Below are 72089 nucleotides of genomic sequence, written 5' to 3'. Positions count from 1 at the left end.
GGGAATGCAGTGTGTGGGAACGAACGAAAAAACACAATGACTGTGTCAAACAACAAACATATAAAAGCCACACAAACAACTCAGAGCTTAGCTTTATTCTGTCAATTTCGACAAAATCGACCACCATGGCGCATACCAGTCGAGAGGTTCAACCCCTGGTAGGTTTCTGGGTAACTCGGGGCCGGCAATCACTCAACACTCGCGAGTGCTGAGTAATTGCCGGCCCCGAGTCCCGTTCTGTAACCAGTACAGAAAGAAAAGTAACTTACGTTTGGAGCTACCCAGAAACCTACCAGGGGTTGAACCTCTCGACTGGTATGCGCCATGGTGGTCCATTGAGGTTGTGAAGACAAAGCATGTCCTAATGCAGTGGCTTAACGTGTGACGCCCTGAAGAAATTGCCTCAATTGGAACTGGCAATGAAACATGTCGGCAAGTGGATATGGCTAGATAGGTATTAGCCTCTCTCTCTTTTTTAACATCCCGCAACCAACACGAAATTGACAGAAGAAAGCTAAGCTCTGTGTTGTTTGTGTGGCTTTTATATGTTTGTTGTTTGACACAGTCATTCAAGTCAAGTCAAGTCATATAATTTGTATAGCGCACTACATACCCAGAGGGTTTCAAGGCGCTTAGGAAGGGGAGGAGGATTACTTGTCAAATATCCACGTTTTAAGTTGCTTTCTGAATGCTAGGTGGTTCTGGGTAAGGCGAAGGTAAGCAGGGAGTGAGTTCCATGTTTTAGCAGCCAGGTATGAAAAGGATCTGCCTCCCATGGTGGTTCTGTTGATGCGAGGTACAGTGGCGAGGGCTTGGTTGGAAGACCGTAGTCGGCGGGAGGGGGTGTAGAAGGACAGTCGTGAGTTGAGGCAGTCTGGTCCGATGTCGTAGAGTGATTTGTGTGCGTGGGTAAGAAGTCGGAAGGTGATCCTCTTATTGACGGGTAGCCAGTGGAGGTCTTTAAGGTGACCAGAGATGTGTTCGTTGCGCAGGATGTCTAATATGATCCTGGCTGAGGCGTTTTGGATTCGTTGGAGTTTCTTCTGGAGTTTTGCGGTGGTACCTGCGTAGAGGGTGTTTCCGTAGTCCAGTCGGCTCGTGACCAGAGCGTGGGTGACTGTTTTCCTTGTATCGGTGGGGATCCAGCGAAATGTTTTCCTGAGCATGCGAAGAATGTTGAAGCAGGAAGAGGATACGGCGCTGACTTGTCTGTTCATTGAGAGTGAAGAGTCCAGGATAACGCCTAGGTTACGTGCGTGGTCTGTCGGGATGGGTGCTTTTCCGAGGGCTTCCGGCCACCAGGAGTCGTCCCATGCAGAGGGGGATGTACCTAAGATGAGGACTTCTGTTTTGTCTGAGTTCAGTTTCAGACGGCTTTGTTTCATCCATTCGGCAACTTCTTTCATTCCTTCGTGTAGGTTAGTTTTGGCGGTGCTGGGGTCATTGGTGAGGGAAAGGATCAGTTGAGTGTCATCCGCGTAAGAGATGATGTTGAGGTTGTGTTGGCGTGCGATGGTCGCAAGGGGGCTCATGTATACGTTGAAGAGGGTGGGACTGAGTGAGGATCCTTGTGGTACGCCGCAGATGACTTCAGAGGCCTCGGACTTGAATGGAGGAAGGCGGACTCTCTGGGTTCTTCCGGTGAGGAACGAGGTGATCCATTCAAGTGCTTTTCCTTGGATTCCGATGTTATTGAGGCGTTGTAAAAGGGTGCTGTGGCAGACTGTGTCGAAAGCTGCAGAGAGGTCAAGGAGGATGAGGGCGACTGTGTCTCCATTGTCCAGTAGAGTTCGAATGTCGTCTGTTGCTGCGATGAGGGCGGTCTCAGTGCTGTGTTTTGCTTGGAAGCCAGACTGTGAGGAGTCGAGGGATTTGTTGGTTTCGAGGAATGCGGCGAGCTGGTTGTTGACAGCTTTCTCGATGACTTTGGCCGGGAATGGAAGAAGCGAGATGGGGCGGTAATTTTTGAGTTCGGTGGGGTCCGCTGTTGGTTTTTTCAGAAGGGCGGTGAGTTCGGCGTGTTTCCAGTCTTCCGGGAAGGTGGCGGAGTTGAAGGAGCAGTTGATGACGTCTCGGAGGTGCGGTGCTATGACGGAGTCTGCTTTGTTGAAGATGTGGTGAGGACATGGGTCTGTGGGGGATCCTGAGTGGATGGAATTCATCAGGCGGATGGTGTCCTCAGTGGAGATTGGGTTCCAGTCGTTAAGGGTGTTCACGGGGGGAAGATGATCAGCAAGTGGTAGGGTGGGTTGGTTTCGGGGTTGGTTGTCAAAGCTGTTGTGGATGTCTGCTATCTTGTTGTGGAAAAATGAGGCCAGGGAGTCGCAGAGGGTTTGAGAGGGGGTGATGTCGTTGGAGTTGGCCGAGGGATTGGAAAATTCCTTGACGATGTTGAAAAGTTCCTTGCTGTTGTGGGCGTTGTTGTCAAGTCGATCCTTGAATGCTGTTTTCTTGGCTTTTCGGATCAGTTGGTGGTGAGTGCGGGTGGCGCTTTTGAAGGCGTCCTTGGTGCTGGTGGTTGGGTCTTTTTTCCAGGCCTTTTCAAGGGAGCGGCAGAGTTTCTTGGACTTCTTGAGATCATCGTTGAACCATGAGGCTTTCTTGCTGCCAGGTTTGCTTTGACGTTTTTTCAGTGGAGCTAAGGTGTCGTTCGTTCCCACACACTGCATTCCCTCACAAACACTGTTTTGTTTGTTTTTTGGACACAAGTCTTTCTTTTGAGCTTGATGGTGCCAATGATGAGAACAGGGCAATCCTGGTGAGTACCTGCCAGGTTCCCGTTGGTGGTTCACCCGTGAGGCGCCATCTCGCTCACACACACTTTTTTCTACCTACCTTAATTTGGCACCAAGGTGTGTGTTTTCTGTTTGTCTCACAACTGTGTTTATGTTTCCATGGGATTGGGCATATGTTTTAAAATAAGGCACAACATGGATGTACCTCCTACCTCGTTTAATAAAAGAGAGGAGTGATTTGCAAAAGATTTGCATGTGATGGTACACCATTAAGTGATTTATGATTTGATGCCGCTGTGGTCTAGGTCTTGTTTTGTGAATTCATAATTGAGTGGAGGGCGACCTATGACTATTGTTCCCTCTTTGCTCCGTGTTGTTAACCACAACCTATTCAGGCCCAGGTGCTACCCCCTTCCACCACTCGCTATTCATCCCAGGGATGGCCCACTCAGCCTCTGGGAGCCACCCAGCACCTGTCACTCACAAACCAGACAGTCAATTCACAAACAGGCCAAGGCACACAGAAAGGTCAGACAAGCGAACAGCCACTTTCTAAAAGTGCTGTTCTCAAACACAGAATTTAAAAACCACCTTTCCTAAAAGATGTGTTTTTAAATTCTGAGTTCAGGGATACCAGACTTTTATGTCCTATCTTGCTCCTATGGGAAGATATGCAGGTAACCACTGTTCACAGCATTCCCCATTATAGCCTATGGGCAAGATAGCCTTACAATAGTGAAAAACGAAAATGGCTGTAATTCACTACCAGAGCATGTCACCCAGTGCTTAATTTGTAAAAAAAAGAAGTGAAGGTGCTAAAAATTTTGCCAAGGAGGCCACAGCCCACTTCTTCCTCTGGTGAGCCCCACTTTCAACACGCTCACTGCCTCAGTCTCTAACCCTAATCTGTTGTCTGTCCCCTAAGTCTTTGCTCTAAGAGTCTATCCTCTCACCACCTCTAATTGTTTTCTATCATCTTTGTCACACCTGGTGTGTACCTTATTCCCTGCATTTCTGATTTGCCCTCTATTCATTCTACCCCTCCCCTTTTTCCTCTTCACTTTTATCCATGCTCTGCTCTCTCTTCCCTCGATCTTGGCTCTTTACTATCACTCTTCTAGCAGTGATTAGCTGTGTCTCCATTTTATCATTTGTCTGTTTTCTTTCCTCTGTCCTATCTTCTACATCCTTTCATTCTATCATCTCTGTTTCTTAATGCTCCCTTCTTCACATCATGGCTGCTTTCTCTTTGCATCTGATTTGCTCTTCTTTTCTTTTAATTAGCTCTGTCTTATCTCTCTCCTCTCCTGTTGTTTCTTTCTCCTCTTTACTCCTGCTCTCTCTCTATGGGTCTATGGAAAGATGGAGTTTGGCTTCCTGCTATTCATTGGTGAAGGAGTGAGATCATTATCCGGGTCGCAAAGGAGGATCACACCTAAGATCGTTGTTCCTTCTTCACCCTTTGGTCAGTGTCGGATGATGATCTCTGAAAGTAAAGCAAATCCTTGCTCTCTATTCCCCGCCATCATGTTGTTTACCCCTTAAAGCTGAAAACTCATGAGAAAAAGTTTTTTTCCAACTAAGCACAGTATACAGTATGATTCTCCTGGTCCCAATTAACAAAAGGCAAGAGTTACCCAAGAGGCTGAAACCTACACCTGGATTCTGATGAGAGGGTACCCCTGGCTTGTCACCCACCCCCACCCAATGACTTCCATGGGTGTAAAGCAGGGGCGGTTCCTCCACTAGGGCGATTGATTGATTGAGTAGTGCACGTGGTAGCAATAGTAGTGTTAGGTAGTACTAACAATAGGTACAGTGGCAGTATAGCAGTGGAACTATTATTAGTAGTAGTTGACACAGTTGTAGCTGCATTGGAAGTCGTATAAGTAATGATAGTACTATGACTGGTAGTATCAATAGTATTAGAAGTAGCATGAGAGGCAGCAGTAGTAGTAGCAGTGGGAGAAGAGCAATTGGAGTCAGTAATAGCAGCTGTAGGTGTAATAGCAGTAGTAATAGGTTTATGAATAGTCTCAGGGTAGTAGCAATTGTAGTAGTAGTGATAGTTGTCACAGTATTACAATTAGCAGACATAGAAGGAGTAGCAATGGGTGTAGTGGAAGTTTTAGTATTAGTAGGAGTAACAGTAGTTGCAGCAGTGATAGTAGTAGTTGTATTACTAGTGAAAGTAGCAGTTGTGGTAGTAGTGTTATGACTGGTAGTAGTTGGATAACCATTAGTAGTAATAATGCTCGTGGTGGTAATGGAAGACGTAGGAGTGGTAGTAGCAGTGGTAATGCTATTAGTGGCTTTAGAACTAGTAGTGTTAGTAGAAGTGGAAGCTGACCTAGAAGCAGCAGTAGTGGTGAAAACACTAGTTTAATGGCAGTGGTGTGATTGTGGTAGTAGTAGTCATAGGACAGTTGATACTAGTACTAGTTGTAGTATTAGTGGTAGTAGCAGTGGTAAAGGTAGAATTTGTAGGAGGGGAAGGGTAGTGCAGTTTGATTTGTAGTAAAAGCAACAGAAGTGGTGTAGTTATAGTAGTAATAGAAGTAGTAGTGTAAGTACTAATGGTAGTGACAGTAGTGACGGTAGTAATATGAGGGGTTGTGGTGGGATTAGCATCAATAGTAATAATACCAGTGGTTGTAAATGAGGAAGCGGTTGTGGCCGTGATAGAGATATAATCAGTGCAGGGGCGTAACATAGGTTCCTGCAGCCTCCTCGGTGGGAATCCCCCAAGATCCAGGAGGCCCCCTCAGGACAGCACTCTGGCTGCAGAGCCCCTGATTGAGCACAGAGGGGGCCCCTCCACTTGCCCTGCAGGAAGGCCCCCTCGAGTTTCGTTATGCCAGTGTATCAGTGGGATATAAGTGGAAGGAGTAGTAGTTGTAGCATTTGCCATAGTAATAGAAGTTGTACTAATAGTTCTAGTAAAGTAGTTGTGGTGGTGGCTTCATCAGACTTTGCTTGTGTTTTGTTATGTTAACAAAAAATGTGTTAAGCGCGCTGCCACCGGTTAGTTTCCTGGCGCTGTTAGAGACAGAGGACAAGTCACAGTTTAGGGCCAGGACGTTAGCAGTATGCTAGTTGGTAGAGCCAGGTCTTTAGAGATTTCCTAAATAACAGAAGGTCTGGGCATAGCAGAATCTTAATGGGGAAGGCATTCCACATGCGGGGGACCAAGGTGCCAAATCTGCAGCCGCCCAAGCTTGTGCGTTTGAAAGATGGTATCTGTAGGATGAGTGGAGGAGTGTGGCTCACTGAATAGAGCGGCAGACCCTGATGCAGAGGTCTGGCCCGGGACCTGGGTTCAATTCCCGACGCGGCAGGGTCCTGAGCCCAAAATGTCCACGGACTCGGTAATTCTCGCCTCGGTGCTGATTCTAATCATGGGGTCCCACGCTGCAACTCTGGGCAATAGTTGCTTAATCTCCACTACGGCGGCCCACCCGCTGCGGGATGCCTGGCTTTCACCTTGGGGATGCCCAGTAGGGGTTATGTCACAGGGAAAAGCCAGGACGGGTTCCCAAGGCAAGCGCTTTTGATGCCTTCGGGTGATACGTGTGCTATATAAATCGCAATACATTTACATTTACATACATAGGAGACATTGGTGTGCCGAGCGTAGATTCAGGGACGGGGCATGCTTCATGATGAGTTTTGTAATAAATTTAGGGTTTTTGCAATGAAGCGCCTTAAAAATCATGCAGCCGACTTTGAAGGTGCAAAGCTGAGCCACAGGGAGTCATTGAATTGCTTTCAAAAGGGGAGTGGCAGGTTGCCATCTGGGCTGGTTCAAAATCAGTCTGGCTGCCTGATTTTGTACCATCTGAAGACGTTTCAGAAGATACTAAGGGAGGCTTAAATAGATCGAGTTTGCGTAATCAAGGTGGGAGATTACAGTAGCAATTACCACCTGTGTTAGAGCTTCTAGGGTCAGGAAACGACGGACCTTCCGAATTTTCCTGAGTTGGAAAAGGCACTTGGGGACCACCTAGCCCACTTGTGTTTTAAGAGAGAGGTCGCTATTCAAGGTGACACCAAGTGTCTTTGTCGAGACGGAGGGGATAGGTGCCTGACCCATGTCTGTAGGCCAGTAATGTGAGCCCCAGTATTTTACACTGTCTCCTGTCAAAACCAGCTCGGTTTTTCCTGGGTTCAGTTTCAGATGATTTTGGTCCATCAATGCTTGGAAGAACCTCATTGTAGATTGAAAGATACCAGCACCAACACCAGCACCCTGCTCGACAACCTCACCAACCTGGGACTCAAGCAACTGGTGTCCACCCCCACCCACCTCGCCGGACACACACTCGACGCCGTCTTCTCATCCAGCACAGACATCGACTTCAGCCACGCCACAGAGCTTCAATGGACGGACCACAGCTGCGTCCACTTCACCTTCAAGAGAACGACGACCCACCAACACCAGCAACAGACCGCCCGCAGAAGCTGGAACAAGATCACAGCAGACCAGCTCGCCACCTCCCTGAGCCAACACCCTCCTGCCAGCTCAGCGAACCCCAGCCAGGCCGCCGACAACCTCACGAAGTGGATCAGCAACTGCGCGGACGAACTCGCCCCGCTGAGGACCCCGCCTAGCAGACCCGGCAGCAAGAAGGCCCCATGGTTCACCGACGAACTCAAGAGCTCCAAGAAGAACTGCCGAGCCCTCGAGAAAGTCTGGAAAAGGGAACCGACACCGGACAACAGGACCTCCTACAAACTTGCCACCCGGAAACACCACCAGCTGATCCGCGCCGCCAAGAAAACAGCATTCAAGGACCGGTTGGACAACAACGCACACAACTGCAAGGAACTCTTCAACATCGTGAAAGAGCTTTCCAACCCCAGCGCAGGAAACAACGACATCACCCCATCGCAAGACCTCTGCAACTCCCTCGCCTCATACTTCCACAACAAGATCACGGACATACACAGCAGTTTCAACAACCAACCAACGCACACCACGACCGACCAGCCACCCCCCCCCACCACCACCCTCCACGCCTGGACCCCGATCAGCACCGAAGACACCATCCGCACGATGAACTCCATCCACTCCGGATCACCGACCGACCCCTGCCCTCACCACGTCTTCAACAAGGCCGACGCTGTCATCGCACCCCACCTGCGAGACATCATCAACACCTCCTTCGACACCGCCATCTTCCCTGAAAGCTGGAAACACGCCGAACTCAGCGCTCTACTCAAGAAACCAACAGCGGACCCCACCGACCTCAAGAATTACCGCCCCATCTCGCTTCTCCCGTTTCCAGCCAAAGTCATCGAGAAGACCGTCAACAAGCAGATGGCCGCCTTCCTCGAGACGAACGGATCCCTCGACCCCTCACAGTCCGGCTTCCGAGCCAAACACAGCACCGAGACCGCCCTCATCGCCGCCACCGATGACATCCGAGCCCTGATGGACAATGGAGAAACAGCGGCCCTCATCCTCCTAGACCTCTCCGCGGCATTCGACACGGTCTGCCACCGCACCCTAGTACGGCGCCTCAGCAACATCGGAATCCAGGACAAGGCGCTGGAATGGATCATCTCCTTCCTCAACGGAAGAACACAGCGAGTCCGCCTACCACCGTACAAGTCAGAGGCCTCCGAAGTCATCTGCGGCGTCCCCCAAGGATCATCCCTGAGCCCCACCCTCTTCAACGTCTACATGAGCCCCCTCGCGGCCATCGTACGCAAACACCACCTCAGCATAATCTCCTACGCCGACGACACCCAGCTGATCCTCTCCCTGACCAACGACCCCGCCGCCGCCAGAGCCAACCTGCACGATGGGATGAAAGAGGTAGCCGAGTGGATGACGACCAGCCGCCTGAAACTGAACTCGGACAAGACGGAGGTCCTCATCCTGGGCTCCTCACCCTCCGCCTGGGACGACTCCTGGTGGCCTCCCGCCCTGGGCACCGCACCCAAACCGACAGACCATGCACGAAACCTGGGCTTCATCCTGGACTCCTCCCTCTCCATGACCAGGCAAGTCAACAGCGTCTCCTCGGCGTGCTTCAACATCCTACGCATGCTACGGAAGATCTTCTGGTGGATCCCCACAGAGACCAGGAAGACCGTCACCCAGGCCCTCGTCACCAGCCGACTGGACTACGGCAACGCCCTCTACGCCGGGACCACCGCCAAGCTCCAGAAGAGACTCCAGCGGATCCAAAACGCCTCAGCCAGACTCATCCTCGACATCCCACGATCCAGCCACATCTCCGGACATCTGAGAGACCTTCACTGGCTCCCCGTCAACAAGAGAATCACCTTCCGCCTCCTCACCCACGCACACAAAGCCCTACACGACCAAGGCCCGAGCTACCTCAACAGCCGAGTCAACTTCTACGCTCCCAAACGCCACCTCCGATCAGCCAACCATGCCCTCGCCGCCGTCCCCCGCATCCGAAGAGCGACTACAGGAGGAAGGTCCTTCTCCTACCTGGCCGCCAAGACCTGGAACTCCCTCCCGTCCGACCTGCGCCTGACCCAAGACCACCTCTCCTTCAGGAAGAAGCTGAAGACCTGGCTGTTCGAGCAGTAGCGGCACCCCCCCCCAGCGCCTGAGACCCTACAGGTATGTAGCGCGCTTTATAAGTGTCACTGATTGATTGATTGAAAGATGGAAATGGACGTTGCCGAGTTATCAATTGTAAAAAGTAGTTGCAGGTCATCTGCATAATTGAGCACAGTGACCTGTTTATTGCTAAGGGCCTGGATTAAGGGGAAGATGTAAAGGTTAAACAAGTGGGGTGATAGGGACGAGCCCTGAGGTACACCGCACGTGATGACCTGCTTAGTGCCAACTAAGTCACCCAGACAAACTTCCTGGGAGCGGTCTTCAAGGATGGACTTCAGCCAGCAGGCCGCCGTGCCCCCAATGCCGGCCTGGGTGACACGGTCGATCAAGATGGTATGATCGACCGTGTCAAATGCGGCCGACAAATCCACTAGCACCAAAGCCTGCGGAAGACGTTTGTCGGAACAATCCCCAAGAGTATCCATTACTGAGACAACCACCGCCTCCGTTGAATGGGCCGGACGGAAGTCTGCCTGATGTGGTTCGAGGCAGTTAGCAGCCTCCATAAAGTTGGACAGACAGTTGGCAACATGGGCCTCCAACACCTTTGCTAAAAAGGGGAGAAGGGAAATTGGACGATAGTTTGCCTTGCAGGTGGGATCTGCCCCAGATTTCTTTAACAGTGGCATTACTGTTGCTTCCTTAAATGCAAGGGGAACTTGTCCAGAGGCTAATGATTTGTTTAAAAGGGTGTAGGCAGGGGCCCGAATCACTGAAAGACATTCTTTCAAGATGTAAGGAGGGCATTTGTCCGAGGGTGCACCTGATTTTACTCTTACCAATAATTCCTGAAATTGGTCTGAGGTGATGGGAGTAAAGCTGCTAAGTGAGCCCATGATTTTAGGATTTACAGTAGTCGGGAAAGTTGAGTTTGTAGTTTGTGGAATACTGGCTTTAATGGTAGCAATTTTCTCGATCAAAAAGACGTTGAGTGAATCGCAGAGCGTCTGGGTCGGGGGTAATTTCGGGCGGGCATTGTCAAGGTTTGTTAACTCATTGAGAATGGAAAAAATGTCCTTTGATTTATTTGTAGACTTGATAATGCGAGAAGAAAAATAAGCAGCCTTCGTGGACAGGATAGATTTCATGTATATTTTCCTAGCTATGATGTAGCGGGACTTAAGGTCAGGGGCGTAATTGCGACGCCAATGGCGCTCTAGTTGGCGCAAGGCCAATTTCTTTGCTTTAAGATCTGGCGAGAACCATTTTTGGGCGTCTGCGCGCCGAGCTAGTTTCACCTTTTTATATGGAGCATGAACATCACTGGCTGTTTGCAGCCAGCAAGAGAGATTGTTTTCTGACATATTAATGTCAGGGTGGTGTAATGGAATGGAGTTGGCAAGTGTTAGTAAAAATTCAGGCCTGTCTAGGGAATTCCATTTCCTGGCATATCCGCCTGCTGCTGTGGAGTTTATCATTTTAGGAGAATAAATGAGATTAAATTTAAGAAGGAAGTGGTCAGACCATAAACATGGGGTAGTTACCGGGGTTTTAACTAAGAGAGAGTTAGACCAGACCTGATCCAAGGTATGGCCTTTGCAATGGGTTGGAGAAAGCACTTGTTGTTCGAAGTTTAAATTTGTGAGGAGCTCAGTAAATTCACATGATTGAGGGCCTTCCAGAGGGTCAGTAAACCAGTAATTAAAATCCCCCTACCAGGAGAATCCTGACGTGCTCAATAGCTAGATTAGCGATTTGAGGCATATTGTTAGGGGGTCTGTACAAGAGGACACAGGCCACTGTTGTGTAGGTGGTGTTAATTTTTAGCACCAGATTTTCAGTGTCTGGGAGGTTCAGACTAGTCAAGGCAGTGACTTCCAAATCATGGCGGAAAATGGCCGCCACTCCCCCACCGAGTTTGCCTGATCTGCGATCAACATGAATGATGTAGTAGTTTGGGGCAGAGCCGCTATTATGTCTGGGGCAGAATCTTGGGTCAGCCAGGTCTCGGTGAGTAATATAATGTCCGGATTATCCATATCTAATAACAGAAAGAGGTCTATCTTATGTTTCACCATGGAACGGGTGTTTAGATAGAGTATAGACAGAGAATGGGACAGCGAGCTATGCTTTGTGTAACTAATAGAATCTGGGTTTTTTGTTGTTATGTTTTTAGGGGAGGAAGTGCAGTTCGCTAAGATCCCCAGTCTCTGGGCCCAGTTATATGATGCCTCAGACAGGTGACCCTGGCCATTATTGATGTTTAGCAGCTCCTCACGGGAGTATGTAGTCGTTCCGGCAGCATGGCTGGGCCCGGGGCCCGTCTGGGCGCGGACGGGCGCAGACAGGCTTGCCTTTGGCGCCCCACCGGCGCGCCCGCTGCGCCCTTCCGCTGCGCTCCCTGGGCAGGGGAACCATTTTGTACCAGCGAGGGCGGGAGGGGCCGAGCACTGGACCACTCGCCAATTCCTCAATTAAGATGGCGGTGGCAAAAAGCTGTAACCCAGGTAGCGCCTAATCGGCTGCAATGGGCCCGCGACAGAGCAAGGAGAATAATTGGCGAATTATTCAGCAGTCCCTTGTCAACACGGGAGTGCAATTCAGTTGATTAAAATTATCGGCGAGGTGAGTTGAGTTGCAAGTATTCAATTCACAGTGAATTAAGTAGGGTAAAATTGTAAGTAAAATATAGAACAGCACACACACTCACACGTCCCGGCTTCCGCCTCAGGGCACGAGCACTCTATCAATCGGTGCACGAGAGGTCTGTGGGCTTTTTGTACCAGCGAGGGCGGAAGGGGCCGAGCACTGGACCACTCGCCAATTCCTCACTCAAGATGGCGGTGGCAAAAAGCTGTAACCCAGGCAGCGCCGAATCGGCTGCAATGGGCCAGCGACAGAGCAAGGAGAATAATTGGCGAATTATTCAGCAGTCCCTTGTCAACACGGGAGTGCAATTCAAGTTGATTTAAATTATCGGCGAGATGAGTTGAGTTGCAAGTATTCAAATCACAGTGAATTAAGTAGGGTAAAATTGTAAGTAAAATATAGAACAGCACACACACTCACACGTCCCGGCTTCCGCCTCAGGACACGAGCACTCTATCAACTCTATGTAACTAGTAACTAGTCCATTTAGAAAGGCCACCTTCGCACACACAACAACACTCCCAAGGGATCAGGGTGTACTGGAAAAGAGAATAGTTATAACACTTTGCTGTATGTGCATTAACATGCCAAGCATGAGCTGTCTCTATCCTGTTGCTATGCAAGTATGCGCTGCAATGTCAATTTCAAGGTTTAGCGCCCACTGAGGACAGGTACTAATAATCTGCCACCACTGGGCGGTTCTGGTGCCCTACTCTAGGACAGCTTGGGATTCAGGGGTGAACGAAGTGGGCACTGCCCCTGGAGTGCCACATCCGCTCATTGATCTTGGGCTTTCATCTAGAACGATAAGTTAATTAACTAATAGTGGAAACATGGCATTTAAGGACCACAAAGTGAAGCCAACCCTCCCAGCTCCCCACCACCATGCCCCCATAAGCCTCAGACACATGGACAGCTCCTTGTGACCTATGCATTGACATCATTTAGGGGTCACCAGGGGGCGCAGCTGCATCTGCTCGAATGCCACATGTGACCCCTGGCACTGGCTTTGCAACCCCGTGCGTCAGCAGTGGCAAAATCAGCAGCAGGAACAGAAGCAGCTCTCCCTTATGGACGTTGGTGGGAAGACTCGACTACGGCAACGCACTCTACGCCCGCGTCACCCAGAAACTCCTCAGGAAGCTTCAGAACACTCAAAAAGCCGCAGCCAGACTGGTCTCCAACATCCCTCGCCGCAGCCACATCTACGAATACCTCAGAGAACGCCACTGGCTCCCAGTTAATAAAAGGATAACCTTAAAGCTCCTCACGCATGCCTACAAAGCCTTCCATGACTCAGGACCAGCATACATGAACTACGGCCTCTCATTCCATGTCCCTAACAGACAACTCCGCCGAGCTTGCCACGGCCACCTTCCCTCGGATCAACAAGCCAAGAACCGAAGGAAGATCCTTTTCCTACCTCGCAGCCAAGATCTGGAACACCCTGCCCCTCCACCTCAGACTATCCCAGTCGCTGCCCCAATTCAGGAAGGACCTCAAGACCGGGCTCTTAAACTGAACACCATAGCGCAGACGGACCGGCAGCCCCACCCCTCCCAGCGCCTTGAGACCCTCACGTGTGAGTAGCCATGCTTTACAAACCCTGATTGAAACTTTGATTATTGAGTTTACTTTGCTGTACCTTATTTATTAGATCTTTTTATGGAGTGCTACTTGCAGCTTTGGCGCAGCAGTAGGGACGAAAAGATGTGGACCGTGCAGGATGGTCCAGGGTTTTAAGAACGGTGGAAAGCATGGCCAACAGACACCAAACAAGAGCCTATAAACGCTGGAGAAGTGGTAAACAAGAGATTACAACTCTGGTGCAGCTTCAGACTCAGCTGACCACAAGTCGCATCCTCTGCTTCAGGCATTGCAGACATCTAGGGTGCAATGGGGGTCCCATACTTCAGGGATCTGCATTCAGTCTCAGAACTAGGAATATCTGTGACATTCGGGAGTCTCTGGTGTTCCCCAACACATTCTGCATGGACTCCCCATCGAACTGAGATACCTCACTGCTTTTCAGGTGTCCTCATCCTAGCGTGTGATGTGATTCATGCACGATTGTGAAACATGAGTTTAGGAAATGTAACGCACAGGAAATGGCAGGGCACGCACCCACAAGAGCAACCACAATATGATCGATCATAAAATGTTCAACTCCAGAACTATACTGCAAATTCGGTCAGGTGAGGCATGTCAAACGGAGGCTCTTTGGAAGGACGCTGGCCTATTGCTAGCTATTTTTCTGTGTTTTAAGACTCATCTCTTGAGGGGTTTCCTCACACCCCAAAACACAAGCATCTGGCTCGGTAGTAGCAACTCACGAGACAGGAAACCCGTAAAGCTACCTTCTGGCAGCTGCACAGACAGTCTACACGTGACATCGGTCGCGGGAAGAAGGCACAGGGCAAGATGCCAGTAGTTTACATAAGCACCCTTTACTCCGGAAGTTTCTTCTATGAGACCATTTGTGTCTCTACTTATGAATTCTGACACACGACAGGTCTGAAAGGAAAACGCCCTTCCTATTTGAAGAGGTTGGACCTGTGACCGTGGGCGTAATTCTCAAAGTGTGTTGAAAAAGAGAAGTTCTACTTCCCAGATTTTTTTTATCGTTTGTAGACAATGCTTTTGAGTTCTTGAGCGTTATTGTTACTGATATTTGTGTAGTGCCGTTCTTAACTAGTCTAATGTGGCTTCACAGCGCTTTTTGTGCGTCATCCCACTTGGTTGTAGCCTGACTGTGCAAGTGTTCTTGGGAGGGTGGCCTCTGTGGGAAGCGTTTGATTTTGGGTGTGGCTGCATATAATCATGCTTGCTTGCCTACTACAGAGAGGCTGCACCGCATGCATGCATGTATGTTGTATTTATATCCGCGACGCCTGCCAGGCCCTGCCTCACCTCGTACTGCTTAGGTTGCTGCGCAGCAGCGCTTTTTAGGTTTTGTCTGGCGAAAGATGCGCTCTGCGCATCTTTTTCGCGCAGGCGAAAACCTAATGAGAATAATACGGGAGACAGGAACTGCCCCCGTCTTTCATTGGCTAGCTCCATAAATGGAGGCTAGCCATTGGAAGACGGGCCTGTCCGTCAATGCCGGACCAGATTCGGGGGCGTTCCCGAGATTTTTTGGCTTTAGGCTACGTCACGCTACGTCAGCCAAAAGCCCTCGGGAACGCCCCCGAATCTGGTCCGGCATTGAGCCGGCACCCGCCTTCCTGCTTGCGTGAGTGCTTTGTTTTTTTTGCCTTATGTCCGTGTGTGTCTGTTCCCGCTCCCCCCCCTCCGCTGTCAGTGTGTGGCCGTTCCCGCCCCCCTCCCGCTGCTTCTTTCTATTCCCACTAATTTGGTGCTCCCGTACACACGCTATTTCAGCCCACGTCTTCCGGGTTCTGTTTACCTTAACGCTTACACTGTCAGAAGAGTAATACAATCCCGGTCCCAATCACAACTTGAGCGGGTAATCTCTGTTTGCATCTCAGAATACTTACAAATTTCTACCCTTCACTTATATTTGACCGCAGCATTCAGGATAACTATTCAACATGTTTACTTGGGTGTTCCTTCTATTGCCTTTGTTCCTAAGCTTCACCCTTTCGTTCTTTAACATGTTTTGTTGAATGGCTCGAGGGCATTTCTGTATTTCACTCTCGGCCGATAACTTTCATTGGTAATAGAACCGCGCTCAGAGTACATTTTACACTATCATTACTAATTTATCACGTCTTGTTTACTTATCGTCTTTTTTCACTTTATTCCCTCCTTGGTGCACATTGATTAGTTTCTTCCTATCATGTACATACGCAAGTCCCTTTTCCATTTCTTTGCTTCAGAGAGCAGGGTACTGACTGCTCTAATTTATACGAAGAAGAACATCTTCAGTCCTGCTCTTTAATAACCAGCTCCAGCAACAACTCCCCGTGCCAAGTCCTCGCACACACTCTTTACATAAAACGATATTCTGCTGCCATTGGAATTTCGTGTCTTTCAGGGATGCCTTCGTGGTGTTGTGCTTTTTTGCTTCCGAGGCGGCACTGTTGGATGTAACTGAAATCGTTACATTACCTTCTATTCTATCAGTTCGCTGGAGGATTTTAACTCCCTTTAGCTGACAAGCATGCCTTTCATTGAATAGCAGAGGCATTCAAGTTTGTTACGCAGCGAGCCCCGGGGAAACAGGGCAGATGCAGGGGAGAGGGAAATGGAAGGCAGCCTCTGCTTGCACGAAATGTGGTTTTCAGGGCAGAGCGTTAGGTTCCCGCCCCCTCCTCCCGCTGTCTGTTGCCCCCGTCCCGATGTCTGTTGCCGCCCCCGCTGTATGTTGCCCCCCCTCCCGCTGTCTGTTGCCCCCCTCCCGCTGTCTGTTGCCCCCCCTCCCGCTGTCTGGTGCCCCCCCTCCCGCTGTCTGTTGCCCCGCCTTCCGTTGCCCCCTCCCCGCAGATTTGTCATTTTCCTAATGCAGCTTAAAGAAGCTCGCGCGAGGGCCTCGGTGCATGGATGATGCATTCGTCTTCACCGCCTGCGAATGAGCTGCGTGAGTGTGGCCTAATGTGGCATTCCCGAGCCCAGTGACACTCCTCCATGGCCGGCGGCGGCGAACAGTGCCGAGTGCTCAGCTCAGTAAGTGCGTTTTAATGACAACGGAGCTGGTTAATGGCCGAGGGCTGCTAGTTAGTAACCCGTGGTATTTAATGGCGCTGGAATCGCTGAACGTGGATGGTCTGTGAATTAACAGGAAGGCCTGGTATGTGGATGAATCTGTATTCGAGAATCATACGTTATAGGATTATTTAAGGCAGGGTTCTGCGTGAGAAGGGACAAGAATGAGGGGGGTGCATGCAATAAGGATTATTTTGTGCAGTGCCACAGGGGCACCCTGGAGCCACTCCGGTTCACCATTACTAGAGGGATTCTGCACATGGCCTGGGGGGGTTGCCAATGTGTACGTGTCTTTGGCTTTTTTTAAAATAATAAATAAGATGACTGTTCCCGCCCCCCAAGCCCCCGCCTCCGCTGTCAGTGTGTGGCCGTTCCCGCCCCCATCCCGCTGCTTCTTTCTATTCCCACTAATTTGGTGCTCCCGTGCACACGCTATTTCAGCCCACGTCTTCCGGGTTCTGTTTACCTTAACGCTTACACTGTCAGAAGAGTAATACAATCCCGGTCCCAATCACAACTTGAGCGGGTAAGCTCTGTTTGCATCTCAGAATACTTACAAATTTCTACCCTTCACTTATATTTGACCGCAGCATTAAGGATAACTATTCAACATGTTTACTTGGGTGTTCCTTCCATTGCCTTTGTTCCTAAGCTTCACCCTTTCGTTCTTTAACGTGTTTTGTTGAATGGCTCGAGGGCATTTCTGTATTTCACTCTCGGCCGATAACTTTCATTGGTAATAGAACCGCGCTCAGAGTACATTTCACACTATCATTACTAATTTATCACGTCTTGTTTACTTATCGTCTTTTTTCACTTTATTCCCTCTTTAGTGCACATTGATTAGTTTCTTCCTATCATGTACATACGCAAGTCCCTTTTCCATTTCTTTGCTTCAGAGAGCTGGGTACTGACTGCTCTAATTTATATGAAGAAGAACATCTTCAGTCCTGCTCTTTAATAACCAGCTCCCGCAACAACTCCCCGTTAGGTATGGGCGGAAAATCCGTTTCGCTCGCGGATTTTGCGGATTTTCGGGAAATTCGCAATCCGCGAGATTCACGAATCTCCCGCAAAATCCGCGAATCCGCGAGCAGCGGATTTTGCTCGCACTGCTCGCACTGTTCGCGTGAGTTCGCGGCTTCCCAGTACAACTTCGCGCCCCGCGAATAAGTGCTAAATTGCAGAAATACGATCTTAGCAAAACTGAAACTACTTGCCAGGTTCAAAAGTTCAGGCTCATCATTAGTAGCCATTTCCTGTAGTGCTTCCTGAGGGGCCCCTCCAGAGTTCAGTTGCCAGTTGCAACTATTATGTGACCCTGCTCTGAACCTCAGAATAGTTACACATATGCCACAAAGGTCCTGAATTACAGCTAAGGGAGACAAGCAGGAGCCAGGCTGGAAGTTAAAATCCATTAATCAGCCCCTAATTCATTATTGTCAGTTGGGGCAGGGCAGGTGTTGTAACTAATTTTGCAACAATGAAAGCACTTAGCAAGTGCAAAAGATCACTAATCAGGGCGCACTAAGGAAGCAGGTGCCAGCTAAAAAAATATTCTGTGACACATTAATCAGCCCCAAATTAATTCAGGTCACTTGAGGCAGGGAAGGTGTGCTTTGCTTTGCCGAAAATAATGTACACTGGACAACCAGAGGGTGTGGTGATGAAACAGAGGGTGGCATGGGTGGGCCAGAGGGTGGCATGAGTAGTCAGAGAGTGGCAGTGGTGACAGAGAGTGGCAGTGATGAAGAAGAGTGTCCCAAACAGGCTGGACACGTAGAGACAACAAGTTCGCAAAACTTGCGACCCGACAGGTAAGTTCGCAAATTGCGAAATTGTAAAAAAACCCTCGCGAACTGGCAGAAACACGGGCGAACACAAAAAAAAAAAAATCCGCAAATTCGCGGGAATTCGCGGATTTTGCGGATTGCGAGTTCGCAAATCCGCAAAATTCGCGAACGCGAGATCCGCAAAATTCGCCCATGCTTACTCCCCGTGCCAAGTCCTCGCACACACTCTTTACATAAAACGATATTCTGCTGCCATTGGAATTTCGTGTCTTTAAGGGATGCCTTCGTGGTGTTGTGCTTTTTTGCTTCCGAGGCGGCACTGTTGGATGTAACTGTAATCGTTACATTACCTTCTATTCTTTCAGTTCGCTGGAGGATTTTAACTCCCTTTAGCTGACAAGCATGCCTTTCATTGAATAGCAGAGGCATTCAAGTTTGTTACGCAGCGAGCCCCGGGGGAAGCAGGGCAGATGCAGGGGAGAGGGAAATGGAAGGCAGCCTCTGCTTGCACGAAATGTGGTTTTCAGTGCAGAGCGTTAGGTTCCCGCCCCCCCCTCCCGCTGTCTGTTGCCCCCGTCCTGATGTCTGTTGCCCCCCGCTGTCTGTTGCCCCCCTCCTGCTGTCTGTTGCCCCCCTCCCGCTGTCTGTTGCCCCCCTCCCGCTGTCTGTTGCCCCCCCTCCCGCTGTCTGTTGCCCCCCCTCCCGCTGTCTGTTGCCCCGCCTCCCGTTGCACACTCCCCGCAGATTTGTCATTTTCCTATTCAGCTTCAAGAAGCTCGCGCGAGGGCCTCGGTGCATGGATGATGCATCCGTCTTCACCGCCTGCGAATGAGCTGCGTGAGTGTGGCCTAATGTGGCATCCCTGAGCCCAGTGACACTCCTCCAGGGCCGACGGCGGCGACCAGTGCCGAGTGCTCAGCTCAGTAAGTGCGTTTTAATGACAACGGAGCTGGTTAATGGCCGAGGGCGGCTAGTTAGTAACCCGTGGTATTTAATGGCGCTGGAATCGCTGAACGTGGATGGCCTGTGAAATAACAGGAAGGCCTGGTATGTGGATGAATCTGGATTCGAGAATCATACGTTATAGGATTATTTAAGGCAGGGTCCTGCGTGAGAAGGGACAAGAATGAGGGGGGTGCATGCAATAAGGATTGTTTTGTGCAGTGCCAGAGGGGCACCCTGGAGCCACTCCGGTTCACCATTACTAGAGGGATCCTGCACATGGCCTGGGGGGGTTGCCAATGTGTACGTGTCCTTGGCTTTTTTAAAAATAATAAATAAGATGACTGTTCCTGCCCCCCCCCCCCCTCCGCTGTCAGTGTGTGGCCGTTCCCGCCCCCCTCCCACTACTTCTTTCTATTCCCACTAATTTGGTGCTCCCGTGCACACGCTATTTCAGCCCACGTCTTCCGGGTTCTGTTTACCTTAACGCTTACACTCCTTTCTTAAGGATAGATCCTTCAAGGTGTCGGCTCCTCCATATCTTTCTAAACCCCACCCCACTGCTCAAGGTGTCCCCCAGGGTTCAGCGTTGAGCCCCTCCCTCTTTAATCTATACGTCCAGCCACTCACGGACGTGGCTAGAGAGTGGGGGCTCACGCTTGTCTCGTACGCGGACGACACCCAGTTGGTTGTCACCCTCTCGGAAAGCCCGTCCCTCGTGGCATCCAAGTTTAAAGAGGGTATGACTGCTGTGGCCCGCTGGATGACGGACAACTACCTCCAACTCAACGCCGAAAAAACCGAGGTGCTCCTCCTAGGCCGTAACACCAGCCTTTGGAACGAGCACTGGTGGCCGTCATCCCTAGGCGCCACTCCACTCCCCAAAAACTGTGTCAAAAATCTGGGAGTCTGGGTTGATGCCAACCTTAGCTTCCAGTCCCACACAAAAAAGGTGGCTGCCACCTGTATAGGCCTATTAAGGAACCTCAGGCCCATACTTGGGCTCTTCGATTCTAAGGCCCGTCAGCTTATCATCCAGGCCACCATCCTATCGCGCCTGGACTACGCTAACGTCCTCCTTTTAGGAGCCAATAAAGCGGAAACAGCTAGGTTCCAACGCATCCAAAATGCGGCAGCCAGAACGCTGGTTGGCCTCCCACGCAGATGTTCAGCCAGAGCTACCATCCGTAAGCTCCACTGGCTGCCCGTGGATCGCCGAATCAAATTCAAGGCCCTAGTCACGATCTTTAAGATCGTGAAACAAGGAAATCCCCCTCTGCTTCGTAGTCTTGCCCAACCCTACGTTCCTGGCCGTGCTCTGCGTTCTGCCAACCAACTCCTCCTGACAATCCCTAGGATTCGACTCTGCCGAACTGGAGGCCGCTCCTTTAGCGTCCTTGGCCCTAAACTGTGGAACGATCTCCCCCTCAGCATTCGCTCCATTGACTCCCTCCCTGCCTTCCGCAAAGCAATTAAGACTTACCTCTTCCCCGCTCCCTAGTTTCCCCCTCTCCCCCCCCCTCTATCCTCAGTCTGCGCGCCTGTTCTTAGCGCCGGGACACCCCTTTGCCGGGGTAGCTGTTGCGCTTCACCAAATTCAGAAATAGAAAATAGAAAAAATAGAAGAGTAATACAATCCCAGTCCCAATCACAACTTGAGCGGGTAAGCTCTGTTTGCATCTCAGAATACTTACAAATTTCTACCCTTCACTTATATTTGACCGCAGCATTAAGGATAACTATTCAACATGTTTACTTGGGTGTTCCTTCTATTGCCTTTGTTCCTAAGCTTCACCCTTTCGTTCTTTAACGTGTTTTGTTGAATGGCTCGAGGGCATTTCTGTATTTCACTCTTGGCCGATAACTTTCATTGGTAATAGAACCGCGCTTAGAGTACATTTCACACTATCATTACTAATTTATCACGTCTTGTTTACTTATCGTCTTTTTTCACTTTATTCCCTCCTTAGTGCACATTGATTAGTTTCTTCCTATCATGTACATACGCAAGTCCCTTTTCCATTTCTTTGCTTCAGAGAGCTGGGTACTGACTGATCTAATTTATACGAAGAAGAACATCTTCAGTCCTGCTCTTTAATAACCAGCTACCGCAACAACTCCCCGTGCCAAGTCCTCGCACACACTCTTTACATAAAACGATATTCTGCTGCCATTGGAATTTCGTGTCTTTAAGGGATGCCTTCGTGGTGTTGTGCTTTTTTGCTTCCGAGGCGGCACTGTTGGATGTAACTGAAATCGTTACATTACCTTCTATTCTTTCAGTTCGCTGGAGGATTTTAACTCCCTTTAGCTGACAAGCATGCCTTTCATTGAATAGCAGAGGCATTCAAGTTTGTTACACAGCGAGCCGCGGGGGAAGCAGGGCAGATGCAGGGGAGAGGGAAATGGAAGGCAGCCTCTGCTTGCACGAAATGTGGTTTTCAGCGCAGAGCGTTAGGTTCCCGCCCCCCCCCTGCCGCTGTCTGTTGCCCCCGTCCCGATGTCTGTTGCCCCCCCGCTGTCTGTTGCCCCCCGTCTGTTGCCCCTCCGCTGTCTGTTGCCCCCCGCTGTCTGTTGCCCCCCCTCCCGCTGTCTGTTGCCCCGCCTCCCGTTGCCCCCTCCCCGCAGATTTGTCATTTTCCTAATGCAGCTTTTAGAAGCTCGCGTGAGGGCCTCGGTGCATGGATGATGCATCCTTCTTCACCGCCTGCGAATGAGCTGCGTGAGTGTGGCCTAATGCGGCATCCCCGAGCTAGGCGTGGGCGGAAAATCCGTTCCGCTCGCGGATTTTGCGGATTTTCGGGAAATCCGCAATCCGCGAGATTTGCGAATTTCCTGAAAAATCCGCAAATCCGCGAGCAGCGGATTTTGCTCGCACTGCTCGCACTGTTCGCGTGAGTTCGCGCCCCGCGAATAAGTGCGAAATTGCAGAAATACGATTTTAGCAAAACTGAAAGTAACTACTTACCAGGTTCAAAAGTTCAGGCTCATCATTAGTAGCCATTTCCTGTAGTGCTTCCTGAGGGGCCCCTCCAGAGTTCAGTTGCCAGTTGCAACTATTATGTGACCCTGCTCTGAACCTCAGAATAGTTACACATATGCCACAAAGGTCCTGAATTACAGCTAAGGGAGACAAGCAGGAGCCAGGCTGGAAGTTAAAATCCATTAATCAGCCCCTAATTCATTATTGTCAGTTGGGGCAGGGCAGGTGTTGTAACTAATTTTGCAACAATGAAAGCACTTAGCAAGTGCAAAAGATCACTAATCAGGGTGCACTAAGGAAGCAGGTGCCAGCTAAAAAAATATTCTGTGACACATTAATCAGCCCCAAATTAATTCAGGTCACTTGAGGCAGGGAAGGTGTGCTTTGCTTTGCCAAAAATAATGTACACTGGACAACCAGAGGGTGTGGTGATGAAACAGAGGGTGGCATGGGTGGGCCAGAGGGTGGCATGAGTAGTCAGAGAGTGGCAGTGGTGACAGAGAGTGGCAGTGATGAAGAAGAGTGTGGACACGTAGAAACAACAAGTTCGCAAAACTTGCGACCCGACAGGTAAGTTCGCAAATTGCGAAATTGTAAAAACCCTCGCGAACTGGCAGAAACACGGGCGAACACAAAAAAAAAAAAAAATCCGCAAATTCGCGGGAATTCGCGGATTTTGCGGATTGCGAGTTTGCAAATCCGCAAATTCGCGGATTGCCAATCCGCAAAATCCGCTCATGCTTACCCCGAGCCCAGTGACACTCCTCCAGGGCCGGCGGCGGCGACCAGTGCCGAGTGCTCAGCTCAGTAAGTGCGTTTTATTGACAACGGAGCTGGTAAATGGCCGAGGGCGGCTAGTTAGTAACCCGTGGTATTTAATGGCGCTGGAATCGCTGAACGTGGATGGTCTGTGAATTAACAGGAAGGCCTGGTATGTGGATGAATCTGGATTCGAGAATCATACGTTATAGGATTATTTAAGGCAGGGTCCTGCGTGAGAAGGGACAAGAATGAGGGGGTGCATGCAATAAGGATTGTTTTGTGCAGTGCCACAGGGGCACCCTGGAGCCACTCCGGTTCACCATTACTAGAGGGATTCTGCACATGGCCTGGGAGTGTTGCCAATGTGTACGTGTCTTTGGCTTTTTTAAAAATAATAAATAAGATGACTATTTCTTTCTATTAGCAGGCATGTCTAGCCAAAAATAGTGCTGCAAACATTCCAATCCGCGATCCATTTGAGAATGTCTTCGTTTTAGAGGTTCCTGCTGAGAAGTATTATTAGCCTCCAAAGGCACGCTGTCTTGTAAGTGATCAGCTGTCAGATACATGCTTGCATGCTCGCTTTCTGAGATTTATAGATATAAAGGTATTTGTTTGAAATGTTAAGATTCATGATTCTCTCTCCCCTGCACAATGGCCTCTTTACTATCCTAACAGATTATGTTGTCGACGCCAAGACTCGACCCTGGCCCCCCAGCTCCATAATGTCCGTGTTCCCGTTCCTTCCCACACCACCCCCCCCTCCCGCTGTCCGTGTCTCCGGCCGTCTGTCCCACCTCATTTACATTAGAACATCTTCAGTCCTGCTCTTTAATAACCAGCTCCCGCAACAACTCCCCGTGCCAAGTCCTCGCACACACTGTTGCCTGCTTGTGCCTCTGTGTGCCCCTGTTGCCTGCTTGTGCCTCCGTGTGCCCCTGTTGCCTGCGTGTGCCTCCGTGTGCCCCTGTTGCCTGCTTGTACCTCCGTGTGCCCCTGTTGCCTGCTTGTGCCTCCGTGTGCCCCTGTTGCCTGCTTGTGCCTCCGTGTGCCCCTGTTGGCTGCTTGTGCCTCCGTGTGCCCCTGTTGCCTGATTGTGCCTCCGTTTGCCCCTGTTGCCTGCTTGTGCCTCCGTGTGCCCCTGTTGCCTGTTTGTGCCTCCGTGTGCCCCCGTTGCCTGCTTGTGCTTCCGTGTGCCCCTGTTGCCTGCTTGTGCCTCTGTGTGCCCCTGTTGCCTGCTTGTGCCTCCGTGTGCCCCTGTTGCCTGCTTGTGCCTCCGTGTGCCCCTGTTGCCTGCTTGTGCTGTGTGGGTGTGTGTGGAGGGCTCTGTGTGGCTGTGTGTGTGGGAAGCTTTGTGTGGCTGTGTGTGTAGGAAGCTTTGTGTGGCTGTGTGTATGAGGGGCTTTGTGTGGCTGTGTGTGTGGGGGGCTCTGTATGGCTGTGTGTGTGGGGGGCTCTGTGTGGGAGGGTGTGGGGGGGCTCTGTGTGTGTTTGTGTGTGTCATTTGCGAGAGATAAAGCTAGTGGCATTGTAAATGACAATGCCATTTATTTATGTTAAAAAATATATAAATAAAAATAATGTCAAGAGCAATGCCAATAGCTCTAACTTTAACAAAGGCAAAACCATTGCATTGTAAATGCTTGTTTTTATCTGATGTTGATTAGGCCTACTACTAGGCCCTGCCTGACCTGGTGTCTACTCCTCAAGACTCGCTTCAACGCGGCCAATGTCGTCCAGGTCGCCGTTGCGCTCTCAGAGACTTTGAACGGCGGCGGCCATTGAACCAGGATGACTCGGTGGCGGTACTGGGTGAGGTGCAGCCGTCCGGGTATGCTGGGGCGTGGCAAAGCATCAAATGCGCCCGAAATCTGAAAAACTCTGCGCCTGCTGCTCCACACAGCCCAACCCAGCAGAAGTCCAAAATACAGCCCTGCCCCGCCCAACTCAGTGTCCCGCCCACTGGGCCGGCAACACTGAGCCCCGGCCGCTGGGCCGTCAGTGCCACTTTATTGAACAACAAGATTTGAGTCACTTGGAAAGAACTCGGAGTAAGAAACAACTAACATCAGTCATCAACAACACAACAGTACCTAACACTACTCGGTAACAGTAACAGCAGAACTTATGGTAGTTACGGTAGTGCAGCACTCACTCTGTGCCTCTAATTACAATCAAATCAATTACGTCCACTAAATGCGTGTAGACATCGCCCTGATAATTAAGTGCTGGTGCTAAGCACTGGCAAGCACCAGCACAAATTAAGCACTGATGTCACCTGCACCAGTACATGCTCTACCTTTCACATACACTGCAACCTGCCCAGGGGGGTACCTTGGGCCTTCCATATGGGTGTCCAATGTGTACAGAAAGGGAATGGTTAGGCCTGGTCATTGGGGACACTGGCCAGGTTGATATGGCAGTCCACACACTGCACACAGGCACTGAGGTGGTAGGCCTGAGACACCATTTTAGGGCTACTCATGTGGGTGGCACAATCAGTGCTGCAGGTCCACTAGTAGTATTTGAATCACCAGCCTTGGCACACTCAGTGCACTTTACTAGGGATTTCTTTGTAATACAAATATGCCAATCATGGATAGCCAATTACAATAACAATTTACTCAGGGAGCACTTTTACACTGATCAGCAGTGGCAAAGTGCCCAAAGCATCTAAACCAGCAAAAACGAAATCCAGCACAGTGTCAACAATACAGGAGGTAGAGGCAAAAAGTCAGGGGAAACCACGCAAAAGATGCCAGGTCCAACAATTTCCAACCCAAAAAATCTTTCTGAATTGCACCTCGATACCTTAGCTCGAATAGTTCAGTTTGTGGCACACCTTGTGAGTTCATTTTTTTTTCATCCCTTATGGACAGAAATTAACACAGGCAGCTGAACCCACCATTCTTTAATTTTCAAAAAACAGTGTTTGATGTATCGTTAAAATTATCATGCAACTTCCTATTTAGTTATCTTTGAAACATTTGCATAGCTTATAACAGTATCAGGTTGTGCCCACAGTGTTGCTATGCGCTTGCTTGAATGGCTCTGTGCATATTGCATCAAGTTGTGTGCACATTGTTGCTGTGCACTTGCTTGAATGGTTCTGTGCACATTGTGTCAGATTGTGTGCACACCGGCGCTATGCACCTTCTTCAGTGGCTCTCTGCACATTCTATCAGGTTGTGTGCACATTGTTGCTGTGTCCATGCTTGAATGGGTGTGCACACAATTTAGCCGGACGTGTGGACATTGCTGTTGTGCAATTGCTTGAATTAATGTGCACACGTTGTTACTGTGCACTTGCTTGAATGGTTCTGTGCACATTGTATCAAGTTGTGTGCACATTGTTGCTGTGCACTTTCTTGAATGGATCTGTGCACATTGTATCAAGTTGTGTGCACATTGTTGCTGTGCACTTGCTTGAATGGTTCTGTGCACATTGTCTCAAGTTGTGTGCACATTGTTGCTGTGCACTTGCTTGAATGGTTCTCTGCACATTGTAGCAAGTTGTGTGCACATTGTTGTTGTGTACTTTCTCGAATGGCTCTGGGCTTATTGTATCAGGTTATGTGTGCATTGTTGCTGTGCACTTGTTTGAATGGTTCTGTGCACATTGTAGCAAGTTGTGTGCACATTGTTGCTGTGCACTTGCTTGAATGGTTCTCTGCACATTGTAGCAAGTTATGTGCACATTATTGCTGTGAACTTGCTTGAATTCTTCTGGAAACAGACAGAGCTGCCGAATCTGAAGCAAAGCTTGTAGTGTGACCTCTGTTGGCCCCATCAGTTGGTGTTCTGCTGCTGTGACCCCTCACTAAAGAATAATGGTTGTTTTTCAGGTCTCACATTGATTTTCTTACTCAATAGCAGGGCAGTTTTACGCAGTTTAAACTTTTACAGTAGCCTTTTCATCCTGGCTTTATCAGTTTATGGATCTATTTTGTAACTGAAGACCTCGAGCAAAGTGTGGATGTAGTTACCGTAGACTGTAGGTTGTACATCATGGGCTGCTGAGGCTTACACTGCAATTAGAGCGTAGCACAGCTGAGTTAAGGACATTTGTGTAGCCCACTATGCGGCCAGCTCCTCTGTTATGGCAGAGAAACGTCGCCTCTCTGCCATCAGATGCACACCTGGGAAAATAAAATGATCATGGAACAGGTTTATTATCATTTTATTTTTCTTCACAAAGCTGACTTGGGGGCGGGGCCATCTACCATGATGACTGACGAGGGGCATGGAGGAGACTGGTGGGCACTACTGTCAGTGCACATGTCGGTTTGTCCGGCCGTCTTGGGGTGACTAAACTGACAAGCGCACTGAGATGTCTCTAACCCGAGCTGCGTTGCTGGTTTGGAGACAGCAGGCACTGGCTCCCAGTCTCTCTGGAAGCACAAATCCAAGGCGCTGAGGCCAATCCCAGCACTTCTGTCATGCTTCTCGCAGCATGACAGCAGTGTCTGGATTGGCTCTAGGGGAGTCTGGCAGCCTCAGCCTGTGCTGCAATGGAGCCAGAAGAGCGGTGACACAGCAGGTAAGTCCATTTTTGTCGGTATTCTTGATGTCCACTCCCACTAATGCATTGCCCACCCATGTGGCCCGCCCCACATGCTGCCCCACATGCTAACTCACCACTTTTCCCTGACACTGGCCGCTACTGTGACTATACTTGAGTACATCTCTAGGCACTGTTTAACTCATTGAGTAGAGCAAACAATTGATAGATAGAATGCTTGCATTAACCCTGGCCACTGGTAACTGCTCTGCCTGCAAGAACTGATTTTTTTTTAGCGTCATGTCCTGCTCCACCTCTGTCTCATGGCGGATGCTGACCAGGGAAAGTTTACAAATTTGCTACAATATAATCGGTGACGTGCTACCAAGAAAGTTAGGGAAACGGATTCTTACTCAGCAGTTCTTTCTTCTTTTTTTAAGGTTGCCTTTTTGCAATTTACGCTTCTTTTTGCATCCTCCACCTGCCACTTGTAGTTCCACACCCTCTTTACAGACTTGTTGTCCGGTTACAGCAGTCAACAAGCTTCCTGCATGAAGGAAGCTACCTGAGCAGCCCTTCTACCAGACCTGTAGTCTGGCAGAAGATGTGAGTGGTTGGTAAGGGGGTCCGGGCACACCTGATGGGGAGGTCAATCCCCAGTGCTTTCACAGTAGCTAGATGGGCTGAACATGGTCAATAACAACCAGCAACCACTAGAAGTCCCTCTTTCGTGATGAAGAAGATCCCACATACAGCAGTGAAGCACAGCAACCCATTTTATATTGAGTAAGTATATTGAGTAAGTATACAGTAAGTAATTCTAAGAGGGAGCCTTCATAGTCACAATGGCTCATGGTCATAGGGACCCCCTCTCCTGCAAGATCAAGATTTGATGACGTGAGGCTTGCAGAGGGCAGAAGGTAGACACCTGAGCTTGTAACCGTCTTACTGAGGCTGAATGTCAGATTCAGGTTGAGTACGGATTTAGCTCTACTAGCAGCCCAGCTCTTGCTCTTGTCCCTGGACACACAGTTGGGGACAGAGAGGCCACCTTAGGCATATATGTTGCTGATTGTAACACCGAGTTTGTGGCACAATACCCTACAGGTCCACTCTCCGTTGAAAGGACTTTCATCTCAGCAGATGGAGCAGATTCCAGTACTTGCGACTACAAAATTGGCAAACAGGAAATCAGCAGATATCCAGGCCCCCGCAACGTTAATAGCAACCTCAGTATTAAAATATAGATTCGAGAAGGAGCTTCCACCATATGACTTGAGTATAAAGAGGAGTATTGGCACTTCTACCTTCACAGACTTTTATAGTGATGGTTGATGCCCCCCAGCTTGCCAAGCAGCATGCTCCTCTTTTCTTGAACTTACCTCTTGATTTCAGGTAGCCATCACAACAACTGGTGACGGGCCACATTTATTGTTTATTTATTTATTGCATGTTTATACCGCGCTAGGATCACCTCCCGAAGGAGTATCTCCGCGCCTTTGGCATCTGAAAACAACTAGCGGGGCTTGACCATGAGTATGGATCAATATTGAAAAAGGAAGGTTTTTAATTGTTTCCTAAAAGGAAAGTGGTCCTTGCACAGTCTCAGAGACAGTGCGAGGCTGTTCCACAAAGTGGAAAATCAGATGAGAATGACACGATCAGAAGACTGCAGACTGTACAGAACTGTGCAGCCCGCCTGCTGCTGAGTATTCCCTGGCCTATGTTGGCCAAACCTGCTCTCGCCACCCTCCTCTGGCTCCCTATTAAAAACGAGTTCAGTTTAAGGCCTTGTGCATCGCTCATAAAGCACTTTCTGGTAAAGGCTCTCCTATGATGCGTTCCTTTATCCAGCTCTACTGGCCAAAGAGAGCCCTGAGATCGAAAATAAGCAACTGGTCACAGTCCTGCAAATTAGAAGAGTGCGAAGTGAGGCCGCCTCTTCTCTTATAAAGTGACAAAGCTATGGAACCTTCTTCCTTTATACATACATTTAGAGTCTGATTATCTGATCTTTCGAAAGAAAGTGAAAACTGTTGTATATATAACATACTGTGTATCATTCATGACACGAGATGGCACGAGGTTTCTCTCGTGACATCTCGTGTCTCCATCTGCTTGTTGTTATGCACATGCACTAGGCATTGCATCTTTCAAATGTGTACGTTTCTGATGCTGTTAGAATGATGATTCATTAACTGTTAGGCTGGACCTGTCTTCGGACGTGTTTCCATTAAACTCTGTTTGACAGCCTTCTTGCGTCCTCCAGTCTTTCCTACACTGGCGACGAGGGTGAAAAAAGACTTTAATTTCCTAAATCCAGAAGATTTCTTCATTGATTTTGAAAAAAAAGAATATTATTTAAAAAACGAATCTCTTTTTTCCTTCCATCTACTGCATAGCAACTCAGCGCATCAAGCGAATCTCATCTACGATCAACGACTTAAACAACACTCGCCTCCGCTCTCAAGGTATTTTACAAAATATCAATTACCTTGTTTTTCGGAAGTTTTACACCAGCGCGAGTCAGCTTGTTAGATCAGCGCGAGTCCTAGTTCGTCGGAGTTCCAGTTTGCACGCGCGCATGCGCGAGCCTCGTGTTGTCGTCATACGCTTTGAGAACAAGGGAATCGCCTGCAGAAAATTACGTGAATCAGTAAACGCTTTCAAAACAAGGCTATTTCCTACAAAAACAAAGCGTTTTCCATGGCGGCCATCTTAAATTGGTAAATCTCATCGAGTTGTGCATATTTGTTCGTTTTTCTTTCTTTTGAAGTCCGTTTTCTTCGTGACACGATCTGTTTGCAACTCAACTTCATCAGAGGACTCTACACCTTTTGGTTATCTTCATCAATTATTTCCTGCTGAAGGTATTTTTAACATTTATTCTTCACATCTAATATTTTTTTAACATGAGTGGAATTGTTCCTCCTCCTTCATTTTTGGCAAATAAAGGTGATCCCCCTATGGAATGGGAAATATGGGAACCTGTTTTCCTAGCCTAGGTTGAGGTTATGGAAGGTATTGAATGTGAACCTGAGAGGAAACTGTCTCTTTTAAAACATTGCCTTGGGGGGATTGGACTAAAAGAATTCGTTACTCTTCCACCTTTAACCAATCCTGGTGAAAAAGATGTGTATGAATGTGCAGCAGAAAAACTAAAAATTAGATTCGGAAAGAAAAAGAACATTGTCATGGAGAGATTCATTTTCTATTCTCGCAAACAATCTGCAGATGAACCAATTGATGATTTTGTATCATCTCTCAGATCTCTTGCCGTAACTTGTGATTTTGAACATATAAACTATGAACAAGTATTAAGGGATCAAATTCTGATGAGAACAAATAATAAGAAAGTCCAGGAAAGATTTTGGACAACTTCGGATATGTCTCTAAATGCAGCCATTGACATTGCAAGGTCAATTGAACATTCCGAGAAGTTTGTAAAGGAGATAAGAGGGAGTGAAAAAGGAGATGTCTTTAGCGTTTCCAAGGAAGGAGAGAAATTTAGGAAACCGTCTACTTTTAAAAATGATTTTGCTAATAATAAGAGTGATTCAAAATTTAAGTACACTAAAAGTGATAAGAAAAGCAACACTCAATGGTTCTGCTTCAGATGCGGAAGTTCAAATCATTTAGCAAATTCTAAAGTTTGTCCTGCCCTTGATAAAATGTGTATGAAATGCAATAAGAAAGGGCATCTAACAAAGTTTTGCAAATCTACTACCAAAAAAGTTAATATTGTTCAAGATTGTGATGACTATGATTCTAATGAAAATGATATCAATACTGTCATTAATATTTGTGGTAGTGAAGGTGTAAGTAAATTTCCATCTTGTGATGTAATTATAGATGGAAAGACAATTAATATCTTTGTAGACACCTGTGCATGGTATACATTATTAGGTTTAGATATTGTAAAGAAGAATTGGCCAAACAAAATGTTACTTGAATCTGACATCTCCCCAGGGGGTTATACTGGACATAGGATTGATTTGGTGGGTTACTTTTGGGGGAAAATTACCTTTGCCGCTGAATCCACATATGGCAAAATCTATGTCGCTAAGTCTGGGCAACCGTTGTTAGGATGGCCACACCAGGATCAATTGGGGATTAAGATAGACCCAAGAGCCAATCCTCCTGTTTACTCCGTTGCTAACACCACTGATCCTGATCGTAATCTCATGATTGATAAATTGAAATCTGAGTTTCCTGATGTTTTTAGTGGAAAACTTGGTCAGTTTTTGGGTTTCAAACACACCATTAAACTCAATGATGGTGTTGTTCCTGTTCGGCACAGAGTCAGGAACGTTCCTCTTACCTACAGGGATAAACTTAAAGTTCTGCTCAAAGATTTGTGTGACAAGGACATCATTGAGCCCATCGAGTCCTCCCCGTGGGTTTCCCCGATTGTGATTTCGGTTAAATCCAACGGCGAATTGAGGCTCTGTGTAGATCTTCGCAGCTTAAATAATTCAATTTGGGTAGATGCTCATCCCTTGCCACATCTGCATGAGATGGTTTCGACATTAGGAGGTGCTGAGATTTTCTCGTGCATAGATTTGGCAAGTGCCTATCATCAGGTTGTTTTGGATGATGATTCCAGAAATCTGACGGCCTTCATTACGCCAGAAGGTCTTTTCAGATATAAACGCATGCCTTTTGGATTGGCTAGTGCCGCTTCCGTCTTTCAAAGGCTAATGAAGGAGACACTTGAAGGTTTGACAGGAGCTATCGCCTTTCAAGACGATATTCTTGTTTTTGGGAAAAATGTAGAGGAGCATGATAATAATTTGAGGTGTGTTATCTCTGCATTATTTTCCAAAGGTCTTACTCTTCGCCTTGATAAGTGCAAAATTAGAGAAAAAGAAGTTGAATACTTAGGACATTCCATAAGTGGTGCTGGGATCAGACCTAAGCAAAAACACATCGAGAGCATCATTAAAGCTCCCGTTCCAGTTTCTAAAGAACAATTAGTAGCCTTCTTAGGTTTAATGGAATTCTATGCCAAATTCATTCCCAATTTTTCTTCAAAGGTTGATTCCTTTAGACCACTTCTGAAAAAGAATGCAAGGTTCTTATGGTCTGACGTGATGACGGAGGCATTTCAGAACCTTAAAGCATTTGTTGTGAATGCACCATGTTTAAAACCTTTTGTTATTGGGAAAAAATGTACCATCATGGTTGATGCAAGCAGTACTGGGTTAGGAGCTGTGCTCATGCAGAATGACTGTGGGAAAGAGTGGATAATCGCTTATGCTTCAAGAGCTTTGAGGGATGCTGAAAAACACTACTCAGTTATCGAAAGAGAGTTATTGGCGTCAGTCTGGGCAGCTGAACACTTTAAAACATTCTTATGGGGAACAAAGTTTACTATTAAGACTGACCATAAGCCTCTCATTTACATGATGGCACCAGGTGGAGGTCGAACTTTATCGGCTCGCTTGGCTAGGTTGGCGTCCAGGCTACAATCTTTTCATTTTGAGATGGTATATGTAAAAGGGAAAACCAACATCCATGCTGATTGTATGTCCAGGTTGCATACTTCTTGTGATGTTCCTTGTGATGACGATGAGTGTGAGGTAGCTTTTACTTCGCAAGACATTATGTTAGTGTTTGGGGAGAAATTTGATTTGAGTAAGGAGTCCTGGTTAAAAGAAATGGAGAAGAGTATTGAATTGACTCAGGTCAAAAATTACATTTTACAAGGATGGCCAGAACAAAGGAAGTTTTCAGGCGAGATGATGAGTTATGCCAAAGTTCAAGATGAGTTAGCTATCGAAAATGGGGTCCTCATGAGAGGTGATAAATTCATTCCACCCTTTTCCTTGAGGAATACTATCATTGGCATTGCCCATGAGGGGCATTTAGGAATCTCGTTTACCAGGAGACGCATTAAAGATTTTTTTTGGTGGCCTGGTGTGGACAGTTGTGTGGAACACTATGTCCAAAAATGTTCAGAGTGCGCCAACAGTGATAAGTCTGCTGTCCCTTTACGCCCTGAACCATGTCCTGTGGAGTGTCCTTTCGGCCCTTGGCGGAAGTTAGGCCTCGATTTCATTGGCCCATTTTCCGTTCTACCTGAACATGAAAAATTTGGCATGGTTTTAATAGACTATTTCTCAAAATGGCCAGAGGTAAAGATGGTTAGGGAGATAACTACTAAAAGTGTAGTGGAATTTTTGGATGAAGTTTTCTGTAGGGAAGGAATCCCAGAAGAATTAGTGACCGACAATGGTCCGCAATTTACCAGCAAGGATTTTCAATGTTTTATCACCAAATGTGGGATCACACACAATAGGATTGCTGTATTCCATCCAGAAGCCAATGGCCAGGTTGAAAGATTTAACAGAGTTGTGAAGGAGGCTATCCAACTGTCTGTTAAAGGCCAATTGAATTGGCGTAATGCCCTTCAGTCTATGTTACTATCTTATAGAACATCTCCCAACTCTGTCACTATGGTTAGCCCTTTTGAACTTTTAAGGGGTCGGAAACCCAGCACTCGGTTAACTCCGTGGTGGTTAAAAAGAAGTCTGAGTGACCATTGCAGTTTTTCAAAGGTAGATTATGATCTGGTTCGAGACAGGGTTAGCGCATATAAGGATAAGATGAAGGAAAGGATGGCAGCAAAGCAAGGATCAGTTAGCAGACATGTCATTAACGTTGGTGATTTTGTTCGCATAAAAAGGAAAGAAGGTGTTTTGAAGGGTGGTCAAATTTGGTCACGTCCCAAGGAAGTTATTGAAGTTTTCAAACATGCTGTCAGAGTTGAGGACGGGAGTGTTTGGAATTTGAACAGAGTTTCCATTTTCAAAGGGAAAGAGTTGTTCACGTCCGAGGATGGCAGCAGTTCTTTACTTAAAGGCAAGGATGTTGTTGTGTCAAATGATGATAGCAACGTTTTTCTTGATTTTGAATCTGATTGTGAGGTTTCTGGTAATGCAGTAATCGCTTCTGGGAATCCTTTGAATGAGAATACCAATACCACTCTACCTGTGGTACCCTCAAAAAATTGCCATAGGTCTCATCGTCTTCCTGCAAAATACAAGGATTTTGTCATGAATTAAGACAGAATTGTATGGGATTTTCCTTTAAAGTTCTATTACTATGTTCTTTTTTTTTTTTTTTTTTTTTCTTTCACAGGAAGGGAGGTGTGTTGTATATATAACATACTGTGTATCATTCATGACACGAGATGGCACGAGGTTTCTCTCGTGACATCTCGTGTCTCCATCTGCTTGTTGTTATGCACATGCACTAGGCATTGCATCTTTCAAATGTGTACGTTTCTGATGCTGTTAGAATGATGATTCATTAACTGTTAGGCTGGACCTGTCTTCGGACGTGTTTCCATTAAACTCTGTTTGACAGCCTTCCTGCGTCCTCCAGTCTTTCCTACAAAAACCTATCTCTTCCCTTGAATTCTGCCAAGTGCTAAGCTAAGCAGCCGCTAGTGCTGGGATGCCTACGGGTAACCACGCACTTTATGAATGCTACTTTCATTTCATTCATTTCATGATCATGGGATTGCAAAAGGAGTCCATAGAGAGCAATTGATAATTCAAATTTGGAAACTCAACCCAAGGCATGAACTTATAGGGAAAAAATCCAGTGCAGAAGAACTGGTAATCAAGATACCAAAAATAATCCAATTAAGCCAATCATACATGCAACATGTTCACTTACCACAGATGCGGGAGACAATGAAGTGGCTTGACTGAAATTCCTGTTTAGACAAGTGCCCCTTCTATTGTAAGAGAGCAAGTTAAAACAGGGCAAAGTAGGATTTGACCAGGTGAAAGTCAGCAATTTATATTTGGCCTTGACTTTTGCCAAGCTCTATCTGAATTGTGAAGTAGAGATTGACCCTAAGAGCTCTCCACAAAATACAGGGCTTAATGAAGAAGTAATGGCTAAGTCAAGGACAGTTCGTCAGTTTGGCAACACATCCAACACATCCATACACATCCATACACCGTGATCTGGCGTGACCAGATCTGAAGTTGAACAGCCTTGCTGGCATGATGGAAAAGCATGGAATTAATCTAAAGAAGGCATAGGTGAAATGACAGCTACTACTGCTAGTGACAGAACTGGGATCAGGCTCAGACAACCTCTGCTGCCATTTACAACATGTATATTTTACATCATGAGGAATTATGGCAACAGGTACAAAAGACAGGGGGGGGGTTACTATAGAACTTCTGGTAGGGTTTGAATGTGGGTCTCGACTGGCAAATATAGCCTCAAAGCAGCATGAGGTGCAGTGGCGGCTCCTCCGCTAAGACGGAGGAGCGTCCCCTACAAGAAAATTAAAATTCTAATAACACAACATTATTATTATTACATTTTTCCAGTACTGGCCCAGTTTTGTTTAAGGGGTGGGGCTTTGCTGTCAGCCAGCAGGGGGAGGAGTGGTATGTGCACTTAAGTGTTCATGATGATTTGGCCTGCGTCTTGGGCCGGCAAAACCACCATGCACACTTTACATGTTCTCCACCCAGGCTGTATTGCAGCCAGGGTGGAGAACATGCCTAGGTTCCCACATCCTGTCTGAGCACCAAACCACTGCGCTCACACCAATCAACAGTCTTGTGATTGGCTAGGGGAGTATGGGAGTCTGGGGGTGGACAGAAGAAGAATGGAGGTGAGGCTGCGGCCAGATAAATTAAATTTTCTTTCTTTTTTTTAAACCCCCACCTGCTTGACCCTAACCTCCTGCCGGCTCACCACCACTACCCCATAGCAGCCGCCCCCGATCATGTGACAGAAATGGGCTTGCGTTTGGGCAAAACAGAGTAGAAAGCCATACAACACTCCTCTAAGATGCTAAAAACTAGCAATGATAATGGTTTCCTTTTGTGTAATTATATGAAATTCCTAACAAAATTACAGGATATTACATGAAACTGGCAATATGGCGTCTTGTGCTAAATTTTAGAGCAAAATGTGTAAATTTTCTATGAAGAATTGTGCAAAAACCGCAAGGGCCACAAACCAGAGCGGCTCATTATTTTATCCTTTGACGTTGTTCCACTTTTTACTCAAACAAAATCCAGTTGCACCATGTAGGGTAATAGCATCATTTTGCAAAATGTTGCCTAAAACGGCGATCACAAAATGCCAGACAATAAGTGAATTGCACCGTTGTCATTGATAATGCACCCAGATCTGCAAAAAGGTAAGCAACGTAGCTCTGAGTGTCATAACTTACACTTATGTTCCGCATCGGGAATCAGAAAGGTGGCAGATTGTTCAATGTTGTGGCAAAAAACTGTGGATCAAGGTGAAAGGGATAATGAATTGGAGGATCTGCCGCCTGGGTCAGGGAGGGCATTGTAACATGGCATTGGGTCGCGCTTGTTTGGATCCAAGATAGTGTCCTCCATTTTTCAATACAAAGTCTGGACATACAACAATCACAATCAATATGGCACATAGTAAGGCAGATCTGACCTTTCCCTTCTTGTTCTGGGTCATGAGTAACAGCGACATATGAAAGGCGAGGGTCAGTGAAGGCAATGCCTGGCAACATTGCGAGTTTGCAAGTTTTCAGTTCTTTCGTGCAGTTCCTCATCCACCTCTTACCTTACTCATGTTTGCGTCACTACGTTCGGGTTAGTCCTCGCTAGGATTAGTCTTTTTTTGTGTTTACGATAGATTACAGTTACCAGTTGTTTCCAGTGTGACCACTATCCTTTACTTTCTCTGGGCAGCATGCACCAATCTAGTTGTAGAAGAACAATCATATTAAAATGCCTTTTTCTGTGATTATTGCATTGTTTAATACTTATAAACTGTATTTACTTTGTGTCACCATCTCCTCAATGTGCTCTCAGGTCCTGGATCATCCCATATGGCCCTGTTGTGTTTTCCATATTCTCCTTGGATTGTTCCCCTGTGTCTTGCAGCCATCTATATATTGGTACATTATATGTATTCGACCAATTCACAAAGGCAAATTCATGTGTCAATTTTCTCGTGCAGATATACTCCTCAAGGTCGGAGTAAATATTCTCTTATTTGTTACTCACCGTTTCTGAGTGGAGATTTACAACTAGGTGTAAACTTGCATGACTCCGCTCCCTCTGATGAGGGTATAAGACCTTCTACAAATTGATTTAGGACCTTAAATGTGCTGCAAGTAACTTTACAAACATATTTCAGATTCCACAGTTCCACCACTGCAGCAAAGACCTGGGACAAATACCTGGGGCATTGAACGTGAGAGATTGTTCCAGAGACGTGGTACAACAGCGCTCCCAACCTATGAGTACAACCCCACCCACAAGCCCTGATGGGAATCTCATTCCAACACCCACAAACCTACTGTCAGGACCTCAACCACTACCACCTCAACTAACACCAACACAAACACCACCCCAAGCACCCCCACAAGCACCACCACAATCAACACAAGGTAGCTCACAAACAGCATCACAAACAGATTCACAACCAATATTGAATGAGAGGTGATATTGTCAACCGCCCAGAAAAAATTCAAAAATTCCACAATTCAGTACTATCTTAACAAATCGCTCACTTAAACAAGTTTAATCTAACTATTGTATCTTCCATTCATAAATCTGCGTGTGTTTTAAAGACATGTATAGCCAACTTTGATAGTAAAACATTACACAACAAAACATACAGCCATATAGGTTTTCATGTGCTTGTTACTGTAAGTGCAAGGTGTAAAATCCCTGAACTATCTTGATCACATTACCTATACTATGTATATTTCACCATCAGTTGGTTTGGGGCTATGGAGTTAAGGAAAGGGGTTGGTGTAGACTTAGATGATTGCAGGGCTGCTTTTGAAACACCACAGTGATACCTTTTTCTTGGGCTGGAGGAGACCCATTTTCCACCTCCTACTGATCAGTGGTGTCCACCTCTTCCACCCTCTCAGGGAGCTCAATAGACTCCATCCAGAGCCTTTGATGGTAGAGTGAGTTTATTTTCAAGTGGCCGCACTCTCCTGCTGATAGTAGGGTCCTCCTCTTTGCATTTGACATTGTTTCCAGTCCAGGGAGGATGTGGCCTGGCAGTTCGGGCTGGACTGTTCCCATTGGGCGCAGGGTCAAGTCTGATTTGCATATGGCTGGGTCCAAACGGGAATGGCAACATGAGCAAAAAAACGATGGATTTAGGCCCAGATCTCTGTACTGGGGTGATGTATCACAATCTTCTGCATTCTGTCCATCAATTGTTCTTTTTGCATTTGTCAACCCGAGTGGGACAGGTATGCCAAGAGTTGGGTCCAGTGCTCTCCTTGCCCTGGAGTCAAGCTATCCTGGCCGATGAGAGCTGAAAGCCCAAAACCGTTCCTAGGATGCTTGTTTCCAGTCCAGGGAGGACCTGGCCTGGTAGTTCGGGCTGGACTGTTCCCATTGGGTGCAGTGTCAGGACTGATTTACATATGGCTGGGTCCAAACTGGAATGGCATGGTGAGCAAAAAAACTATGGATTTAGGCCCAGATCTCTGTATTGGTGTGAATGTATGACATTGTTCTGCATTCTGTCCATCAATTGTTCTTTTTACATTTGTCACCCAGAGTGGGATGGGTATGCCCAGACGTGGGTCCTGTGCTCGCTATGCCACTGGAGTCATGCTTTCATGGCTGATGAGGGCTGACAGCCCAAAATTGGTCCTGGGTTGCTTGCTTCCAGTCCAGGGAGGGCCTGGCCTGGCAGTTCGGGCTGGACTGTTCCCATTGGGCGTAGGGTCAAGACTGATTTGCATAAGGCTGGGTCCAAACTGGAATGGCATGGTGAGCAAATAAATGATGGATTTAGGCCCTGATCTCTGTACTGGGGTGAATGTTTGACATTATTCTGCATTCTGTCCATCAATTGTTCTTTTTGCATTTGTCATCCCAAGTGGAACGGATATGCCCAGACGTGGGTCCTGTGCACTCCATGCCACTGGAGTCAAGCTATCCTACCTGATAAGGGCTGAAAGCCCAAAACCGGTCCTTGGATAGTTTCCAGTCGAGGGAGTACGTGGCCTGGCAGTTCGGGCTGGACTGTTCCCATTGGGCGCAGGGACAAGACTGATTTGCATATGGCTGGGTCCAAACTGAAATGGCACAGTGCACAAAAAAACAATGGCATGAGGCCCAAATCTCTGTACTGGGGTGAATGCATGACATTGTTCTTTTTTTTTTTTTTTTTTTTTTTTTTTTCCTCATATTGCGGTTTATGCAGAAAAGGAGGTGTTTGGGAGTTTGGCCGTATTTGAGCGGTTGTTCCAACATACTGCCCCTACTCGTCTATCGAAAGATACAAGGGGAGTTTCTATTGTCTTAGCTCTTTTCGGTCTTTTCCCTTCCGTACACCTTTTTCTTGCTCAATAATTCCTTTATTACTGAGACTATCTGGCCCTTGGGCTGTTTGGCAGACATCACGTCATACCTGGAATTATTACTCCGCTTAATCATTGGAATCCAAAAAAGAAAAAAAGAAAAAAGAAAAAAGAAAAGCAAAAGAACAAGGGGCCTAAGAAGCTTCAGGACAAGGAGGGTTCTAAAATCTCATCTGGAGATGATATAATTTTCCCAGATCTCCCAATACTTCATTCTTTTCGATTGTTTCCCTCTTCTATCCAATCTGCTGGTTCTTATTACAGCATTTAACCAATTTTCATGGGTTGGTGGAACCGATTTTATCCAGTTAATACAAATCTCTCTGCGTGCTAACAAGATCATGTTGAACAATAAATGTTCTTGCTGTTTACTTAACCTAATCGGGTTTGATTGAGTTGTGCAATGGATCCCAAAAATAATTAAGAGAGTACTCACGGTTATAGGTGATGCCAGTACTGCAGTTAGTGTCTTACCAATCTCTTGCCAGTATTGTGTGACATTGTTCTGCATTCTGTTCATCAATTGTTCTTTTTACATTTGTCATCCTGAGTGGGACGGGTATGCCCAGACATGGGTCCCGTGCTCTCCAGGCCACTGGAGTCAAGCTGTCCTGGCTGATAAGGGCTGAAAGCCCGAAACCGGTCCTAGGATGCTTGCTTCCAGTCCAGGGAGGACCTGGCCTGGCAGATCGGGCTGGACTGTTCCCATTGGGCGCAGGGTCAAGACTGATTTGCTTATGGCTGTGTCCAAACAGGAATGGCATGGTGAGCAAAAAACTATGGATTTAGGCCCAGATCTTTGTACTGGGGTGAATGTATGACATTGTTCTGCATTCTGTCCATCAATTGTTCTTTTTACCAAATAATTTCAACCAGACTTTCAATGCAAGGCATCTTTTTGGAATTCAGACATGTATGCAGGATTGGGCATGACTGGGCAACACTTTCAAAACATAGATGACTTCTATAATCATACACATATTACACTTACTGCCTCTCTACTGCTCAAAATCTTCCAGCTGTGCAAAGTGGTGTTCTGTTTGTTGTGGTAGTAGTAGGCCTCAACACCAAGAATTGAGATCTCCACCCGCTTGCTAATTCTCTGCCCTGAAGCAGGGAGTTGATGATTAAACAGTAAAATAAGAATGTATTATTAAGGCAGAATGTATACATACTTGATTGCATTTCAGTGTACTGCCATAAAACTGATAGAATCAGTGTGATATACATATGGGAGAAAGTATGTATTTTGCTTTTGTGTATTTAAGCAAAACAATGTGCAATTATGAGAAATGCAAAACTGGCAGCGGGGTCAGGATTTCAGCATGAAATGTTTCCTTGTGTACACTTTTGATACAGAGATGCATTTTGGTTTATGAAAATAGTGCAAAAAAAAACAAAAACACCACAAACAACAACAATTTGCACTGTCATTTGTGTTGTTCCAATGCGTTTGCGGTAAATATTTCCTGGGATCAGTGCATTCACTGTACATTTATGTCATGAACGGTGCAGATTACACAACGTGGCTTAATAGTGTATTTCTGGGACTTTCTTCTAACACATGTAACACAAAAGTTTGCTAATTACACTAGTGTAATGTAAATTTCGTTCAATTCCAGTGTGAAAGTGAAGCTTAAGTGTATTATGAAATAGAGCATATCATGTTTGATAGTGGTACTATAATAGTGCAACACGTTGGCATAATCCATCCACGTCAGAGGCAGTGCACAAGTGACCGTTTCCCTCGCTGCCTGAGGTAAGAGAGGAAATAATTTTCTGAGAGTTTTAAGAAGGAGGAAACAGCAGCCAGCCAACTTCTTAACCCCTTCCATGCTGGTGACGAACCCCAGCCGTCATGCACTACGGTGCTCGTGTGCTGATGACGGCTGGGGTTCGTCATGGCCCGCCCGTGTTCGTCCGGCGGCCGCACACGGGAGAAATCGCGGCCGCACGGAAGGGGTTAATATGTGTTGAAAAAGGAGACACTCTCATCAAACCATACCCCCAGATTTTTAACAGGCTTCCCTGTGGAGGTAGGCAATGGAAGCTTAGGATGCAAGGCTGCTCTCAGTAGTTAGGAGGGAATTTACCAAATAGAAGGATCTCAGACTTCTCTTTATTGTACTTGAGCTGTGCATCCTCCAGCCATTTAAAAATAGAAGATAAACAATGTTGAACCAATAGAATAGAGTTCGCATCTTTGTTCCAAGTAAAAAGCTGCTGGGTGTCGTTAGCCTAGGCCATCACCTTAGCCCCAACTCCTCTGCCAGTTATATCAGAGGAGTGACATACATATTCATAAATAATAAAGAGAATGGAAGGGGGCTATGGAAGATCCCTGGGGGACTCCAGTTGTCACTGACTGAGGGGAGGAGGAGGACGGTGGAAGCCAAATCTTCTCGACCCCCCCGTCTAAGAAGGACCTGAGCCAACCCCAAACACCACCCGACACGGCAATCCCGGCCAGTCGTGAGTGCGGACCGTGTTGAACGCCACAGAGAGGTCCAGCAAAATTAATGCAGCTCTCCTGCCGGGGTCCAAACACTCATGGATGGCCTCCGACACCTTAACAAGGACTGTTTCTGTACTGTGAGATGCCCAAAACCCTGATCGGGCTGGTTGCTAGAGCGCCTCTTTTTCCCACAAATTCTGTAAGCTGCTTGTTAACCACCTTCTCACACACCTTAGCCAAAGCCGGTAGGAGGGAGATAGGCTGGTAATTCCCTGGGCTAAGGAGATCCGAAGACGGCTTTTTCAGAAGTGGCAAGATCTTAGTCTGCTTCCAAACCTGTGGTACAACAGCTTTTTGAAGAGACATTTTAACAATGGTATTCACACATGTGTTTGTGCTCTCTGCCACTGCTGCCAGTAGCCTAGTTTTTATGCAAGAGATGGTAGTCCTGCTGAGATTCCAAGAAACCTTATGCATAATGAATGAGGCTAGTTTTCATTAAAAAAACGCATGTAATTTAGGCATTACTATAACTAGGTAAAAGATCAGTACCAAGAACCTATATCAGGGTACCTGTATGAAACATAACACTACCTGGAGAGAATAAATTAGGGAGATTTGGATCCCAGCGCCTTGAGACCCTCACGGGTGAGTAGATGTGCTTTACCAACCCTTGATTGATTGCTTGCTGTCTCTTAGACTTTAAGTGGGCAAAGCAGAATGATAAGCAGAGATGCTTTGATCAAGTATGTGCTTTGATAGGATGATAATATGTCTGGTACCTTCAAATGTGCATATCACTTCACCTGGAGCCCCAATTCTTTTCATATGTTTTGACATTATCTGCTATTATATGCATTATCCATTGTACCGCTTATCTTAGATGTCCAGCAGAATAACCCACTAGTTATTTTGTTACTTAGGTTTTCTCACTTGCATACAAGATTCCAGAGCAACTGTGAACCAGACAAAGAGGTGTTTGGCTGCAAAACACTTCTTGGTTGCTTTCCATTAGATTTATACTGTTCTCCGTGGGTCTGTATCATTAAACAATCTTAAATCCAGCTGTATGTTTAATGTAGAAATGCACACGTTCTGTGTGACATCCATGAGTGAACCAGTGTTAAGAATCTAAAATCATGTTGGAAATTAATGGTTCCATATATTGAACTTTTGGATCCCATGAACTGATCAATCATTTAAAATTTATTTGAAAGCGTAGCCTAACTTATTTGTTGACTGTAGTCTTTGGTTTGGTTTGGTTTAGTCAAGACTAGCTTTCATGCTTTATTTGTAAAATCAACGCTTGTGATATATACCAGCAGGCCTGGCCTGATCCCTTAGGGTGACTTTGAGCTTTGGTATCAATCAATATCTGTTCTTCATCTGCTCTCTACAAAGGTCCCCTTCATCCATCACCAGCCAATGCTGAATAAGTAAGATTTAAATTCCAACATTGATTTTTCTTGGTGAAAAATAAATACATTTGCTGTTAGACCAAAGAGCTTTATCCTTGTGTTTAGAATGCTTCAGTCACATCACTGTCCTGTTTCAGCATTGAATAGATTCCTTAAAACAATGAACCTGGACCAAAATGGAAAGCTGTCCAACAGGGACCAGGAACAACAGCAACTTTTTAATTCTATTGTGACTTACTTTAAAATACTTGTATATTATTAGGGTTCTGGTCAGCTTCCAGCAAGGCATGTAAAGAATGGGCACAGTGTGATTGGTAGTGAGGGATCACCCTTGTTGGTCATGGAGAGTGGACTAGCCCAAGCAGCATGAGTACATGGTCTGAGGCATCATGGGGTCTCCCTCAAAGGCACTACCATGGCCATTACAAGGTGGTTGTCCCTACAGTCAACAAGGAAAACGTGGGGGATATATGAGCTGATGGCCAATAGTGCAAATAGTGCAAATAGTGAGGCCTGTCCACGACACATGTTAGCAGCTAGAGCTCCCCTGCAAGAAACATTCTAGACTGCAGATCTCACGGTTACAGGAACTAGTGATGGAGTTCCTGTATGCATGACTCCAACGAAGAATGCAAGAGCATGAACTCTGTCACCACACTGACATCATACCACAGCAAATCAAGATGAGAGGTCAGAAGTCAATATCAGCAATGAAACCAGCAACATTCCAGTGTTCTTGAGGATTCAAAAATCAACACGATTTTCAGATGGGTGTGTTTACATTAGTTCTTAAAGTGATTTGTCCATGCCTAACCATTCTGGACAGGTTAGAGTTTCTCCCATAGCACTCAGAAGAAATTACTGTTGATTGCTGCACCTATTTAAGCCAATTTGGTTGCCATATGCTCTTTTTTCTTTTTTTATTGTTCATTTTTATTTCTGTACAGTGAGATGCTTTCTTAGGGCTTAATTACGAGACCACGGACCACCAGACTTGTGAGGGCTTAGCGTTCTCCCGACCGCCTATTACAATAAGGGCGGTCAGACCACGATTGATCGGCAGCAGCCACCAGGAAACTGCCAGTCCCTGGCGGCTTTGTGGCGGTCAGGAGGAAGAAATATGCTTGGCTGGATGGCCACGGTCCCCTGAGCATATTACACGTTTTCTCTCCAGCATGGTTTTCATGGTGGTGCCCCAGCCTTGAACACCATGGCGGAGAGGAAAGAAAGGTGGCCCTACAAGGTCCCCTGGTGTCTCACACCTTGTGGATAAACACAGGGGCCACAAAATTCGCCGCCCTGTGTGTATGCACACCGTTCCTCAATGGTATGGACTTTACAGTCCATGCCGTGCAGGAACTGTTTTTATTTTTCCATTGCTATGCCCATTTTTTGTGGGAATGTCAAAAACAAAGCCTTCATACAGGAGAAACCTCCAAATCTGGCTGGCGGCCTAACCACAGCTTTGGCAGCGCAGTGGCGGGGTGGAACAGCTATTGCACCACGAAAGTCGTAATAGGACCATCAGTGTTTGCTTCTTTCTCTCTTGCAGTTCCTCCCAAAATATGTCTCTAGTTGATTATTGTGTGTTATATTTTTCCCTTTACGTGTCTTTAATGATTTTGTTGCTGACCTATTAGGAACTGATTTATATCTCTGGCAGCTTGGCCTTATATGAGCTGATGGCCTGATAAAATGCAGTCTTCGGAGAAAACATGGAGTCCTAAATATCAAGTTACACTAATATCGTGTTTTTAATATCTTTTTTATATTAATAGTTTTTATTTTTGTTCAGTAATTATGTTTAAGAATGTGTTATGTGTTTTAAGTGAAGTGCTTTTCCCACTGCTGCACAGACAGGAGTGGGAATAGTAACTTTTACCCCTCTTCAGTCCAACGCTTTCCCTACTGTTGCACTCACTGGAGTGGGAATAGTACATTTTCCCCCTCCGCAATCCAATGCTCTCTCTACTGTTGCACACATTAGAGTGGAAATAGTAAATGTTACCCCTTCTGAGTCCAATGCTTTCCCTACTGTTGCAAAGACTGCATTGGGAGCAATACATTTTACCACGCCTGAGTCCAATGCTTTCTGTACTGTTGCATCGACTGGAGCGGGAATAGTACATTTTACCACTCCTGAGTCCAACGCTTGCCCTATTGTTGCACAGACTGGAGTGGGAATATTGGCCTAGATGTAGGTAATAGCAAATTACCGAATGGTAAATACCGAATTTTACCGATTCGGTATTTACTAATCGGTAATTGCTATGTAGGAAAACAATTCAGTAAAAATACCGAATCAGTAAGATTTGCCATTGATTCCTATGGGCTTCAAGGCCCATAGGAATCAATAGCAAATACCGATTCTGTGATTACAGAATATAGCAATATAACTAAATGGATAAAGACAACCACAGAGCGTTTTATTTTTATTAATATTGATTTGTTACTAGTTTTATATAGTACTAGCAGCCCGTCCCGACGTTGTCCGGGTATGAATTGCTGCCGGCCAGTAGTATATTGTTTTGTAGGATTTCGTTTTGATAGGATTTCTTATCTGTGACAGGCCTGGGAAACGCTCCGATTCACAGTACACTGCTGATCCCCCCAAGAGTGTGCAGTCAGTAGTGTGTGAACTCGAGTTTCTCTACTTTATTTTTCCTTGCAATATTATATAGCGCGAACTCGACAACATGGTATGAGCACAATTTACATTACAGAAGAACACATTCATTTGTGGTAGGCACGGGGAGACAAAGCAATTTGCCTGGAATCACAGGATGTTGAGCTGATGCCGAGATTTAAACGTAGCTCCCCAGCTCTAAAGTTTCCAATTCTAGAACTTCTGGCAGGAGGTGTGTCTAAAAGGTTATGTCGGTGCTGGCCATCAATGAGAGAGACCTGTGCATTTTTAAAATGGGTGGTGAAAAAATATGAGTATGTTGCTGGAGATGTGGGCCGCCGTGCCACCAATGTACATACCGGGGGAAGGATAGTCCCTTTCTTGCTATTACCGTGGAGGCGGTTCTGGTATCCAGATGTGCGTGGCACGAGGCCTGTGCGCAACAGAAGTGGAAAATCTCCAGTGTGCGCTTCAGGCGTCACCGGAAGGTAATGCAAGATTATATTTCCTACACAATGGCCCCTGTTTGCGCTCCTTTTGGCCCTTGGGAATAGTGCCATGCCTGACCTCCATACAGTAAAGCAGGTGCGCGTAACTGGGAGCCCGGGGCAAGCACACCCGGAGCTGGAATGTACAGAACCTGGCCAGAAAAACATTGAAATATTGGGCACAACGCTCATTGCACTCGCCCACTCCCCCAGCACACGCCCACAGCACACGATATGAGACATGGCATGAAGGGCGGAACGTACCACATGCCCCCAGCGTTTGTCACGCCCCCAGCACACGCCCACAGCACAACGCAGACACGCCCACAAGGGACTACTTTGCTGGCACAGTTCTTTTACCTTTTAAATGTATATGGTCGGCGTCTGCATAGCCTATGTCCTTCTGCTGCAACTGCCCTTTCCAACACTGTATTGGGTGTTGTGATTGGTGCTGTGGTTCCTGAGATTACCCAGCTCAAAGGTTTGGGCTCTCTCTTTATTATATTAGTATAGAAGATATAGATGAGCAATAGCCCAAGAATGTCAGTGTGCATTGCAGAGCATACATTGTTTGAGTTTTACAACAGCGAGCTTAAAAAAACTCTTGTAAGCAAAGAACCAAGTCCAGTGATGAAAATGACAAAAAATATGTAAATTGTGAGCAAATGCAGGGGAATGACAGAATATAAAAGGACACGACGAGTTAGAAGCATCAGAGAGGTGCAGTTCTGATAATGGAGTCAATGATATTGGTTCTGGCAGTGAAGCTGCCAGAAACAATCAGAGGAAAATGAAATCCTTTTTTATGTCACGAGTGTGGTCAGTGTGTCCAGATATCAGAGAGGACTTGAGTCACTCCTAGTGACAGTAGGAAGAAAATAATCTGATATTTTGGATGAGGGGTATTTGGAAATAGATAGTCTGAACTCTGCAGTGAGTGAACTCCTGAGAATTTTTGCAACAGGTATTTTGTGTATTTTTCAGTATTGTGTTTTCAATGCATCCCGACTTGAAAGAATTACTAACTTCAATGAGAAGCTACTGAAGTATACTTTGAACAGAGGTGAATCTTTTCAAGGCCAGTATTGAAGAGCTCAGAGAGCCATGCCTTGAAAGAACTAAAGTTTGGACTGTCACTCGAAAGTCTTATTCTGGGATTTAGTGCAAGAGTCTGAGATGGTGCAGGTTGTTTTTGACTTGTGAATGAATGTTTCTTGCAGATAAAAATGCAATCAAGGGAGACATCCTGGGATTTGCGTGCAGCCAAAAAGTGATGCAATGCAAGTTTAGTATTTTGAGAAAATGAAGTCTGGACTGAACGGGAATGAAGCAGTGCGTATGAGCAGATAAGGAAATTCAATATTTGGGGGTGGAAGGTGATCCATGTTTGAACATGCTTGAGAATCTGAGTCGAAGGAGACACGATTGGTAGAGGAGACTTTCAAGTGCAGCATATAAGTGATAGAAGATGATGAAGTGACTGACAAGAGTGGGAAGTAATTCAATTGAGACAGAGTGAATCCCTGGAGCATAACTTGCTGAGAGAAGAGGGCTTAGATAGGGTGTCGCTTATATTTCTTTGCTGTTTGTCCTCATGTATGAGAAAAAAATCTAAAGATTATTCCATCAATTCCTGATACTTCAAGCACGGTCGTGGCTTACTTGCAGTGGTTTACCATATCTAGCAAGGTGAGGAAGCAGGAGTCTCCATTGCCACCAGATGCATACAGCATCAACAATAGTTTGCAGCATAGAAGTATCTGTGCTACTCCCAGGTCTACCTCCTGATTAGAGGATACAGAAAGCATTGCTTTTCGAGATATATATTGTGGCTGGTGATCCACTACACAGCTTCAAATGAATTGTCCAGGAGAGAAAGTTATTTGTTTACAGTCTTGATCTTTAGAAGAATTAAAGAGCACAGATTGATGCTTTTTGTGCATTGCAATTTGTTTTTTTTCCTGCTGAAATATGGACACATTTGGAAAATCTCTATTGAGTTGAGTAAGCACGTGCAGTTAAATGCTGTTGTTTACTTGCTACAATTTCTAGCTTATGAAAGATTTTTCTGCTTGGTGCACGGGCCTGCTGTGACACAAATGAAACCGGCTCCTGTGATATCTGCAAGCAAGCCTCTGCTGCTCCCTCCGTGTCACACTTTGCTTTTGGTCTCAATCAATACATGATCTGCCGCTGAGCTCTACTAGACCTCTTTCTTACAACGCAACCAATCATGGCAAATGAAGTCAGGTCTCTGCTTACATTCTCGCATCGATTCTGTCCTCTTGAGGTGTAAATGGATTTGTTGTCGAACTGAGGAGCTGTTTCCAGTGTTTAAACTTCAATAGTGGCCCCAACTTCCTCCGTTGATGCTTGATGGATGCATTATAAATAATATAACTCCACGTTCGCAAGCATTACTTCCGGTTGTAAACATCCGGTAACTCTGTCACAATGGTGCATTGCTAAGCAGTGAAGACCTTACATCTTCCACTTGTCACAAATGTTTATTAAGTGCCAGGTTTTGGGCTGGTGTGGACCGTTCTATTGGTACATGGCATAGTAAGGTTTGTTTGGGGCTTTGGTGCTCAACAATGCAACACACATTTGCCAATAGTAGCCCCCCCTCTGGCCATTGATAAATATGTTACTCAAAATACATACTGTGGACACACAAGACAGTGGGCCTGATTCCGATACGGTTAGGAAAGCATTCCCACCTAGTGCCTGATTCTGATGTGGTTAGGAAGGCCTCCTAATGGCATTTGCTCCTTCCAAATCGTATCGGGAACGTGTCTTGCCGACCCAGAGCCCAATTATGATGCGGTTAAGAACATATTCTCCCATTGAAGTCAATGAGAGTCCAACCAAATCGTATCTGGAAACATCTGGATGAATTGTACTCCGTAGGTCGGACTCTCCCTATCCGAGTGGGTCGGAAACCATTTCCAAACCGATTCGGTCGGGAAGCTTTCCAACCCGACTCAGAATAAGGCCCTAATTGGTAATTCCCTTTATTTCCTGATAACTTTTTATTTTTTAACTATTGAATAGTTACAGTACATTTCCTACCTTCTTGTGGAATGACGAAAGCAATCATCACTGCAGCATTTTACATTTCATTCTTGAATCAATCAATCGATTAAACAATCATCAATCAAGCAAGATTTATAAAGTGTGCTATAAAGTGAGGGTATTCAGGCACTGAAGTTATTGCTGCTTTAGGTGGGTTCCATTGAACAGCCAAATCTTGAGTGCCTTGCCAAATTCCAGGAGGGAAGCGGATGTTCGGAGGTGCCGGGGGAGGTCGTTCTAGGATTGTGCTACAAGGTAGGAGAAGGAGCGTTCTCCACTTTTGCTTTGGTGGATGTGGGGAGTGTGCATGAGGGATATGGATTGTAGGTATCGGGAGGATTTGCGCATGTTCACACTGTAGTCAGGTACCCCCGGAACCGATCGGAGGTAGGGGACAGGGGCGGGTGGGACCTAGGAATTGTGAGGTAGGGGAGAGGACACGGGGGAAGTGACTATGAGAAAAATATATTAAACATTTTAAACGTAGCTTCACCGCTTCGTCACCCGTCTCTCCTCCGTAGTCCTCCCTCGCCCGGCCAAATACACCCAGGCTCCCAATCAGACAACCACAGAGCTGCCTTAGCACCATTGTGATTGGTCTGAGTGCCGTTTCTTGGCACTCAGATGCTGACCGGAGGCCTAGACATGTTCTCCACGTAGGCTGTAAAGCAGCCTGCATGGAGAACATGCAATGTGAGCAAGACTGTTTTGGGCAGCCCGAGAGGGCCGGCCAAGTGGTCATTGCGCACTTTAGGAGGGTGTTACCACTCCTCCCCTGTCTCTGCCCCTTATGCAAAGATGTGGGCGGAAGTAGAAGAAAAAGATTATAATGACGGGAGTTATTACCATTTAAAACAAAAATTTAGAGTTCAATATAGCGCAAACTAGACCCAAGACATCGGGTATCAGAGAGCTTTATATGAGCACCAGTTTCGTTACAACAGGACACATTCATTTTTGTTAGGCATGGGGTGATTAAGTGATTTGCCCAGAACCACAGGATGTTGAGCGTCGTTGCCGAGACTCGAACACAGTTCCCCAGCTTCGAGATGGACAGCTCTAGCCGTAAGGCTACATCCTCTCCCCTATTTTCTCTGTCTTTCACTGCAAAAAAACAGTCTGGCACCTTAGCGGAGGAACCGCCACTGGTGATAGTTGAAGTAGGCTGATCCTTGATTGTGCGTGGCATTGTAGGTGTGGATCAGCATCTTGAATTGACATTTCTTCTGTATGTGAAGCCTGTGGAGTTTCTTGGGGTGAGGGGTGATGTGGGTCCATTTGGGGAAGTTGAGGCTGAGTGTTGCTGCTGAGTTCTTTATGGTTTGCAGACTCTTCAGGAGCCATAGTCCAGTCGGCTGGTGACTAGGGCTTGAGTGACGTGCGTCTGGTTTTGATGGGTGACCATTTGAAGATTTTCTGGGGCATGCGACGAATGAGAAATCAGGCAAAACAAATGTTGATCTAGGTTTTCATGGTGATTCCGCTGTCCAGGATGATGCCGAGATTCCGAGCATGGTCTGTCGGAGTGGGAGAGGGTCCTAGTTCCATTGGCCATCGGGTGTCGTTCCACAGGGATGTATTGTTTCCGAAAATCAGGACTTCCTCTTGTCTCTGTTGATTTTCAGGCAGATGTCTTTCATCCAAATGGCGATGCTCATCATACACCTGCAGAGATTTGCTCTTGTGGTGGAGGGGTCTTCTGAGAGCGGGAGGATGAGCTGGGTGTCGTCTCTGCGGGATGTGATATTTAAACTATGGGCTCTGCCAATGTTGACCAAGGGGATCATGTAGGTGTTGAACAGAGTGAGGCTGAGCGCTGAGCCTTGAGGAATGCTGCATATGGTGTTCTAAGGTTCAGAGGGTAACGGAGGTAGCCAGACTCTCTAGTTATTTCGGTTAGAAAGGAGGCTATCCACTTGAGTGCTTCTCCTTGGATTCCAATGTGGTGAATTCTTTTGACAAGAGTATGGTGGGATATGGTTTCGAATACTGCCGAGAGGTCGAGGAGGATCAGGACCACCATCTCTCATCAGTTGAGGAGGGTTCTGATGGTGTTGGTGGTAGTGATTAGGAAGGGTTTCAGTTCTGTGCTACGTGTGGAATCCGGATTGGGAGGTTTACAGAAGATGGCTGTTCTCCAGGAGTAGAAAAAGTTGGCGCTTGATGGATTTTCAAGTACTTTGGCGGGTAAGGGGAGCAGAGAGATGGTGTGGTAGTTTTCATTGATGTGTTTTTATTGTGTGCTCCTTTGTGATTCTCCCTTCACCAGAAGGAAATAAACATTGATGTAAAAACAAAAAAACAGATATCTACAGAAACAATGAGTAGTATTAGTACTAATCCATTTTAATAATGGGTACATAACATCATTTAGGGGTCTAGGTGACACCTGGCTTGCGCCTTGTGACTCCTACCATTTCTCAAGTGATCCTTGGCCTCGGATCTTTTTTTTTAATCTATAACATTAAAGGACAAAAGGTTGCCAACTTACTTCCTGCAACATATTTAAAACAAGCTTTAGCATAGACCAATAGGTCTCACCTTTGGAACCTATTGATTAGGCAATGTATTCAGCCATGCTGAACAGCATACCTGCATACTAGCCAGTCAAAGAAATAGTAAAGAGGAAATACTCCATAAGATGGAGAACCACAAGACTGACACGATGAGGCAGACATAAGAAGTAGGCAAATGAGAGTGACAGGAAAGCCAACTAATCGTTAGCATTGGATGGGCTCCTAGCACTAATTAACTTGGTAAACTCCAGTATGAACTTGAACTTGATAAGTTACATATGCTGGGTGAGATACATATGCTTCCTATGAACTTAGTAAGCTACAGTATGCCTCACAATAGATAGAGCATGCGCAGTTTTATACGCTTGACCTCAGAAGCTTCTCACTGGTCACAATAGAGCCTGCTGAAAGAGGTAGGACTGGGTGGACAGGCTCTCCTCTATATGGCCTTTCAGGGGGTCCCACTTAAAAGGAGAGTGCTATTCAGTTTATGCGCTAGAGAAGAATTGTTTCACTTTCTCTGCTGGGTTTATACAGTCAATGTGCAGGGTCTTTGATCCCAGGCCTAGGGAAGAGAATTCAGTTGCATAGACAGCATAAGGTTTCTTTGTCCGCATCTCAACTGTCTGGCTCAGCCCTGGGATATAGAGCTGGAAAAGAATACCAGTGATCTGACGATTCCCTCTACTCCTAAATTTACATTTACGTTTTTTTGAATAACCTGCGTTACTCCAGTGCCTGAAAATCAATAAATATCTTAAATGAAAGGATTTTGGGCCATATGTAGGTAGCTAAATACCAGTCGGTAACGGCCGAAAATCGGTAATTATCCCTTTACTGACCGGTATTTAGCCTTTTCTAATGTAGAAGGCAGGTTTTAAGGATTCGGTAATTTACTGATTCCTTATTTTAAGGAATAGGTAAAATACCGAATCCTTATTTTAAGGAATCGTTAAATTACCGAATCCTTAAAAGCTATGTAGGTGGCTCTCAAGTAAGTGCATTTTTGCTATCAGGGTTCGTTATTTACCACCAACTACAAGTTGGTGGTAAATATCGAATACCTTAAATAAAGCAATTTTTTGCTTTTTTCTCAGTGCCATGTGGCAGACATACATGCGATTAGGGCATGTATGTGCGCACATGTGCACACATGCACGAATCAGGGGTACAACAGGGTGTCAATGTGAACCCTGCCACCCTTGAATATGCTCCCCCTATCACGATTCAGTATTTTCCGAATCAGTAATAGTGAATTGCTTCCCATTCATTCCTATGGGCCTCTGGGCCCATAGGAATGAATGGGAAGGTGATTCCTTACTACCAAATCGGTATTACCGATGCAATAATGACAAATTTGGCCGATTCTCTATTTTTTACCGAATTTTTAGCTACATATGAAATACCGATTCCTAAATACTGAATCAGTAAAATTCGGTATTTAGGAATCGGTATTTCATATTTACCTACATCTGGCCCTTAGTCCTGGAAATGCCAATGAGTTTTATAGAGAATTTCTGCCTTTGGGGAGCGAGTGCATTTTAAAGAATACATTTGGACTGCAATTTGTGCTAGAGTAGGCATGTTTGATGCTATGTTTAATTTCTCAGCTCTAAAGATGTGTGCGTGACACTTCAGATTTGTTATGTGCACACACATAGCTGCCCATGAGCCCCTCTCCATGGCACATATTCACTAACAGTGTGTGCTTTATTTACTTCACAAAAGTGATGCAAACTTAGCACAAAGTGTTGCGATAGGATTTACATTCAAAAGCACATCATAATTTGTAGTGCTACATTCGCTAATTTGCATCAAGTGGGCTTGCCATGGGTGCTACATGTATGTTTGCCTCTACCCACCCGTGGGTTCTGAAACAAGGATTTGCATCAAACAATTATAGCTCTTCCAAGGCAGGCATACATGTTGAGCAAGTTTAAAACTCTCCACATTTTTTCAACTTTCCATATGTGCTGCACTGTAAAGCACACATACAAAGTGGGAAAAGTATTGAGCATAGTTTTTGTGATGGCAGGATCTCCTAAGGTCAGCCAATGAGGGAAGGCAGCAGTCCCAATGTCATCAATCAATCAATCATTCATTTGTAGAGTGCACTACTCACCCGTGAGGGTCTCAAGGCACTGGGGAGAGTGAGGGGGTTGCTGCGACTGCTCGAACAACCCGGTCTTGTGAAGTCTCCTGAAGGTCAGCAGGTCCTGGGTCTGTCGCAGGTGGATGGGGAGGATGTTACATGTCTTGGCGGCGAGGTGAGAGAATGATCTGCAGCCGGCTGTTGTTCGGTGGATGCGTGGAATGGTGGCAAGGGCAAGGTCAGCGGAGCAGAGCTGTTGGTTTGGGGTGTAGAAGGTGAGTTGTTTGGTTTTGCGGAGTGCTTTGTGAGCGTCGGTGAGGAGCTTGAAGGTGATCCTCTGGTTGACGGGGAGCCAGTGCAGGTCTCTCAGGTGGGCAGTGATGTGGCTGTGTCGGGGATGTCGAGGATGAGGTGAGCGGAGGCGTTCTATATGTGTTGAAGTCTTCTCTGGAGTTTGGCTGTGGTTCCTGCATAGAGGGCGTTGCCGTAGGCCAGCCTGCTGCTGACGAGGGCTTGGGTGACCGTCCTTCTGGTTCCGGTGGAGATCCATCTGTAGAAATTGCAAACCATGTGGAGGGTGTTGAAGCAGGAGGAGGAGGCGGCATTGACTTGCTGGGTCATTGATAGAGTTGAGTCCAGAACGAACCCCAGGTTGCGTACGTGGTTGGTGGGTGTTGGTGCAGCTCCCAGCGTGGCCGGCCTTCAGGAGTTGTCCCAGGCGGAGGGGATAGAGCGGAGGATGAGGACCTCCGTCTTGTCAGAGTTCAGTTTCAGGCGACTGTTCTTCATCCATTCTGCGATGGCCTTCATTCCTTTGTGGAGGTTGGTTTTGGTGGTGGCAGGGACCTTGGTTAGGGAAAGGATCAGCTGGGTGTTGTTGGAGTATGAGATGATGTTGAGGTCGTGCAATTGAATGATGTTGGTGAGCGGAGTCATGTAGACGTTAAAAAGGGTCGGGCTGAGGGATGATCCTTGGGGTACGCCGCAGGTGATCTTGGTGGCTACTGATTGGAATGGGGGTGGGGGACTCTCTGGGTTCTGCCGGTGAGGAAGGAGGAGATCCTGTCCAGGGTTTTTTCACAGATCCCTGCGTCGTGGAGGCGTGTGCATAGGGTATGGTGGCAGATGGATCACAAAGTGGCATGGGGTTGGAGAGACTGCTGTCCTCACCTCACTCTGTGATGAAGTGTCACTGATTGACACTCGAACCTGGACACTTCAGGGCTTCGAACTGAAGCATTCAGGTGCGAAGCAACGAGTTGCGCTACACCTTGTCACTGAGGGGGATGGCCTCAAGGACAATTGCTGAGCTGAGGTGGACATGGCCACAGGAGCTGTGACATCCTCAGCCCAGTAAAGTTCAGCTCAGGCAGCCAGGAGCCTGCAAATTTAGTACAAGTCTAGCTCCTGGCTGCCTGACCTGAAAATGAATAGTGTCCCTCAGGCCCACCTTTGCTTAGCCAGATAGACTCTGGTATTAAGGGGCAAAAGGTGAGGTGGTGTGGCCCCTCAGCCGCATTGGATCAACCACAGCTGCAAACAGAGCTCACAGACTAGGCACACGGGCAGACGGCCTGATTTATGTGGTGCTCAAATCTTCTCAAAAGTCCTCAACTACCATATGGAGGTCTGCTTCCCAGGATCCACTTCACAGGATCCCTGCTGGACCTCGCTCCCTCCAGACCCTCTAGTGCTTCTCACAGGAAGGACTAGAAGGTCTGGAGGGAGTGAGGTCCATTTTGTGTCCGGCAGAAGCTGGTGCTACAAGCTCCAGGGTGAATGTTCTTGACTATCTCGGATGATGTCTCCTTACCCAGCTGAAAGTCTGGCAGACCTTCAGTACCCACTCCTGGTCACAATAGGCAGAAGTTGTGCTGAGATTCTCCATGCAGATGTACAACTTCAGTTTGACAAAGTTAGGAGGCTTAAGCTCCCCTTTTTTATAATCCATTCCAGCCACAAGTGTAGGTTATGAGTCTTTTAAGTTTGCCTTATGGGGGTGCCCAATGAGCTGTCTCGTCATCACTACAGAAAGTAGCCAGTGACAGCAGCAGCATCTCCAAGCTTGCTAGCCATAAAAGCACAGACTATGAGAGTGACAGGAGAATCACAACCAGATGTCAACCTGACTGGTATATATTAATCAAAAGGGTACACATGCCCTCAGCGCTACTTTTTTTTTGATTCTCTTATTAGCCACATCTCCTTTCTGAGATAGGTCCATGCCTTTTTGACCAGCAACATTTGTCAGAAGTAAAGAGCCCATTTGAAGTATACTGTCCATCCTCACGTTATGTTCCTCCAGAGTGTGCCTCATCCAGCTCTCAGGAATGCAGTAATCCACAAATATGTCTGATGTGCTCGTCCACCTCTACATGCTTCTGTCTGTGGGTCTCCCAAAATGGTACCAAGGGTAACACTTTGAGTGACCTTTCCGGTTTAAGTTAGCCTGCACCCTGTGAGGCAGGCCTACGTCATGGCACACACACATGATCCGTGCTCACCCATGAACAATAATTGTTACCAACGCTCCAGATTGCACCACAGATGGAGCACTCGGTAAGTGGTACATCTCCATTACCATGCGAGGACGTTTCCATCCCAACAGCTTGCCCTCCTCATCCTAGGTAGACAAGACTTTCACCAAAGTCATGGCATGAAATTGATACTTGTGGCAATTCTGGAGGATGTAAAAGAATATTTGGATGTATACCGGGTCAGTACCTAAATAATTTTTTTTTTTTTTTTTAATTTTTGAAAACCTTTATTGTGCACGAAGACAGTACAAATACGGGCCCACAACCATCCGGCCGGCCACGGTCACACATGTAGCACTGGTGCATGCAATACAGCGCCAAGGTAATGCGGCATGGCAATGGTTACGGTGCAAGAACAGACTGGAAAGCGCCGCCATACCTAGGCGCAGGAGCAATGTAGGTTAATTTTAAAATCTTTTTTGTGCGAGTATTAAGGTCAGGTCATGCTACTCGTACTTAAACAACGAAAAAAGGGAAAAGCAAGGTCCATGTAGGCGGGACTTGACTAGAGACATCAATTTCTGGCAGAGCAATTCACAACATGCAAGTCCCGACCAGAGGATGGCCACATAATAGTCAGTCCACAGGAAGCTGCCTCAACAACCCACCTTCATTTGCGCCACCACCCATCCCCCAGCATACCTAACACCGGCCTAAGAAAGAAGGGTAAAAATCATAGAAGAGCAAAGAAAGGCACCATAGAAAAAAAAAACCTGAACTAATAATTAACCCCCCACCCTACACACATGCAGAGGCTATGGCCTACCCCCCCCCCCCTAGCAGAGTGTCTGTCGCCCCATAAACCCGAAATATAGTGAGAGAAGAGAAGAGAGGAAGAAGAGAAAGCGAAAGTGAAAGTAAAAATAAAGAATATAATCCAATGACATAGGGAGTAGGAACAGAAAACCCGTCCCCAAACGCCCCTAAGAGAAGAACCGGGAGGAGGGTCAATTAAACATAGGCGCAAACTCCGCCGGCCCAATAAGCAATCCCCACCCCAATAGCAACATCAAGAAAGCATCAGCAAGCAATCCATTGGGGAGAGAGTCAATGCACAATCAACCATAAAATCAACCAAGTTCGAAGCCCACCCTACCTCCACCCACCCGCCCGGGTGCTAAATAAAGAAAGTCCCCTATCCCTGGCCAGACCTGGGACTCAGTCTCTCACCCCCTCCGCTCGTTAGTCCAGTGTGGTGCAGGAGAACAAAGGAAGATGGCCGCTCGGGGGAGGGGGGAGGTGCACAACCGAAGGAAGTATGGCGTCCGGTCCCAGGAAAGGAATCCACCTCGGTCCCAGTCCTCTCTGGCATGGTCCAGCCGTACAAGTCACAAATCAAAGCAATCCGAATCCAAGGCAAGCATGCCGGTGATGAGGCTGGAGGGTAAAACACTGGTAGCCAGATCCACGACCTCTCGCTTAGCTGCACACAGTCTAGCATGGAGCAAGGGGGAAACACTGTTTCGGTGATGGTACTAAGAAGTGGCAACAGTCCACTGCCAGCCCCAGCGATGGTTACTGTATCATCTACTGCATTCCCATGAGACAATGTTGCGGTGTCAGGCTGCAGCAACTCCCGTCCGGAATTTTGTTGAAGACAATGCCCCTGCTCCAGGCTGAAATCTTGGGCACAGGCATCGATTCGTGCCCCCAGCGCGCTACAGCTGCTCCTCATCTCCAATTGCAACTCACCCAGGGCTGCAACAACGTCTGCAAGGGTGAATGCGAGCTGTAGAGACCCCATTTTCGCAGTCCCGTGGGGAGGAGGTGGTCCGATCCCTTTCGCGCCGGGGAGCTCGCTGCTTTGAAGAGAGGCTGTGTAAAGCGTCCCTCAGTGGCCAGCCGTCTGCTGCACCATCTTGATTTCTGCCCAGCGCGGTAGTGCGGGGGGAGTCAGGGGGAAACAGCGGCTATCGACCACCCACAGACTGGCAATGATCCGCCCGTCTCAATGGATCATCCGAGGGTCGACAAGTGTGTGAGGAGGCACACAGATCCGGGTAGGGCTCTCCGTCGTCAGCCAGAGGGACTCGCGGTACGGAGCAAAAATATGGCGGCCAAGAACAAAGGACCCGCTGGCAAGGCGCCCCAGCCGTCCGTCACCATTCAGACCAGGAAGTGTACAGCGGTCCCCGTCGGCAGGCAGTGCGCCGGTCGTGGTCTCCCAGGGAAGCGCCGTCAAGTCGTACCACCCCCGCTGCGGAGCATCTGCGGGAGGGGGCGCGAGGGCATCAGGGCGCCGCGGAACAAGCTGGGTCTCGGGCCAGGGCGCGTCTGTCCACAGCGTCGGAATCCGGGCGGGTGGAGAGGCCGGCGGAACACCGGCAGCAGCAACTCCGTCACCCGCACCTTTTGGAACCAAAACTGGGTAGCCGGGCAAGCAGGATCGTGGTGCGGGATTCCGGGGCCGGCGGAGCCGAAGGCTGCACGTCCGCTCAGGTCGCCATCTTGGCTCCTCCCCCACCTAAATTATTTTTGATCTCTCAGCAGCATTCAACAAACTTGACATCCCGTTCTTTTAAAGTTTTTCATATAGGTGAGTGGTCACAGCACTCATTCTTGGAGGAACATTATCAATCCATCGCCCTGGAAACTGATTGCACACGTGGTGTTGTGGCATTCACCAGAGCTCTGATATTTCCTATGTCTTTTTATTTACTCACTACATTCACCCACTTGCTATTCTTTGCAATTCTTTCATTTTCTATTATGGCAGAAATTACTATTAAGGTGGGAACACTCAATTTTCCTTTCAGATGTCCAGTAGCATGAAGATAGCCCAATTTACCTCAGCATCCGTTCCAGTGGTGCTTCCGGCTGTGAGAAGCTGTAGGACCAAGACTTTTTAAAGCTAAACCTGGCCAAAGCGGTATTAACCATTGTCCATTCTGTTAAAAAATATTTTAATACTGTATGTGAGGACAATATAATTTTGCAAATGAATAGATTACCAAAGTAATTCAAGACGATAGATATGCAATCAAATTCTATCTCTGAGTGTGGTAAAGACACGGGATGCACCTCTTACTGAAGACTTGGCATTGGGGGCTGGGAGGCACCTCAGGAGATGCACTTATGAATGTACTTTGTGCCAAAGAACAGCATTATCAGGATGTGGTGCTGTATAACATACTAAATAGCATCATTGTATCAGTTCTTAAATATCCTATTCTGTACGACAGCTGCATTTAAAAATTTGGCACACTTAGGGGCATATTATCGAGAACAGGCGATAAAATGATCGCCGCTTTAGCGGCAGGAAACTGCCGCTAAAGCGGCGATCATTTTATCGCCTGTTCTTGATAAGATGGCCCTTAGATTGTAACGGAGCATGGATTTTTTTTTTCTGAATCTCATGATTTTCGGAAAATATCTGGCAGAAATAGGAGAACCGTGTTGCAGAAAGTGTGGGCATGCAGTGATTGAGCCAGGGTGTTTTAGGCTACAAATGCGCATGACAGCATTGGGCATAGGATGAATGTACCAGGGTATGTTATGAGTGAGCCCCTGGTATATAGAGGCAGTGCCCTAATTAAAATCTCACATCTTTCTTAGAAATTATTGTTACGCTATTAATCGTGCACTTAACTTGGAATTCTTAACATCAACAATGTGAATTAGTTTGACAGCAACAGGATCAAAGTACATGCTACATCACAGCCCGGAAAATTTGGGGTTGGAGGACATATGACGTCATTTCCTGTGATGCCCCCAGGCATTTTGACGTTGTTGAAAGCAATCCAATGGTTACAGTCTTAAAAGTCCCGCCAAGGGGTAAAGGGATTGAAGAGATGGCAGAGTGGTTACAATGTGCCAGTACTGTGCGTTAACTTTAGTACAAAGTGAGGGGTTCTGTTGTCTTTTCAATCATTCGTGGTGCTCTAAAAAAAGTTACACATAAATGTGTTTGGATGCATTTTGGATTCTCAGTTTAAACAGTGACACATGTGACATATGGAGAAAATTGTGAATTTTGTGTCTATATGTAGAATACTACTGGCCCAAGATTAACTAAATATCAATACACTTGATCCCTTGTGTACCTGTGCTTGTTATGGCGGACTTTAATTGCCATAGGATATATACGTAGTCGGATTGGGTCAAAAAACCTAAAAATGGCCTACATTTAAGTATTGTGACCGTCTGTAAACTGCTAGATCTGGGGGCTTATTTGTGGCTAAATACGTTTTAACACGGCTATTTACCCAGCCTTTCTTTCACCCTGCCTGCTTAGCCCAATATTTTACACCTCCCTTTGTACCTTACCAATTCCCGCTCTTCTTCTTCCTCTCCATCTGTACACCCCCATTTTTATACTTCCATTTAATCTTTTTTCACCTTTTCCCCATTTTCACCACTAACCTCTTATCTCTCCCTTATCTTACGCCAAGCCTTTCTTCCTCTGTTACTCCCATCTGTTCTTCTCGCTTCTTTTGCCATTAAGCTGTATTCTCTTCTTTTTCTCCACTTCTCTCTTCTCATTTCTTTTCATCCCTTTATGCCCAAATCTTCTTATTCTCCCCTCAGCATGTCTTTCTTTAACTCCCTTCAGTCCTCTTGCAATAAACCAGATGTATCACCATTATTTATTGTCCCTGGAATTACAGTTATCTTGGGTCCCAGTAAATATGGAGCTTGGGAAAATATCATGATTAGTTTTTGGGGGATAACATGCAGGAATTGCTGGTTCTGTGCCAATTCGTGCATGATCCCTCTAATATTTCACAAGGAGATTTTGGTCGAAAAACAAAATCGTACGTTATCAGGCTTATACGAATTTTCAGGCCAATTGTACTCGCGGCCTTTGAGGCAGAGCAGATTTTTGTGGTTTCATGCCATAATGTCCAAATCAGGCCCCTGGTCTCTGTAAGATATAAAGCTCTGACCGTACATTGAGTTTATTGAGTATGATTACTTGTATCACTCTGGATATGAGTTTGAATTCCTCCACAACCTCCTGGAATGAGCTTTGACTGCTCACTATCACTACCCTTGGGGATGGAGACACTTGGATATCAAATTGGAATTAAATAGTGGCTTAGAACTGGGATATTTATTAATGGAGTGGGAGTAGAACCCTGAACACCAAAATACTAGAAACTCCAAAATATTACTTTCAGAGATTCTGCAAAGATAACGCTCCCCAACGTCAGACCCAACATTAGTTTAGCAGCGTAATAAAGAAGTAATTATGACCGCTCACCCGGTCTTTGCCATCCGACAGTGAGTTCGTGACCACCATTCTTGCTGCCTGCCTGAACTGCCCTGCTGCCTCGTAGTCCTCCCGCCGCCGCATCTCCACCAAAGCAGCCGCCGAGCGGAGGACTACCATCCCCAGGGGGCTGAGCGGCGCTACGTGACTGCACGCGCCTGGAGGCGCCATAAATCAAACCCCTCATCGGGGGAGCGGGTGTCTTTGCCGTCCGACTGTGAGTTCGTGACCACCATTCTTGCTGCCTGCCTGAACTGCCCTGCTGCCTCGTAGTCCTCCCGCTGCCGTATCTCCACCAAAGCGGCCGCCGAGCGGAGGACTACCATCCCCAGGGGGCTGAGCGGCGCTACGTGACTGCACGCCCCTGGAGGCGCCATAAATCTAACGCCTCATCCGCATCGCGGGAGCGCCCGGGGCTAAGCCCGGGCAAAGGGCGGGCCCTCTGTGACCCTCGGAGGCCCTCGGAGACTGGGCTGGGCCGCGTCCCTTGGTTGCACAAATTAACATCGTACCAAGGTATTTAACCCTGTATTAATTATAGAACTGGCTGAGGTAACAAGTAAAACCATGGTTAAAAAGACTCCCATGTCCACACAATCGACTACCAGGAAATTAACGCTGGGCCAAACCCCACTCCCGACCCTAACTGCTATTGACAGAATGCTGCAACAAACAATTGGGGTTGCAGTGACTGCTACAGAAAGCACTGGAAGACGCCTCTCATTGCCCCCAAGCTTGTGTCTGAGAACTTCGCCTATACAAGGAGCCGATTTACCTGTAAACACTTCCATTACAACAGCTATTTCACAGGACTCAATTATGCTAGACTCCTATACAGATTAACCAGGCAATAAGCTGAACCTAGAAGAGGGTCCACTACAGTCACCATCTACTGTGTTTGCTGCCTGGGGGAGTAGGCTGTCACTAACCCCTAACTTACAACCCAGTGAGATTCATCACTCGCCTATAGGGACTGATGTACCTAGTATTAGAGTAGATATAGGGACTGATGTAGATATAGGGACTGATGTACCTAGCGTTAGAGTAGAGTCGGGTGATTGTGGTACTAATGATACCAACTTAATAGTGGAGTCAGTCGACACCAGCTTAGCGAGTTGTATGAGTGAGCACAGAACCGGCCGGTTCAAACACAAATCTGCCCACAGTAGGAAATTGATAGTTGTAAACAGACAAGGGAAGAGATACAGGAGTAAAAAGAGGAAACTAATTCAAACCACATTGAAACTGGGGAGGGAGGGAGAAACATCGCAGCAGAGTACAAATCCACAGTCGAATGAAAATCATGCTACTGACCAGCAAAACTCACCACCTATTAATATGGAAGGTCTCATACACCAATTAGAGCAAATGGTAAAATCCTACACCACACCGTTGGCCGATAGACTGAAGGTCCTAACGGACAAGGTGGAGAATCTTGAGAAGTTGGGCATAGCTAACTTAGACTTGTTAGAACATCTTAACACACAAATCAAGCCACCCTTAACTAATCTGCCAAAGGGTAATCCCAGTAACAATCTGGCTAGTGGCGAAACTAGAACACCTGACCTCCCGCCTCCGGTTATAATAGCAGTCACTACCCGTGAAAAATTGCCTACCAATACTACTGTTACCACAACGGGACAGAAACCTGATGTGGGGCATAGAGAGAATGGGGGTCCTACATTCAACAACACAGATAGGACAGTGCCAGCACGTTACATTAATAACATAATCCCGGCAACAATTAACCTCCCGCCAGAATGTAGCCCGTACGTAGCTATCCTTGCAAATGTACCAAAGCTCATGCCCACCCAATTCGAAAACCAGCAAACCCTTAAGAATAAAACTTTACATTGGCTGCCCAAAATTGTGGGTTCACAATGCGTGGGGCTAACCAAATTATCTCTACACAGAGAGTAGGCTGGTTGGGACCCAGCAGAAAGGAGATAAATGGGGATTGTATAGTTATAAATGTTAGGATTTCAGAATGGGCCAGAGACTCCATCTTAAATGCACCGATACCCTCTAAACATGAGTATAATACAACCCTGCTCCCCCTAGACTATTTCTATAGGAGTCAGTCAGGGAAACAAGCTACAACACGATTTATTGACTACCATAGAGCTGTCAATCCCAACCATTTTAATATAGCTCAAGAACCAGCACCTTTGTACAATCCATGGAATAATATTACAATTCTGGTTTACAACAGATTCCAAGTGTTTGGTTCATTAGAAGAGAATGATTGACTGAGGGAACAAACTATAGAATTACAACCTGAAGCAACTGTATCTGGGGGAACGGTTCCAACTGACCAAGGGATGTTGTATTCAAATAGGGTGGAAGGGGAAATTGTTGTGAGTTCAGTAAGTAGTGCCCAGTATGAAATTGACGACATAGCCCAGTCCGATGTTATCCCTAATATGGACATAAATAAGAATGGAGGGCCCATGAGTCCAGAAGTGCCCACACACCATGATTTAGTAGCTGATAACTCTGCTGAATGCTTAAAAGTTATTACCTGGAATATAGCGGGAATTACTGCTAAATTAACTACGCCGTTCTGGGATATCTTTATTAAGCAAGGCTATGATATTATTTGTCTACAGGAGACGTGGCATAGAACTCAAATTCAAGTTGAAGGGTATACAACATATAGTGTGGATGCAATAGCCCCTCTAGTAGGAAGAGCAGGGAGAGCAAAATGGGGACTATTGACTCTGGTATCTACTACTCTTACTGAGTTTAGCTCTGGTGGTTATGTGGAGGTGGCCCAGTATGCATCAATTCTGCGCCTAGTGCATGGCAAAGGTAGGGATTTAGTTATAATAAACTTTTATAATAATATTGTTAGACCCAATAGGGGCACAATTGTACTTAATATAGAGCAGGCAATAGAGAAAGTTCTTGCTCTATCAAGTGATCCCCCAGTAATACTCTGGATGGGTGATTTTAACATTCAAGCATGTAGCCACGCACAGAAGGGGATCTGTGGACACCGTGAGGAATATTTTAATGGAGGTAGAATTGTTTTTAACCATTTCCCACACACTAATTATGGAAGTGTGCTGAACAACTTGGTAGCCAAATTAAACTTGGAACTATTAGACTGCACAAAGAACAAAAATAATGAGGAGTGCCCATCATTCAGAGGGAGAGACGCCCATTCTAACATCGATCACATTTTGGTATCCAATGGATCCGCCTACTCCAACGTCTGGGTAATAGAGCAGCCAGTTAGCGACCATAATAGTATATCATTGGAACTAACCGGTTGGGGGCAAAAAACCAATGTATACGGAAGACCGGTCCAAGGGATTACGGCTGAACGACCTAATGGCATGAGAATTAAGTGGAATCGAATTAATCCTACCCAATTTATGGAGGACTTACTCCTAAAATGCAAAAGGGAAATAGGCTATTGCCTAGAATCAAAAGTGATCCCTGCCACCCTACTTGCTAGCTTTTTTAATATAACTAAAGTAATTGATAACTTACTTACAGCAAAGAGTCGTAAACCGAGGAGAATCAAAGTGGTGTAGTTCGATAAGCACTGTGCCCAGTCATTAAATAAACTTAAAACAGCACTTGATACCAAGCCCAGGGACACAGATAAAATTAGAGAGGAGCGTCTTAATTATAGGAATGCCCTAGCAGCGAGAAAAAAAGACCTGCAAAATGAGGCCTGGTCGAATTTGGATATGGCTGCTGAATGAAAAAACCACAAAATATTCTGGGAAATTGTAAATAGTCCATTCTTAAACAAAGTTAACATCCCCAAAATTACCTCCCATGTCAGTTGCCGTGCATGGATAGCCCATTTCACTAGGATTTTTAATTCCGATTTTAACCCTGATGGATTAATTTTAATTACAGATAAAGGGTCTAACTCTAACTCTAAATGGGAAAAAATGCAGCTATCTGTGACCCTAACCGAGGTTATTGAAGCAATAAAAAACAGTAAAGGTGGTAAAGCCCCGGGGCCTGATGGGGTGCCAATGGATTTTTATAAATCAGAAATGACTCTATGGGCCCCAATATTGACACGATATTTCAACGCAGCTTTAGAAGATAGGCTCCCGCCAACATGGGGTCAGTCCATTATTGTGCCCCTTTTTAAGAAAGGCTCTAGGTCGGAGGCGCAAAATTTGAATTTACATTTAATTTTTTGAATTTAAAAACATTTATTGAGCGCTCTTATACCAAGCGGTTTCATGGCGCTTTGGAGATTACGACCAGCAAACAGCAGCAGGAGAGGACATACTAGGTGGCAAAGGCACTAGAAAAAAGAAAAGTTTTCAAGCTTTTCCGGAACTCTAAATAGGAGGATGAAGTTCGGAGCGCCAGGGGGAGGGAGTTCCAGAACACCGGTGCAAGGGCCGCAAATTTCGCCCGCCAGGTTTCTTTTTCTTAAAGCGGGGTATGGCCAGGAGTGCCATGTGAGTAGAGCGGAGTTCTCTGCCCGGTAAGTAGGGACTGACAGCTGAGCGAATAAACTCAGGAGCAGTGCCCATCCTGGCCTGGAAGGTGAGGCAGCCTAATTTGAATAAGGACCGTTCTCTCACCGGCAGCCAGTGCAGTGCCTTCAGCAATGGGGTGGCTCGATGGAATTTGGGTAGTCCATGAATCAGGCGGGCAGCCTGATTCTGCACTAGCTGCAAGCGGTGTATGGCATAGGCCGGCGCGCCATTGTAGATTATGTTTCCATAATCAAGGCGCGAGAGCACCATAGCCATTACAATAACCTTTAGCGCCGGAAGGGAGAAAAAACAGGATATTTTCCTGATTATCCTGAGAGAGAAGAAGCAGGAGGATACCACCGAACTGACTTGGGAGTGCACAGAAAGTTGAGAGTTAAGCAGAATCCCAAGGGTTTTGACTTTAGGGACCGGGAGTGGGGGAACACCAAGTGATGAGGCCCAAAAAGATGGGGACCATGGACTGCAACCACCTCCAGTCAAGACCAGCTCAGTCTTGTCTGGATTAAGTGAGGGGTGCTGTTGTCTTTTCAATCATTCGTGGTGCTCTAAAAAAAGTTACACATAAATGTGTTTGGATGCATTTTGGATTCTCAGTTTAAACTGTGACACTATGGAGAAAATTGTGAATTTTGTGTCTATATGTAGAATACTACTGGCCCAAGATTAACTAAATATCAATACACTTGGGGCCCGATGTAGGTAAAATCCAATTTACCACTTCTTAAATACCGAATCATACCGAATCGGTATTTAAGAAGTGGTAAATTGGAGGGGGGAGATGTGGGTATTTCAGAATCGGTAAATACCGAATCTGTAAGATTCGGTATTTACCGATTCTGTAAATACCGAATCGGTATCCCCCATTGATTCCTATGGGCCTTGAAGCCCATAGGAATCAATGTGCATTACCGAATCGGTATTTACCGATTCGGTAATTACCGATTTCTGCAAGGGTGCAGGGGGTGTCACTTTGACACCCTCTAGCTCCCCCAATACTGGCTTGTGTGCCATGTGGCACACAGACATGCCCTAAGGGCATGTCTGTCTGTCACATGGCGTAGGTGTGCTTGCACAGATGTGCATGCACACCTGGATTCGGTATTTTAACACCCAATTGGATTGGGTGTTAAAATACCGAATCTGAAGGGCCTGTGGGACTGACAGTAGTCCCACCTACATCCCGAATTTTAAAACTCGGTAAACTTACCGATTCGGTATTTTTCAAATTCGGTAACTTTACTGAATTGGTAAAATACCGAATCGGACAAAAAAAGGTCCCCTACATCTCAAAAGGCCAAATACCGGTCGGAAACGGCAGAATTCGGCCGTTTCCGACCGGTATTGGCCACCTACATCGGGCCCTGGATCCCTTGTGGACCTGTGCTTGTTATGGCGGACTTTAATTGCCATAGGATATATACGCAGTCGGATTGGGTCAAAAAACCTAAAAATGGCCTACATTTAAGTAATGTGACCTTCTGTAAACTGCTAGATCTGGGAGCTTATTTGTGGCTAAATACGTTTTAACACGGCTATTTACCCAGCCTTTCTTTCACCCTGTCTGCTTAGCCTAATATTTTACACCTTCCTTTGTACCTTACCAATTCCCGCTCTTCTTCTTCCTCTCCATCTGTACATCCCCATTTTTATACTTCCATTTAATCTTTTTTCACCTTTCCCCCATTTTCACCACTAACCTCTTATCTCTCCCTTATCTTACGCCAAGCCTTTCTTCCTCTGTTACTCCCATCTGTTCTTCTCGCTTCTTTTGCCATTAAGCTGTATTCTCTTCTTTTTCTCCACTTCTCTCTTCTCATTTCTTTTCATCCCTTTATGCCCTAATCTTCTTATTCTCCCCTCAGCATGTCTTTCTTTAACTCCCTTCAGTCCTCTTGCAATAAACCAGATGTATCACCATTATTTATTGTCCCTGGAATTACAGTTATCTTGGGTCCCAGTAAATATGGAGCTTGGGAAAATATCATGATTAGTTTTTGGGGGATAACATGCAGGAATTGCTGGTTCTGTGCCAATTCGTGCATGATCCCTCTAATATTTCACAAGGAGATTTTGGTCGAAAAACAAAATCGTACGTTATCAGGCTTACACGAATTTTCAGGCCAATTGTACTCGCGGCCTTTGAGGCAGAGCAGATTTTTGTGGTTTCATGCCATAATGTCCAAATCAGGCCCCTGGTCTCTGTAAGACATGAAGCTCTGACTGTACATTGAGTTTATTGAGTATGATTACTTGTATCACTCTGGATATGAATTTGAATTCCTCCACAACCTCCTGGAATGAGCTTTGACTGCTCAATATCACTACCCTTGGGGATGGAGACACTTGGATATCAAATTGGAATTAAATAGTGGCTTAGAACTGGGATATTTATTAATGGAGTGGGAGTAGAACCCTGAACCCCAAAATACTAGAAACTCCAAAATATTACTTTCAGAGATTCTGCAAAGATCACGCTCCCCAACGTCAGACCCAACATTAGTTTAGCAGCGTAATAAAGAAGTAATTATGACCGCTCACCCGGTCTTTGCCATCCGACAGTGAGTTCGTGACCACCATTCTTGCTGCCTGCCTGAACTGCCCTGCTGCCTCGTAGTCCTCCCGCCGCCGCATCTCCACCAAAGCAGCCGCCGAGCGGAGGACTACCATCCCCAGGGGGCTGAGCGGCGCTACGTGACTGCACGCGCCTGGAGGCGCCATAAATCAAACCCCTCATCGGGGGAGCGGGTGTCTTTGCCGACTGTGAGTTCGTGACCACCATTCTTGCTGCCTGCCTGAACTGCCCTGCTGCCTCGTAGTCCTCCCGCTGCCGTATCTCCACCAAAGCGGCCGCCGAGCGGAGGACTACCATCCCCAGGGGGCTGAGCGGCGCTACGTGACTGCACGCCCCTGGAAGCGCCATAAATCTAACGCCTCATCCACATCGCGGGAGCGCCCGGGGCTAAGCCCGGGCAAAGGGCGGGCCCTCTGTGACCCTCGGAGGCCCTCGGAGACTGGGCTGGGCCGCGTCCCTTGGTTGCACAAATTAACATCGTACCAAGGTATTTAACCGTGTATTAATTATAGAACTGGCTGAGGTAACAAGTAAAACCATGGTTAAAAAGACTCCCATGTCCACACAATCGACTACCAGGAAATTAACGCTGGGCCAAACCCCACTCCCGACCCTAACTGCTATTGACAGAATGCTGCAACAAACAATTGGGGTTGTAGTGACTGCTACAGAAAGCACTGGAAGACGCCTCTCATTGCCCCCAAGCTTGTGTCTGAGAACTTCGCCTATACAAGGAGCCGATTTACCTGTAAACACTTCCATTACAACAGCTATTTCACAGGACTCAATTATGCTAGACTCCTATACAGATTAACCAGGCAATAAGCTGAACCTAGAAGAGGGTCCACTACAGTCACCATCTACTGTGTTTGCTGCCTGGGGGAGTAGGCTGTCACTAACCCCTAACTTACAACCCAGTGAGATTCATCACTCGCCTATAGGGACTGATGTACCTAGTATTAGAGTAGATATAGGGACTGATGTAGATATAGGGACTGATGTACCTAGCGTTAGAGTAGAGTCGGGTGATTGTGGTACTAATGATACCAACTTAATAGTGGAGTCAGTCGACACCAGCTTAGCGAGTTGTATGAGTGAGCACAGAACCGGCCGGTTCAAACACAAATCTGCCCACAGTAGGAACTTGATAGTTGTAAACAGACAAGGGAAGAGATACAGGAGTAAAAAGAGGAAACTAATTCAAACCACATTGAAACTGGGGAGGGAGGGAGAAACATCGCAGCAGAGTACAAATCCACAGTCGAATGAAAATCATGCTACTGACCAGCAAAACTCACCACCTATTAATATGGAAGGTCTCATACACCAATTAGAGCAAATGGTAAAATCCTACACCACACCGTTGGCCGATAGACTGAAGGTCCTAACGGACAAGGTGGAGAATCTTGAGAAGTTGGGCATAGCTAACTTAGACTTGTTAGAACATCTTAACACACAAACCAAGCCACCCTTAACTAATGTGCCAAAGGGTAATCCCAGTAACAATCTGGCTAGTGGCGAAACTAGAACACCTGACCTCCCGCCTCCGGTTATAATAGCAGCCACTACCCGTGAAAAATTGCCTACCAATACTACTGTTACCACAACGGGACAGAAACCTGATGTGGGGCATAGAGAGAATGGGGGTCCTACATTCAACAACACAGAAAGGACAGTGCCAGCACGTTACATTAATAACATAATCCCGGCAACAATTAACCTCCCGCCAGAATGTAGCCCGTACGTAGCTATCCTTGCAAATGTACCAAAGCTCAAGCCCACCCAATTCGAAAACCAGCAAACCCTTAAGAATAAAACTTTACATTGGCTGCCCAAAATTGTGGGTTCACAATGCGTGGGGCTAACCAAATTATCTCTACACAGAGAGTAGGCTGGTTGGGACCCAGCAGAAAGGAGATAAATGGGGATTGTATAGTTATAAATGTTAGGATTTCAGAATGGGCCAGAGACTCCATCTTAAATGCACCGATACCCTCTAAACATGAGTATAATACAACCCTGCTCCACCTAGACTATGTCTATAGGAGTCAGTCAGGGAAACAAGCTACAACACGATTTATTGACTACCATAGAGCTGTCAATCCCAACCATTTTAATATAGCTCAAGAACCAGCACCTTTGTACAATCCATGGAATAATATTACAATTCTGGTTTACAACAGATTCCAAGTGTTTGGTTCATTAGAAGAGAATGATTGACTGAGGGAACAAACTATAGAATTACAACCTGAAGCAACTGTATCTGGGGGAACGGTTCCAACTGACCAAGGGATGTTGTATTCAAATAGGGTGGAAGGGGAAATTGTTGTGAGTTCAGTAAGTAGGGCCCAGTATGAAATTGACGACATAGCCCAGTCCGATGTTATCCCTAATATGGACATAAATAAGAATGGAGGGCCCATGAGTCCAGAAGTGCCCACACACCATGATTTAGTAGCTGATAACTCTGCTGAATGCTTAAAAGTTATTACCTGGAATATAGCGGGAATTACTGCTAAATTAACTACGCCGTTCTGGGATATCTTTATTAAGCAAGGCTATGATATTATTTGTCTACAGGAGACGTGGCATAGAACTCAAATTCAAGTTGAAGGGTATACAACATATAGTGTGGATGCAATAGCCCCTCTAGTAGGAAGAGCAGGAAGAGCAAAA

Source organism: Lissotriton vulgaris, chromosome 1_2 (genome assembly GCF_964263255.1).
Source record: "Lissotriton vulgaris chromosome 1_2, aLisVul1.2, whole genome shotgun sequence".
Classification (NCBI taxonomy): domain Eukaryota; kingdom Metazoa; phylum Chordata; class Amphibia; order Caudata; family Salamandridae; genus Lissotriton; species Lissotriton vulgaris.
Note: the sequence above shows the minus strand (reverse complement) of the source record.